Source organism: Nematostella vectensis, chromosome 1 (genome assembly GCF_932526225.1).
Source record: "Nematostella vectensis chromosome 1, jaNemVect1.1, whole genome shotgun sequence".
NCBI classification, from domain to species: domain Eukaryota; kingdom Metazoa; phylum Cnidaria; class Anthozoa; order Actiniaria; family Edwardsiidae; genus Nematostella; species Nematostella vectensis.
Genome location: NC_064034.1, coordinates 14,158,877 through 14,230,965, shown reverse-complemented (window position 1 = coordinate 14,230,965; position 72,089 = coordinate 14,158,877). Strand labels below are relative to the sequence as shown.

The window sequence follows — 72,089 nt, the reverse complement described above, 5'->3', positions numbered from 1 at the left end:
ACCAAGCGGAGCACGATAAGAGACTTGCTGCCGTCCTTCACCGCATAACGGAAATCGGCATGACACTGAACCCAGACAAGTGTAAGTTCTCAGAGAAGAAGATTGAGTACCTTGGACAGGTGATCGATAACGAGGGGATCAAGGTAAAACCCTCCAAGGTGAAAGCTATCGTCGACATGGATGTACCTAGCGACATCCCTAGCCTGAGACGATTTCTCGGGATGGTGAACCAACTAATAAAGTTCTGTCCCAATCTAGCAGAGAGGACGCAACCACTTCGCGACCTGCTTAAGACGAATAGCGCATGCGTTTGGGGCAATGCGCAAGATGATGCAAGTGCTTGCACTGTATAGCCCCGAGAAAGAGACTGTAGTCTCCGCGGATGCAAGCAGCTTTGGATTGGGGGCAATACTCATGCAGAAGCAGCCATCCGGAGAAATGCGTCCTGTTGTATATGCAAGCAGATCTATGACAAACACCGAGTGCAGATACGCACAGATAGAAAAAGAGGTATTAGCAACCACGTGGGCCCTAGAGCACTGGTCCGATTGATTGGTAGGCATGAAGTTCACTGTCGAAACAGACCACAAGCCCCTTGTACCCCTGTTTACTTCCAAGATGATCGATGAGCTGCCGGTACGCATACAGCGTTTCAGAATGAGGCTTATGAGGTACGATTTTGATACTCGGCACGTCCTTTCGGCATCCGACAAGAGACTAGAGGAAATACGGTCAGAGCTGAAGAGAGACGACGCATTCAAAGCCGTGATGCATTACGTACAGAATGGGTGGCCAGAAACCAAACAGAAGCTCTATGGGCCCGTGAAGAAATACTGCGGTGAAAGAGGAAGCTTACCCACCCACGAAGGCCTATTGATGAGGGAACGAAGACTTGTAATTCCGTCATGTCTCAGGCCAGATATCTTACGGTACCTACATGATGGTCACCAAGGCATATCCAAGACACGGGACAATGCAGCATCGTCCGTTTGGTGGCCCGGAATCTCCAAACAAATTGAAGAGATGGTTCGCAATTGTGCCACCTGCAAAAAACATCGGAAGGAACGTATAGAACCGATGAAGGGAACAGATTTCCCAGAGCGACCGTGGTCCAAACTCGGAGCAGACTTCTTCCAACATGAAGGCCGACACTACCTGCACATAATCGACTACTATTCGCGCGTTATCGAAATATACTAGGTGAGCAAGAATGTAACAGCCTGTGATACAGTAAACAAGATGAAGAATGCCTTTTGTCGACATGGAATCCCAGATATCTTAGTTACCGACAACGGACCACAGTCCGCCTCTGCAGAGTTCAACAAGTTTGCGGCAACATGGGGATTCGATCACATAACTTCATCACCTCGGTACGCCCAGTCAAATGGCGATTCGGAACGAGCCGTCGAGACAATAAAGAACTTTCTAAAGAAGTGCGATGACGGGTACCTCGCTCTTCTAAGCTACAGAAACACACCGCTTCACAACGGATATTCTCCCTCATAGCTAAGTATGGGTCGCAAACTAAAAACGAGAGTACCGTGCCACCCTGACGAGTTGAAATCTCAAATCCCAGACACTGATGTAGTGAGAAAGAGAGAAAGAGAGTACAGAAGACAAATGCGGGAAGACTATGACCGCAGACACAGAGTTGCAGAGGGGGAGGAGTTAGCAGAAGGTGATCGAGTATGGATACCAGACATAAAGACGGAGGGGACGATAATCAGGCCACACGAAACCCCACGATCGGTTGTAATACAAACACCAAAGGGAGACGAAACCGTCGACAGGTGAGAAGAGCCTTAGGAAGCCCTCAGCCAACATGCGCTGCTACACAGTACAGGGCCCCTATACTTCCCGAGAGATACACGACTCCGGAAGCAATACAAAGCCAGTCAAGCCCTCTCCCGGTACAACAACCATCAGTCTCCGAGAAAGAGACCTTCAATGAAATGTCTGGACCCACACAAAGCGATGGGAATCGAGTACCACAGCCGTGCTCTACGCCAGAGCAGCCAACCCTGAGGCGATCAGAGAGAGTGCGCCGCAGACTTTGCAGATACATTGAAGAATACTGATTGACAATGACTGCTGTTAGTTACCAATAGAAAAATGTTATAATATTTACTTGTATAGGTCAATTTAGAAGTAGACCATAAGTTATACGTTTGTATGTTAGGTTACTGTTAAAAGGGGAGATGTAGTATTGGGCTACCTGTAGTAGCAGAGTGGACTAGGGGAACTGGGGCGGAGTAAGATGGCGGCCTCCTAGAGCGATCGGACTACGATTGTATGGTAGCACCTTAGAGTATCTTAGACACAATAAACGTCTTACTACAGTATACTTGATAGAGTGGTTCTCAAAATCCCGTAAAACAAAAAAGACAAAAGACATTACAGTGTATTTTAGTACTAAATAAACTAGATAGTATTTCAAGGGTTTTTGAAAACCACTCTACTTAAGGATTAGCAATGATGGATTTTGTTTGGAAAGTACATTCGCTAAAACTAGAACCGACGAATTGATACCATACCTTTTATGGATTCGTTTGCTGAAATGTGCCCATAGTGATATTCGTCGTGATTTTGATCTTAGAGGGGTTTTCATAAACCCTGGAAAGAAAGAGTAATTATAACAGTCAAAGTGTAGTTACCAAGCCATTACAAAAGAGAACATACTAGTGTTAAGTAAATACGCTAAATCTTTTACGGGCTTTATGAAAAACTTTCTTTCATATATTCATTCAGATTTCTACTTTAATTCTTTGCTACTCTATCCTTTAAATTGCTGTGTTTGCACACCTGACCCATGGTCATTTGTTTACTTAAGATAATTCCCTTGAAATAGTTCTACAACCCAGATTTTTTTAAAACTTGGCATAATCAATACTGAAGTTAAGGGCTTTAATAAAAATGTAATAAAAAAATGGGGGTACCGACCTCGTTTTCACAACAGAGAGGCGTAGAGATGACGCGTTTTTACTGATCGCGCAAGGAAAAATCCCAACTCTTAGTTTTCAAAAAGAGTGCCTACAGTCTTTAGAAAATTTAGTTCTGTTTGTCGGGCTACCAAAATCCGATCTCCTAAAAAATAACCCGTAGTAGCTAATGTTCACATTCGCACTAGAAGACATTGTCTTCGCCACTATTCATACGGTAAAAAGCGCCAAGTATTTTTATGGCTTTTAAGAGAAATAACAAAAACTTCTACAACCCAACTTTTTTTTTCTTTCAGTACGTCATTTTTCCGTATATATTTAACTATTTGAGCAAATAATAAATGTGGGTACCGACTTAGTTTTTCTGTCAAACCGATTATAAGTAAAAAACGCGCGCCTTTTGATGTGTTTTCTTGTACAACTATGGCGCGCGCGCACTTAATACCGGACAATTATTAAAAGTTAAAATACTGTAAAGATCTTTCGACAATTCGTTGACGATAGTTTCCATTATATTTTAGAAATATAATTATCCGTGAATCTTATCGCGGGCACAGCAGGAACTAAAGATTTAAAAGAGCTGCAATGTTTGGTCAAAACATTATTTCCAAACATTATTCACATCCAAAAACATAGAAGGCGCGATTAATCCAAATGCAACTATCTAAAGGAAGGATCATTCACGCCATTTTCTACGATCCTTTGAGATACCAGCACGGATACATTCTAAAAGCCGCAACAAAACTGTGTTTACTAAAGCTGCCAGCTGGGACAAATGAAGATTGATCAATCTGGCCCGTATACAGCGGGTGTGTCCCCTATGTCCATCCGAGTTGAAGTGCCTGTACACCAGGTCATCGGCCTCCCTCTCAGCCACTGATCTTTTCTTGTAGTTAACTATTCTGCTTTTATGGTTATCAAAGCGTATCTGAAACTTGGTTTTAGGAAAGCCTACATATTGGAAATCGCACACGCCTTACAAAGAGCAGATAAACAACATTCATATCACTGTTAAAGTGCAGGTCATGGTTGGTAACGAATGTCTTTCCCGTAGTATGACTAGTAAAGGTGTTCCTCATTTTTAGAAACTTATCCTTGAAGATTATAAGCTATCCTTAAAGATTACACATCTAGATGCTGAATTACACTTTACATTCCCGCGAGGCCATCTTCTCTCCGTCTTGATCCTAGCACGGACCGGAAAGTCTTTAAGCAGGTTCTTCGGCCTACAAAAGGCCATCATAGGGAATTCTATCGCTGCACGGCACGTTTCCGACAAATTTAAGCAATTTAATGACATAAAAATAAAATGTATGTGTTGGTTGGTTGAATAGAATGTTAAACTTATATGCTTAGTGGAGATACATAAACTTGAAACTAAGGTGCTTGTGCACGCGCTTCAGTTGGAAACGAAATCGGGTAACATTACCTACTTTTCTTTGCAAAGTAAATCCAGTCTTTAGTTTAGTACCATACGTACTTCTCCGTTTCATTGAGTTAGAAATTATATAACCGTACTCAAAATTGCAGGGCTCTACAATGAATGACCTGAAAACGTAGCAAAGTGGAGTTAGAGTTAAACAGAGGGCTACAACATCGGTGGGAACCCAAAGTTTAGGCCGTGTGTATAGATTAACCTTTCCTGTTACGAGTAAGCAGAAGTCCCATGGTTTCTCTTGAGCCTTTTCCGCAATAGAAAACTTTATTTGTTATATATTTTAATTCCTTATTACTAATATTTCTATAACTCTTGTTCTGTAAAATAATTAAAAACAAACAAACAAAAGAAAGGAACACAGGGTTTAACGAATTGTGAAAAGTGTGTAGTGCGGGACAAACATCACCGGCCTCGCCCGTGGTTACAAGAGGGTGATAACTTTAAGGTCAACAGAAAAGAGTACTAAGGCACTTTTGGACACTATTAGTAGTATAGTACTTGGCGGTTTCAGCGCAGCGAAAAAACCAGCCAAGCCTATACTATTCACCAGCGTATGGTATTATATTCTGGTATGATTATATGATAAAGGATTTTGGTGAAGCCACGTGATAAAAGATTTTGGTGAAACTATATGACATCATATTCTGGTATGATTATATGATAAAGGATTCTGGTGAAGCCACGTGATAGAAGATTTTGGTGAAACTATATGGTATCACATTTTAGTGAAGCCACGTGATAAAAGATTGTGGTGAAACTATATGGTTTCACATTTCGATGAAACTATATGATAAAAGATTTTGGTGAGACTATATGGTATCACATTTTGGTGAAACCATTTATGATAAAAGATATGTTTGATTTGGACTTGAAGCCTTTCTTGGCAGCGAAAATTGCATATTTGTCTCAGAATTCGTACACTTACTGCGCGATTTCAAATCCCCCGTCTTTCCCTTCGACGCTATTTTTGGTATGCTTACCTTCCCCGACCCTCCAAGTGAAGGATTTGGTGAGCTTGGGCCCGCAATGACTAGAGGTTTTGATAAGCAGTCTATACTAAGGGATTATGTGTGCAACGGGGTGCAAGCAGAGCTAAATTTTGCCATTCTTTGCGTGTTTAGAAAACATGTTTCGTCGAGCGATTTTGCCTAATTTCTTCGCACTTTTCTTGGCCGGTAGCATTCGTATTTCAATCAGACATTCGGTGAAATAATAAAGAGCATTGTACTCTGGAAAGAAGCACCTAAAATGCGGAGAAGAGGAAAGGAAGACAGAAAGAAAAGACATTGCAGAAAATAATCTGTGTTTTTGTAAGTTTCTGTACTGAAATAGCATACCAGCAGGACACTGTTGTAACCTTATCGTGGTTGTACTATCAGAAAGCCATGAGTGAAGACGGTACGTGTTTATTGTATATATTGTGTGATTCAACTCCTCCCTTATCATAAATGTGCTATATGCTAATTACAATATTTGTGATCATGCGATTAATATGACGTAATCGTTAAGTTATTAGATTACTACATTCCTCCCTTTTCAGATACTTATATGTATATATAATTATAGAGAAACATTTCTATGTACAATCATAATCTGGAAATATTTTAGATCAATACATAACTGCAACAATAATGTGTTTCGTTTAAAGTGTTCACTGTTCCTTTCATTTAGTTCATACTGGTATTACTGCGAATTTATGGGCGATGTGTTATTACATTTATGGTTGTTACAACATTTATGGGCGACCTGATATTATATTTATGGTTGTTTTAACATTTATGGGTGACGTGTTATTACATTTATGGTTGTTACAACATTTATGGGCGACCTGATATTATATTTATGGTTGTTATAACATTTATGGGTGTTATTACATTTATGGGTGATACACCCCCTGCTATGGCCATGGAAACCCTATGACGTCGACTTTGAGGCGCTAAATTAAAACTGCTAATAATCACGTTTCAGGACAGTTCGATGACGTTTCACGGATTTGACGATCATGTCCTTTTACCACCCTGTTTTACAAACGTTTTACGAACGTTTAAGAATGTTTTTTTTTATAAGAACGTCCAGTTTGAGAACTTGCCAAATTCTTAGAACATGCTAGATTAAAGGCTAAGATAGCAGGAAAACATTTTTACCTACATGTCAAGTTGCGTTTTGTGTTATTATCTACCATTGATTCACTCGGTATTAGTTGTGTATACACTGTAACTTAAACAACAGCCTTAAGAACAATTTCAGCCTTAAAATGCTCCAAATTTAAGCCTTAGCCTAAATGATTTTTTACCAGCAAATAGTGTGCTTTGGTAATCGACGCGAATGATGCCGTACTTTTCCTAACTTTTTACCGATTATTCTTGAACCCTTCCTGCCTGATCATTCTTATAGCAAAGCATCTGGGCTTATGAGATAATTAGCTCAGCAAGTATATTCCTGTTTAGTCCAGTGGGATCACCATGAAGTTTAAACGGGTGTAAAAATGTGATATTCTTACGAAATTCCTTCCCGACCGTAAGCGCGCTATCTCTGTCAGCAGTGTAACCGTTTTTTTGGACTAGTAAATCCCTCCTGGAGTGAGGACATTCGACAGATAGTCCAGAAGACATATCATAATTGGCACGGCAGCTTCAAAGTAAATTTTATGCTTGAAGAAAACAGAAGATAAGTTTTGAAGTTGTTTTGGTAGGCGTCCAGGTACATACCATGCATCTGATAGAGAAATTGGTATCGAGTCAATGCTTCCAGTGTTTTTGTAAAAGATTGAGAAGCTCTGGTTGATCCATAAAAAGGAAGTAGCTCACTGAAAGCATCGGCTGTGTTTTTAAGAATATCATCCCTTTTCCACGCCCAACCTTGGGGAATAGGACCTCCTAGTATTGCATATGTAAATTTCAATTGGTCAAACTCCCACATCTTGTCTTTGTCTACGCCGAGGACATTCCACCAAAGGAAGAGAGAGTCGTCGTGAATTTTTTAAGTATCCCTCGTAGCCCGGATGTAATCGGGCTGCCTTCCCAATGCACTCGTAACCCCAGAAGCCTCTCTCGTGCCTGACCTGCAGTACTCCGATCGTTTCGTCCGCTTTTGGACAACACGCGAGAATTTTCCTGAAGCCGTTTTCGTTAAATGACCGAAGAAGCGGGAAACTATCATAATAAGGGTAGTGGTAAATAATGATTAGCGCGACGGTTTCCAAATAGGAATGACATTAGTTTTTACTCAAGAATCGATGAATTAATGAGTTGTTCTTTACATTCGATGCTTTTTCCAGTTTCGGATCCATTTGGGGATTTCTGAGGTATCCTAAGAAGAAACAGATAGAGAATATTAAGCAATACAATAAAACAGAATACGAGACTGCAGAATATGGCTGCGCGGCTTGTACCTAAGTCTAAAAAATCAGATCAAATAACTCTAACTTTATATAAACTCGACTTCGACTGTTGATAACTGAATTGTTGATAATTCAAATTGATTGTTTGAGAAGAAAGTAGTGAGACCTTCATGTGGTAACGATACTGAAACTTCCTGAAATAAGAAATCCACACAACAACAAGACTTTAGACCAAGGATAAACATTCGATGAATGATTATTGGTTACACAAAGTGTACGAACCAATACAAACCCGTAAAAAACAGACATTCTTGATCATTGTAAGCTGCTTGTTTATACAAGAATATGATTTAACTGAAAAGTCAAATTATGTATTACCCAGCGCTACCAGCCGACATCAACAAGGGAGGTCGATCATGTCTGCTTTCTTCCGATCTAATTAAAGTATGTACTAAAAGTTTAAATACTGTAAACATCTTTCGGCAATTTGTTGACGATAGTTTTCCATTAGATGTAAGAAATAAAATTCTCTGTGATTCTTATCGCGGGCACAGCAGGAACTAAAGATTTAAAAGTGCTACAATGTTTGGTAAAAACATTATCCCCAAACTTTTTTCACATCCAAAAACATAGAAGGCGCGATTAATCCAACGCCTTAAGTACACAATAAATACAACTATCTGAAGGAAGGATCATTCACGCCATTTTTTCTACGGTCCTTTGAGATCCCAGCACGGATACATTCTAAAAAGCCGCAACAAAACTGTGTTTACTCAAGCTGAGTCACCCTTCCAGACAAATGTAGATTGATCAATCTGGCCCGTATACAGGGGGTGTGTCCCCCATGTCCATCCGAGTTGAAGTGCCTGTACACCAGGTCATCGGCCTCCCTCTCAGCCACTGATCTTTTCTTGTAGTTAACTATTCTGCTTTTATGGTTATCAAAGCGTATCTGAAACTTGGTTTTAGTAAAGCCACATATTGGAAATCGCACACGCCTTACAAAGAGCAGATAAACAACATTCATATCACTGTTAAAGTGCAGGTCATGGTTGGTAACGAATGTCTTTCCCGTAGTATGACTAGTAAAGGTGTTCCCCATTTTTAGAAACTTATCCTTAAAGATTATAAGCTATCCTTAAAGATTACACATCTAGATGCTGAATTACACTTTACATTCCCGCGAGGCCCTCTTCTCTCCGTCTTGATCCTAGCACGGACCGGAAAGTCTTTAAGCAGGTTCTTCGGCCTACAAAAGGCCATCATAGGGAATTCTTTCGCTGCACGGCACGTTTCCGACAAATTTAAGCAATTTAATGACATAAAAATAAAATGTATGTGTTGGTTGGTTGAATAGAATGTTAAACTTATATGCTTAGTGGAGATACATAAACTTGAAACTAAGGTGCTTGTGCACGCGCCTCAGTTGGAAACGAAATCGGGTAACACTACCTACTTTTCTTTGCAAAGTAAATCCAGTCTTTAGTTTAGTACCATACGTACTTCTCCGTTTCATTGAGTTAGAAATTATATAAACGTACTCAAAATTGCAGGGCTCTACAATGGATGACCTGAAAACGTAACAAAGGGGAGTTAGAGTTGAACAGAGGGCTACAACATCGGTGGGAACCCAAAGTTTAGGCCGTGTGTATAGATTAACCTTTCCTGTTACGAGTAAGCAGAAGTCCCATGGTTTCTCTTGAGCCGTTTCCGCAATAGAAAACTTTATTTGTTATATATTTTAATTCCTTATTACTAATATTTCTATAACTCTTGTTCTGTAAAATAATTAAAAACAAACAAACAACAGAAAGGAACACAGGGTTTAACGAATTGTGAAAAATGTGTAGTGCGGGACAAACATCACCGGCCTCGCCCGTGGTTACAAGAGGGTGATAACTTTAAGGTCAACAGAAAAGAGTACTAAGGCACTTTTGGACACTATTAGTAGTATAGTACTTGGCGGTTTCAGCGCAGCGAAAAAAACAGCCAAGCCTATACTTCTCACCAGCGTATGGTATTATATTCTGGTATGATTATATGATAAAGGATTTTGGTGAAGCCACGTGATGAAACATTTTGGTGAAACTATATGGCATCATATTCTGGTATGATTATATGATAAAGGATTCTGGTGAAGCCACGTGATAGAAGATTTTGGTGAAACTATATTGTATCACATTTTGGCGAAGTCAGGTGATAAAAGATTGTGGTGAAACTATATGGTTTCACATTTCGATGAAACTATATGATAAAAGATTTTGGTGAGACTATATGGTATCACATTTTGATGAAACCATTTATGATAAAAGATATGTTTGATTTGGACTTGAAGCCTTTCTTGGCAGCGAAAATTGCATATTTGTCTTAGAATTCGTACACTTACTGCGCGATTTCAAATCCCCCGTCTTTCCCTTCGACGCTATTTTTGGTATGCTTACCTTCCCGACCCTCCAAGTGAAGGATTTGGTGAGCTTGGGCCCGCAATGACTAGAGTTTTTGATAAGCAGTCTATACTAAGGGATTATGTGTGCAACGGGGTGCAAGCAGAGCTAAATTTTGCCATTCTTTGCGTGCTTAGAAAACATGTTTCGTCGAGCGATTTTGCCTAATTTCTTCGCACTTTTCTTGGCCGGTAGCATTCGTATTTCAATCAGACATTCGGTGAAATAATAAAGAGCATTGTACTCTGGAAAGAAGCACCTAAAATGCGGAGAAGAGGAAAGGAAGACAGAAAGAAAAGACATTGCAGAAAATAATCTGTGTTTTTGTAAGTTTCTGTACTGAAATAGCATACCAAAGCAGGACACTGTTTTGACCTTATCGTGGTTGTTCTATCAGAAAGCCATGAGTGAAGACGGTACGTGTTTATTGTATATATTGTGTGATTCAACTCCTCCCTTATCATAAATGTGCTATATGCTAATTACAATATTTGTGATCATGCGATTAATATGACGTAATCATTAAGTAATTAGATTACTACATTCCTCCCTTTTCAGATACTTATATGTATATATAATTATAGAGGAACATTTCTATGTACAATCATAATCTGGAAATATTTTAAATCAATACATAACTGTAACAACAATGTGTCTCGTTTAAAGTGTTCACTGTTCCTTCCATTTAGTTCATACTGGTATTACTGCAAATTTATGGGCGATGTGCATTTACATTTATGGTTGTTATAACATTTATGGGCGACCTGATATTACATTTATGGTTGTTTTAACATTTATGGGTGACGTGTTATTACATTTATGGTTGTTACAACATTTATGGGTGTTATTACATTTATGGGTGATACACCCCCTGCTATGGCCATGGAAACCCTATGACGTCGACTTTGAGGCGCTAAATCAAAACTGCTATTAATCACGTTTCACGGGACAGTTCGATCACGTTTCACGGATTTGTCGATCATGTCCTTTTACCACCCTGTTTTACAAACGTTTTACGAACGTTTAAGAATGTTTTTTATAAGAACGTCCAGTTTGAGAACTTGCCAAATTCTTAGAACATGCTAGATTAAAGGCTAAGATAGCAGGAAAACATTTTTACGTACATGTCAAGTTGCGTTTTGTGTTATTATCTACCATTGATTCACTCGGTATTATTTGTGTATACACTGAAGCTTACACAACAGCCTTAAGAACAATTTCAGCCTTAAAATGCTCCAAATTTAAGCCTTAGCCTAAATGATTTTTTACTAACAAATAGTGTGCTTTGGTAATCGACGCGAATGATGATGTACTTTTATTAACTTTTTACCGATTATTCTTGAACCCTTCCTGCCTGATCATTCTTATAGCAAAGCATCTGGGCTTATGGGATAATTAGCTCAGCAAGTATATTCCTGTTCAGTCCAGTGGGATCACCATGAAGTTTAAACGGGTGTAAAAATGTGATATTCTTACGAAATTCCTTCCCGACCTTAAGCGCGCTATCTCTGTCAGCAGTGTAACCGTTTTTTTTTTTTTTTTTTTACTAGTAAATCCCTCCTGGAGTGAGGACATTCGGCAGATAGTCCAGAAGACATATCATAATTGGCACGGCAGCTTCAAAATAAATTTTATGCTTGAAGAAAACAGAAGGTAAGTATCCAAGTTGTTTTGACAGGCGTCCAGGTACATACCATGCATCTGATAGAGAAATTGGTATCGAGTCAATGCCTCCAGTGTTTTTGTAAAAGATTGAGAAGCTCTGGTTGATCCATAAAAAGGAAGTAGCTCACTGAAAGCATCGGCTGTGTTTTTAAGAATATCATCCCTTTTCCACGCCCAACCTTGGGGAATAGGACCTCCTAGTATTGCATATGTAAATTTCAATTGGTCAAACTCCCACATCTTGTCTTTGTCTACGCCGAGGACATTCCACCAAAGGAAGAGAGAGTCGTCGTGAATTTTTTAAGTATCCCTCGTAGCCCGGATGTAATCGGGCTGCCTTCCCAATGCACTCGTAACCCCAGAAGCCTCTCTCGTGCCTGACCTGCAGTACTCCGATCGTTTCGTCCGCTTTTGGACAACACGCGAGAATTTTCCTGAAGCCATTTTCGTTAAATGACCGAAGAAGCGGGAAACTTTGATATTATTGATCATCGTATCTTGCTAAGTAAGCTTTCTAGCTATGGGTTACACCCCTCCTTAGTCAGGTGGGTTGCCGCTTTTCTTCAAGGCAGGTCACAGAGTGTCCAAATTGCTAACTCGTCATCAGCTTGTAAATCCCCAAATGGTGGAATTCCTCAGGGAACCAAATTGAGCCCCATTTTATTTGCAGTTATGGTAGATGATCTAGTGCGCGCCTGGGGTCCTAGGGTGAAATACGTTGATGACTTATCTATTCTAGAAATAATTCCTCGCAACGCTCCATCTGTCATGAGACATATGGTAAATAATGTCAACAATTTCGCACAAAATAATAACATGCTGTTAAATCCTAGTAAGTGCAAGGAGATGCGGGTTGATTTTTTACAGTACAATAGTTCTCAGTGCCAACCAATAGCGGTCGGCGGTTCCGTTATTGAGTCAGTCACCAGTTTCAAGCTTCTCGGTGTGTATATCTCTTCGGACCTTAGTTGGTCATCGCACTGTGACTATGTGATCAAAAAGTCAAACCGTCGTCTCTATGCACTCAGAAAACTAAAATCTTGTGGTGTCTCAGAAAGGGATTTAGTGTCTGTGTACTGTTCTCTTATAAGGTCCATCTTAGAGTATGCCTGCGTTGTCTTTTCCAACCTTCCGCAATACCTATGGCTGCCTTAGAAAGAATTCAAAAAAGATCTCTAGGAATAATTTTCGGTAGTGGCCTTAGCTACGAGGACGCCCTCGAACGCGCATGCTTGTCTTCTTTAGAGGCGCGGCGTCACAATGTGTGCAGAAAATTCATAAGCAATATCAAACAGGGGAGCGTCTTATACCCCCTAGTGTCAAGCAGACTTATATCCTCCAACTCGCCATACTCCCTAAGATCTAAGCGCTCACATAGTGTGGTTCCGGGTCGCACGGACCGTTTTTCCAAATTCGTCTCAGCGCAATATGCTGGGGATTTAATGTTATTATGAATTATGTATGGTGTAATGTATTTTGTAGTTAGCTGACCCTACCGGTAATTCAGTTGTAAAAGAACTGCAAACGGTTGAAATAAACGAGCATTATTATTATTATTATTATAAACTATCATAATAAGGGTAGTGGTAAATAATGATTAGCGCGACGTTTTCCAAATAGGAATGACATTAGTTTTTCCTCACGAATCGATAAATTAATGAGTTGTTCTTTACATTCGATGCGTTTTCCAGTTTCGGATCCATTAGGGGATTTCTGAGGTGTCCTAAGAAGAAACAGGTAGAGAATATTAAGCAATACAATAAAACAGAATACGAGATTGCAGAATATGGCTGCGCGGCTTGTACCTAAGTCTAAAAAATCACATAAAATAACTCTAACTTTATATAAACTCGGCTTCGACTGTTGATAACTGAATTGTTGATAATTCGAATTGATTGTTTGAGAAGAAAGTAGTGAGACCTTCATGTGGTAACGATACTGAATCTTCCTGAAATAAGAAATCCACACAACAACAAGACTTTAGACCAAGGATAAACATTCGATGAATGATTATTGGTTACACAAAGTGTACGAACCAATACAAACCCGTAAAAAACAGACATTCTTGATCATTGCAAGCTGCTTGTTTATACAAGAATATGATTTAACTGAAAAGTCAAATTATGTATTACCCAGCGCTACCAGCCAACATCAACAAAGGAGGTCGATCAGGTCTGCTTTCTCCCGATCTAATTAAAGTATGTACTAAAAGTTTAAATACTGTAAACATCTTTCGGCAATTCGTTGACGATAGTTTTCCATTAGATTTAAGAAATAAAATTCTCTGTGATTCTTATCGCGGGCCCAGCAGGAACTAAAGATTTAAAAGTGCTACAATGTTTGGTCAAAACATTATTCCTAAACATTTTTCACATCCAAAAACATAGAAGGCGCGATTAATCAAACGCCTTAAGTACACAATAAACACAACTATCTGAAGAAAGGATCATTCACGCCATTTTTTCTACGATCATTTGGGATACCAGCACGGATACATTCTAAAAGCCGCAACAAAACTGTGTTTACTAAAGCTGCCAGCTGGAACAAATGAAGATTGGTCAATCTGGCCCGTATACAGGGGGTGTGTCCCCTATGTCCATCCGAGTTAAAGTGCCTGTACACCAGGTCATCGGCCTCCCTCTCAGCAACTGATCTTTTCTTGTAGTTAACTATTCTGCTTTTATGGTTATCAAAGCGTATCTGAAACTTGGTTTTAGTAAAGCCACATATTGGAAATCGCACACGCTTTACAAAGAGCAGATAAACAACATTCATATCACTGTTAAAGTGCAGGTCATGGTTGGTAACGAATGTCTTTCCCGTAGTATGACTAGTAAAGGTGTTCCTAATTTTTAGAAACTTATCCTTAAAGATTATTAGCTATCCTTAAAGATTACACGTCTAGGTGCTGAATTACACTTTACATTCCCCCGAGGCCCTCTTCTCTCCGTCTTGATCCTAGCACGGACCGGAAAGTCTTTAAGCAGGTTCTTCGGCCTACAAAAGGCCATCATAGGGAATTCTATCGCTGCACGGCACGTTTCCGACAAATTTAAGCAATTTAATGACATAAAAATAAAATGTATGTGTTGGTTGGTTGAATAGAATGTTAAACTTATATGCTTAGTGGAGATACATAAACTTGAAACTAAGGTGCTTGTGCACGCGCCTCAGTTGGAAAAGAAATCGGGTAACACTACCTACTTTTCTTTGCAAAGTAAATCCAGTCTTTAGTTTAGTACCATACGTACTTCTCCGTTTCATTGAGTTAGAAATTATATAAACGTACTCAAAATTGCTGGGCTCCACAATGAATGACCTGAAAACGTAGCAAAGGGGAGTTAGAGTTAAACAGAGGGCTACAACATCGGTGGGAACCCAAAGTTTAGGCCGTGTGTATAGATTAACCTTTCCTGTTACGAGTAAGCAGAATAAGTCCCATGGTTTCTCTTGAGCCTTTTCCGCAATAGAAAACTTTATTTGTTATATATTTTAATTCCTTATTACTAATATTTCTATAACTCTTGTTCTGTAAAATAATTAAAAACAAACAAACAACAGAAAGGAACACAGGGTTTAACGAATTGTGAAAAGTGTGTAGTGCGGAACAAACATCACCGGCCTCGCCCGTGGTTACAAGAGGGTGATAACTTTAAGGTCAACAGAAAAGAGTACTAAGGCACTTTTGGACACTATTAGTAGTATAGTACTTGGCGGTTTCAGCGCAGCGAAAAAAACAGCCAAGCCTATACTTCTCACCAGCGTATGGTATTATATTCTGGTATGATTATATGATAAAGGATTCTGGTGAAGCCACGTGATGAAACATTTTGGTGAAACTATATGGCATCATATTCTGGTATGATTATATGATAAAGGATTCTGGTGAAGCCACGTGATAGAAGATTTTGGTGAAACTATATTGTATCACATTTTGGCGAAGCCAGGTGATAAAAGATTGTGGTGAAACTATATGGTTTCACATTTCGATGAAACTATATGATAAAAGATTTTGGTGAGACTATATGGTCTCACCCTCAGTCTATACTAAGGGATTATGTGTGCAACGGGGTGCAAGCAGAGCTAAATTTTGCCATTCTTTGCGTGCTTAGAAAACATGTTTTGTCGAGCGATTTTGCCTAATTTTTTCGCACTTTTCTTGGCCGGTAGCATTCGTATTTCAATCAGACATTCGGTGAAATAATAAAGAGCATTGTACTCTGGAAAGAAGCACTTAAAATGCGGAGAAGAGGAAAGGAAGTCAGAAAGAAAAGACATTGCAGAAAATAATCTGTGTTTTTGTAAGTTTCTGTACTGAAATAGCATACCAAAGCAGGACACTGTTTTGACCTTATCGTGGTTGTACTATCAGAAAGCCATGAGTGAAGACGGTACGTGTTTATTGTATATATTGTGTGATTCAACTCCTCCCTTATCATAAATGTGCTATATGCTAATTACAATATTTGTGATCATGCGATTAATATGACGTAATCATTAAGTAATTAGATTACTACATTCCTCCCTTTTCAGATACTTATATGTATATATAATTATAGAGGAACATTTCTATGTACAATCATAATCTGGAAATATTTTAAATCAATACATAACTGTAACAACAATGTGTCTCGTTTAAAGTGTTCACTGTTCCTTTCCTTTAGTTCATACTGGTATTACTGCGAATTTATGGGCGATGTGCATTTACATTTATGGTTGTTATAACATTTATGGGCGACCTGATATTACATTTATGGCTGTTTTAACATTTATGGGTGACGTGTTATTACATTTATGGTTGTTACAACATTTATGGGCGACCTGATATTATATTTATGGTTGTTATAACATTTATGGGTGTTATTACATTTATGGGTGATACACCCCCTGCTATGGCCATGGAAACCCTATGACGTCGACTTTGAGGCGCTAAATCAAAACTGCTATTAATCACGTTTCACGGGACAGTTCGATCACGTTTCACGGATTTGTCGATCATGTCCTTTTACCACCCTGTTTTACAAACGTTTTACGAACGTTTAAAAATGTTTTTTATAAGAACGTCCAGTTTGAGAACTTGCCAAATTCTTAGAACATACTAGATTAAAGGCTAAGATAGCAGGAAAACATTTTTACGTACATGTCAAGTTGCGTTTTGTGTTATTATCTACCATTGATTCACTCGGTTTTATTTGTGTATACACTGAAGCTTACACAACAGCCTTAAGAACAATTTCAGCCTTAAAATGCTCCAAATTTAAGCCTTAGCCTAAATGATTTTTTACTAACAAATAGTGTGCTTTGGTAATCGACGCGAATGATGATGTACTTTTCCTAACTTTTTACCGATTATTCTTGAACCCTTCCTGCCTGATCATTCTTATAGCAAAGCATCTGGGCTTATGGGATAATTTGCTCAGCAAGTATATTCCTGTTCAGTCCAGTGGGATCACCATGAAGTTTAAACGGGTGTAAAAATGTGATATTCTTACGAAATTCCTTCCCGACCGTAAGCGCGCTATCTCTGTCAGCAGTGTAACCGTTTTTTTTTTTCACTAGTAAATCCCTCCTGGAGTGAGGACATTCGGCAGATAGTCCAGAAGACATATCATAATTGGCACGGCAGCTTCAAAGTAAATTTTATGCTTGAAGAAAACAGAAGATAAGCATCGAAGTTGTTTTGGTAGGCGTCCAGGTACATACCATGCATCTGATAGAGAAATTGGTATCGAGTCAATGCCTCCAGTGTTTTTGTAAAAGATTGAGAAGCTCTGGTTGATCCATAAAAAGAAAGACTTGCGTAGCTCACTGAAAGCATCGGCTGTGTTTTTAAGAATATCATCCCTTTTCCACGCCCAACCTTGGGGAATAGGACCTCCTAGTATTGCATATGTAAATTTCAATTGGTCAAACTTCCACATCTTGTCTTTGTCTACGCCGAGGACATTCCACCAAAGGAAGAGAGAGTCGTCGTGAATTTTTAAGTATCCCTCGTAGCCCGGATGAAATCGGGCTGCCTTCCCAATGCACTCGTAACCCCAGAAGCCTCTCTCGTGCCTGACCTGCAGTACTCCGATCGTTTCGTCCGCTTTTGGACAACACGCGAGAATTTTCCTGAAGCCATTTTCGTTAAATGACCGAAGAAGCGGGAAACTATCATAATAAGGGTAGTGGTAAATAATGATTAGCGCGACGTTTTCCAAATAGGAATGACATTAGTTTTTCCTCACGAATCGATAAATTAATGAGTTGTTCTTTACATTCGATGCGTTTTCCAGTTTCGGATCCATTTGGGGATTTCTGAGGTGTCCTAAGAAGAAACAGGTAGAGAATATTTAGCAATACAATAAAACAGAATACGAGACTGCAGAATATGACTGCGCGGCTTGTACCTAAGTCTAAAAAATCACATAAAATAACTCTAACTTTATATAAACTCGGCTTCGACTGTTGATAACTGAATTGTTGATAATTCGAATTGATTGTTTGAGAAGAAAGTAGTGAGACCTTCATGTGGTAACGATACTGAATCTTCCTGAAATAAGAAATCCACACAACAACAAGACTTTAGACCAAGGATAAACATTCGATGAATGATTATTGGTTACACAAAGTGTACGAACCAATACAAACCCGTAAAAAACAGACATTCTTGATCATTGCAAGCTGCTTGTTTATACAAGAATATGATTTAACTGAAAAGTCAAATTATGTATTACCCAGCGCTACCAGCCAACATCAACAAGGGAGGTCGATAAGTCTGCTTTCTCCCGATCTAATTAAAGTATGTACTAAAAGTTTAAATACTGTAAACATCTTTCGGCAATTCGTTGACGATAGTTTTTCATTAGATTTAAGAAATAAAATTCTCTGTGATTCTTATCGCGGGCCCAGCAGGAATTAAAGATTTAAAGGTGCTGCAATGTTTGGTCAAAACATTATTTCCAAACATTATTCACATCCAAAAACATAGAAGGCGCAATTAATCCAAATGCAACTATCTAAAGGAAGGATCATTCACGCCATTTTCTACGATCCTTTGAGATCCCAGCACGGATACATTCTAAAAGCCGCAACAAAACTGTGTTTACTAAAGCTGCCAGCTGGGACAAATGTAGATTGATCAATCTGGCCCGTATACAGGGGGTGTGTCCCCTATGTCCATCCGAGTTGAAGTGACTGTACACCAGGTCATCGGCCTCCCTCTCAGCCACTGATCTTTTCTGGTGGTTAACTATTCTGCTTTTATGGTTATCAAAGCGTATCTGAAACTTGGTTTTAGGAAAGCCTACATATTGGAAATCGCACATGTCTTACAAATAGCAGATAAACAACATTTATATCACTGTTACAGGTCATGATTGGTAACGAATTGCTTTCCCTTAGTATGACTAGTAAAGGTGTTTCCCATTTTTAGAAACTTATCCTTAAAGATTATAAGCTATCCTTAAAGATTACATATCTAGATGCTGAATTACACTTCACATTCCCGCGAGGCCCTCTTCTTTCCGTCTTGGTCCTAGCACGGACCAGAACGTCTTTAAGCAGGTTCTTCGGCCTACAAAAGGCCATCATAGGGAATTCTATCGCTGCACGGCACGTTTCCGACAAATTTAAGCAATCATCACATGATGGTTGCAACTTGAGAAAGATAGATTATTAATGACATAAAAATAAAATGTATGTGTGTATTGGTTGAATAGAATGTTTAACAGCCTATTTTCACGTATATGGTTAGTGGAGATGCATAAACTTGAAACTGAGGTGCTTGTGCACGCGCTTCAGTTGGAGACGAAATCGGGTAACACCATCTACTTTTCTTTGCAAAGTAAATCCAGTCTTTAGTATAGTACCATACTTCTCAGTTTCTTTGAGTTAGAAACTATACAAACCTACTCAAAATTGCACGGGCTCTACAATGAATGACCTGAAAACGTAGCCAAGGGAAGTTAGAGTTGAACAGAGGGCTACAACATCTGTGGAACCCAAAGTTTAGGCCGTGTGTATAGATTAACCTTTCCTACTACGAGTAAGCAGAAGTCCCATGGTTTCTCTTGCTCAGCGATACTAAGGCCTGGGTCAGCGAGTCTGTTATACCCCCAGCGACGTACTTTTCAAAACGAGGCTTTACTACGTATCCAATGGCAACGCATTCTAAATCAAAATGGCGACCGAGAGTAATCCGGTCGCAAGAGCGTGGGAAAACACTGTGAATTATCAGGAATATATCCAGTTTCTGCGCCGTTCTACTGGTTTTTCTTTATTTTGGAACTTCTGTTAGGGTAAGTACCATGATATTTTGCTACAAATCAATCGAAATTCGCTCTAGCGTCTATACGAAGTTATCGTAGAACGTCAACTGCCGCGTGCTATTCATAACTCATTGTAGGTGATATCTTGTCTGTGCACCATTATTAGGCATTTCTTAAATTGTATAAATAGATATTTACAATATTTACAGATTTACAATACTTATTTTCACTGAGCTTGCTTACTTAGTATTTATAATTGTTTATTACCTATTGTCTCTTTAAAATCCGATTCTCCATTGTCCCAATAGAGCTCGCAGTGTTTCAGCTTTTTATAAACAGTTGAGGCCATTCCATCTTGCTTGATTTGTTCAATAGTTTGTGACATACAGCTCTTTAAAAAATGTCCCTTCTCCCAGAGAATGAGGCTCTTTTTTAGATCGGCATTCTTTGAAAGGACCTGTGTCTGGACTCTTGCAAGCTTTTGCTCATAGTCCTGGATGGCATCTCTATCTGTTGGGTGTTTTTTCAGAAGACTGCGTGCATGATCAATATTTTTCACTTCCTCATTAAATCCAAGCACTACTTGCACTGCTCTCCCCAGTTTAGTTCCTAAACTAACTGTTTCTTCTGTCTGCTTCTCAGGGCCAGCCTCAGGATATGCCGTGGCAACAGAGGGGGTCTGTTCAATAAGGTCATTGCCTCTGTCATTTTGGCAGAGAGGCTGGATTGCTGGTTGAACCTCTTGATCTAGCTGCAAATCATCTGCCAATGAAACTGAAATCACTCTCTCCTCCTCCTGTTTCTCCTCACCCTCATCAGCTGTGATATTGTGGGCTGTGTCGTCTACGTCCTCCTCAACCAATTCTACGTCTTCGTTCTTCTCTTCATCTTCTTGTCTCAGGAAGTTTGTTATTTGCTTGATTACTTTCCCTCGAGCATTTGGCTCATAGCGGTAGTGCATTGGGAGCTTGATGCCACGCTCTGTACACTCTTGCCAGGACTGCTCTAAGTACTTCTCCTCAGCTTGAAAGGAAGAAGATCTGAAGTGATGTAGTAGAGGGCCTTCAGCTTTGGCGCTAGACTCAGACTTTGAGTCAAAAAACTCTACCACATTGATATCTTTGTGGTTTTGCCACCAGACTCCTTCGCCAGGAAGCAGGAAATCACTAATGCGCTTCAGATGGGCTTGCCACCATTTGCTGTAAAGGGGGTAATCCAGAATGTGACATTCAATCTGTGTGTTGCTGAAGGCATCCAATCCTGAGGCGAGGGAGGATATTTCACTCTGTTGATGACGCACACTGCCTCCACCAAAGCAAAGGTTGTGTTCTGCTTGAAGGCGAATGAACAGGTTGGAAACAATGTGGGCAGGCTGGTGGCTTGAGGTGGAGCTAGTGATGCTCTTCACAGCATTGAATACTCTCTCTTCATTCTCAGCATTGCATGAAGGGCCAGAAATTATGCGAAGCTGTATTGGCTGATGTGAAACCAAGTTGTGCCGATATTTTCCATACAGTTTCCGTGCAGTTAGTTTGGATGGGCTGGTACCAAACTCTAATTTGATCATCAAGAAATGTAGAAAGGAAATGTTATGGTATCTAAGGATTATTCTTGGGCATCTGTCACAGTCTTTAAGGTAAAGGATCTCTTGCATTTCCACAAGGGTGTGTAAAAGGGTTCTCAAGGTGTTGCTGGCGTGTCTTTCCAACATTTTAGTAATTAAAATCAAGGCTTTCCGGTGGTCACATGCCCTCTTTGTATCCTTGCTTCCAAGTGTGAGCTCCATGGCATCAATGAAGATGGCTTTTGTCTCTGGTTAAAGGTGTTTCGGTAGTTCCTGTAGGACATTGCCAATGTGGTTAGAAATGTTATGCATTGGCTCACATGCAAGCGCTTCATAGGAGCCAATGCCTAGGGTTTCAAGGTCAGCGGTGGGTTGGCGGTAAAGAAGAGCCGGGACACGCTTGACACCTGAAAGCTCATCGCATAGATGTGCCTCAATGATTGGCTTGCTGTCCTCTTGCTTAAATTCTATCCCTCGAGATCTGAGTTCTTCCCGTATGTCTTCCTTGCTTAGGTCTTCTAAAGGTTTTGGCTTTGACAGCAAAGAATTCCGCCTGCCAACTACTCCCTCTAGGATGCGTTCTTGTTTATCTTTGAGGGAGACATGCTGGCAGTGAAAAACATGCTGGAGGTCACCACTCAGGATAGCATGCACTCCACAAGTAGAACAAAAGTAGTGGCCTCCCTTTTGTTGGCCACTCTCAAAAGCCACAACTGGGCCATCCCCTTTGAAAAACCTCATAATATCAGTTACTGGCACTCCTGGTGCAACGTCTAGTTTGGTAGACAGACCTTTGATACATTCGCACCAAGTTCTGACATACGAAAGTTGTTCAGCATCCCCACTACTACATCGTCCAGCCATGTAGATTTCAGGTTTTTCAACCTCTGTTTGGACATCAAAACCCTGGACACCATGAATAGTTGAATACTCTTCTGTGGTTAAGAAAAAGGCAGGATCATATACTGTAGCAACCATAAAAACTATATAGCCATGATTGGCTACAGTTGAGTGGTCATGCCACACCATTAGATTACGCTGTCGTTCAATATTCTTCAGTTTTATTCTCATAACAGTAAGGTTCTCACTTTCATCAAACTCGTTCAGCTCTTTGAGTCTTTGAACCAGTTGCAGCCTGGGCATTTCATCATAATGTTCATCTGTATTCTGCCTAATGAAGCGGCTGTGCTTTTCCAGAAGGTCCTTTATTATATCGTCTAGTGGGATCTTCCTTCCCTCACAAACAAACTCTTTTCGAGAGATGGTGCCATTCTTCTCAAGAATCAGCTTTTTGTATCTTGTTGGTACAACAAGCTCTCCAACATTGTACTCCCCATTTGCAATTTTTGCACGTAGCTGTTGTTTCAGACTGTCGTTGGCTTCTGGCGTTGGTAGTGATATCTCTCCTCCAAGACCACGCATTTTCTTTCGTCTTGTCCTCCTTTCCTCTTGAGAATCTTCATGTTTCCTTTTGAATCTGTGGATGTTTTCTCCACCTTGTACAATATATTCTTGAACTATCTGGCCTCCATTACTTGCAATTTCACCTTTTCTATTTCTTACATTGTATTTCCTTGCCAATGCGCTCCAGTTCACTTTCTCTCCATCCTCATAAGCACTCACTTCTTCCTTTAAACCTTCCTTGTCCCACTCCATCTTGCTAATATTCCCTGTGTGGTTCTTCTTTGTGGCTCTGTTTTCCTTTTCCTCAGATCTTGGTTGGAGGGTCATGGCCAGTCTCTCGCGCTGCCTAGCTCTAAAAGATTGTCGGTTGCCTATGCACCTGATTAAAGAGGTCTCCTTCCATTTTTCCTCAGTCATTTGCTTGACATCCTTTAATATTTGCCTTCTTGCTTTTTTTTCTCATTCTTGCTTTGCTTTAACTGCAGGCTGGCCTGTGCAACTTTGCTGAGAGCTGCATTGAAGGGAGCCCCTCCAGATAGGTTGGAATATGTATCATCCATGGTGTCATACATTTTCTCTTCCACTTCCTGCAATTCTGGTTTCGTATAGGAGACTTGGTTTGTTTTTAAAGTATTTGCAACTCGAAATGGGTTTTTCTTTGCTTTACTTTTGAGTCTAGGGGACTTAACTGGAAATAAGGCTTGTTCTTTCCCAGAACTCACGAAGCATCCCTTGCAGTCATACAGAGTATGTTCTTTCTTTTTGGTAATAGAAAGCTTACTCCAGTTCTCGTAGAAATGCTCCAAGAAAGTGTGCTTTTCTGCTACTTTTCGTCGATTCCACTTGTTCAACGCCACTTGCAGTGATTTAAAATCACTACCAAACTTTCTGAAGTCCACACTGTATTCCTGGGTTCGATCTGTGAAGACCTCGTTGAATATCCGGAATTGTTCTTGGTATCACCTGGCATCAAACTTAGCTTTTCCCTCATTTAAGTCTCTGTGCAAGGTTCGCGACTTTTTAGCTGCATGTATGGCAGTAACTTTGCCAAAACCACATGTTTGTGGACTAAGAAAGGTCCTACACATCTCATAAAAAGGAATTAATCAAATCGGGATTGCAAGGGGATTTCCAACTAGAAGCTATAGTGAACTACTGTATGATATGCGCATGCTCGCGCATGCTCGCTGGCCGTAGACTCTAGGCGTAAAATATTAGACAGCTAGCAAAATATGAGCACATTTGTAATAAAGAATAAAGTTCACACGATAAAATTGTAGGCAGCATTCGATCTTTATTGATACAAATAAGACAAATGTATATACTCGTTTTACAATTAAAGAAGTCAATTGCTCAGAGCAGGTTCTTAGCATGTTGTAATAGTAAAGCAAGGTTAATAAAATACACATTTTCACCAGAAATTTGATGTTTTCTCTCCGAATTGCTGAAATAGTGGGATATTTCGTCCGCCATCTTTTTGATCGAGAATACGGGATTCTGATTGGTTGAAAGGACTTTCAAGGAGGACTGCTGACACTTTGATCGAATACAGTGGGCTCACAATTCAATATGGCGGTCGAGGAAGCCAAAGTCCTTCAGCGATGTTGATATTTGTGTCGCAGGTTGGGTTTTTTCTATATAAGCACTTACTAAGCAACTTCAACACATCCCTCAAAGGTATGGTTGTAATTTACTAATTCCAAAGCATGGAAATTGTCCAATTGTAATGATGTACGGTCTCTTGAAGTCCCAATTTCACGGTATTTAAAAAAAAAATGCCTTAATCCTTTTTCTCGCCAAAATATTTCGAAATCAAGATTGGCTTGATAAAATGTACCACCATTCGTATATATTTTACTAAAATTTAAGGCGAAACGTAGCAAAAAGTGAACATGCCGAATATGTTAACAAATATTAACTACCCTCCCCCCCTAAAAAATCAAGGCCAGGTCAATATGACCGAATTTTTTGTTCGGACATCTGAATTGTCACATATTATAAGGTGTGCAAATTTCGTCATTGTGTGATTTATTGTTAATATTTTATTGCATGGTTTTCATATCTATACCAATTTGAGGTTCGACCCAGGCCTTTTAAGTCCACTGAGTGAGCCTTTTCCGCAATAGAAAACTTTATTTGTTATATATGTCAATTCCTTATTACAAACTCTTGTTCTGTAAAATAATTACAAAAAAAACAAACAACAGAAAGGAACACAGGGTTCAACTAATTGTGAAAAGTGTGTAGTGCGGGACAAACATCCCCGGCCTCGCCCGTGGTTGCAAGAGGGTGATAACTTTAAGATCAACAGAAAAGAGTACTAAGGCACTTTTGGACACTATTATGTATGTATGCATGTGTTATGCACCGTCCTATTCCCAGACGTTCATGCCTTTAACAGGCCGTCACTAGTCATCTATTATCTTTTAACTGCCCAGTTATAGTTGTCAAAGAATTCGGTCACAATCCTAAAAAGTCATAATTTTCAGCTAGTAATGTGTTTTTGAAACCCAAAACGTTTTAAACTGAGGTTAGGGATCATGTAGGGAAATTTCATTTAAAGTCCTAGTGTTTATACCCACTTCTTCTCTTTGTAACTTTACTAACTTTATTGGTAAAAGCATCAAGTCGATTTATCAACATGGAGGTTTCACTACTTGCTTCTCTAACAATCAAGTCGAATTATCAACAATTCAGTTATCAACAGTCGAAGTCGAGTTTATATAAAGCTAGAGTTATGTGATCTGATTTTTTAGACTTAGGGACAAGCCGCGCAGCCGTATTCTGCAGTCTCTGCAGCTTGGCAATCAATTTATCAGGTAAACAGAGCAATATACCGTTACAGGAGTCAAGTCGCGAGGGGACAAAAGCATGTAGCAACCTCTCGCATTCATATTCACTAAGATGTTTTTTGAAGTTTCCGATGTTTCTGATGGCATAAGATGCAGACTTGTAAATACTTTTGACATGTTTGTCCAATTTAAGATGGTTGTCGAGCGTAATGCCAAGGTCTCGCCTTTTAAACTGATTGAATTATTTTACTGTCATATATATTCCAGGGATGGAATCATAGGGTTTAAAACGGGATGAAAGATGTAGAATCTCATTTTTTGTTGGATTGCAGAAAAGAAACTTATTCAGACCAGCTTTTAGAATCAATGTTGAGCTGTCGAGATTTGCTGCCATATCTTCAAAAATATGGGAAGAAATACATCAATTGACTATAAAAAAAAACTTCCCTACAGGTCATTCCTTAGAAAAATAAAGCATTTTTACCTTGGCAGCCAGGGGTAGCTTGTGATGAGTTCATCCGAAAAAACATCAGAAAAAAAAACGGTATATCGGGTGGATCCCGATCGTTGGTGGCGCGTTCTGATTGGTTGTTGGGACTGGCGTGTTGTGATTGGTCAGAATATATCGGGCGGAAGTGACGTCATGGGGTGGAATTTGCCCTTGGGCCTTTGACCTTTGAAGTAGGGAGGGGAGGGTAGTGATAGGTGGGAATTTATCAGACGGAAGTGACGTCATGGTTGAGGGTATTATTATGGGTTACCCTAAAAGAATATACATGATGGAAATTTTGAATCAAAGAACATTGCTGCTTTTTTTGTTGATGATGAAGTGTTTTTGTAACGTAGAGGTAAAAAAAGTAGGGTCTGCCTTAAAGTGCGGTACTCCTGTGGATTTCTCAAAAATAACAGATAGGCTGTGGCTTTCATTTTAAACAAGACGAGGCCAAAGCAGTGAGAGAGGCTGTCAAGGAGGATCACCGATTTTCCAGTGTGTGAACATAACCTCATTTGCCGTGTTGGAGTGAGCCGCGGTCAGTTTTCCAAAGGACGTGTGTATTTTTTTTGCGTGTGACGTGAGACCTCCAAACAAGAAATGCGACCGGTTTGTGTGGGCGGAGCCGCCGAAGAAAGCAAAGAAGACGAAGGCGGTGCCACTATGAACACCATTCTCCAAGAAGAAGGTCAAGGGCAAAGGCAAGAAGCTCCCTACAACCTGCGTAAACGTAAGCGCCCCAGTTCCCCGACCCAAAGAAGAGGATGTAGAAGAGGAGGAGGAGGAGGATGAGGAGGAGATGCCGGATGTAGTGGAAGTGATACCGATGGCGAAGAAGCCGAGAAAGTAGTTGTCGTCGAGAGTGACACTAGCGATGAGGAAGAGGAGGAGGAAGAGTCCATGGAATCTTATAACGAACTTGATAAGCCTCAGGCAACTTACGATGTGATTGATACGTATAACGTCATGCATGTCGTGAGTTTTTATGTGGAATCGTTGATCCTTGACCTGATGGGAGAGTGGGCTCGCTTTGTGCACCGTAACCATGAGCTGTGGATGTTTCGAATAACCAGCCATATAACCACACTAATAATGCCGGAGCAAGTTTTTATTTTGTACTAGTAACTATTTGCTAGTCAACTGTTGAATAAATAAAGTAACATTGATTATTGGTCATTTCGATTATGTTTTAAAGTACATGATATGAATCATATAAATTTTACTTACAATCTTAGTATATTTCGCTCCGGATGCTCTTGATCATTTTTACTGACTACATAACGTCTTTGAACTAACACGCGGTTATGCTAATTCCATCTTTGAATGCTACTTAACCAATCAGGTGGCGACTGTAAAATAACTCAATGCTCTCATGAATACATTTCGTTTTTTGTTGTTTTTTTCCTTTTTCCCCACTATACAATTTAAGGCGTGCGAAACACTCCTCCTGGGTGTGGAGATTCATATCGTAACACGAGATGTATATCTTCTTTCTTATCTTCACATTTAATCGTTATTGTTATTTACTTAACATTACTTGAGAGTTCCTCTTTCGTCGCGATTAAACACAGCTTATGAATTGGTCGCTCGAAACTGCTCGTCTGGGTCTTGATTTTTGCCTTTCTGACTTTCCCGTCTTTTCCTGGAAATACTTCTTCTACCAGGGCCATCTTCCACTTTCTTCTGGGGCAGGAGTCTACCTCGAGTACAAGGTCACCTGATTTCAGATTATCTCTTGGTCTGTACCACTTGTCTCTTCTAAGTAGAGTAGGTGCGAAGTATTTCATCCAAGCTGTCCAGAAATGATGTATTCTTTGCTGTGTCGATTTGTGGAGATGTCTTGGGTTGACTTTGTCTTCTTGTATGGGTACCGGAACCCCGACGTGAGGTCCTATCAGTAGATCATTGGGCGTGATTGGTGGGTTTTCCCATATAGCGTCCGATGACGGGTAGAGTGGTCTACTGTTGACTGTATAGCTAATTTCGGTCAGGATAGTTCTCCATTGCTCTTCAGAGTATATGGGATTTCTGCAAGTTGCGTCTAAGGCTTGTCGAACCGATTTTATGAGACTTTCTGTGACTCCATTCATATGACTGGCCTTGAGTACATTCCATTCCCCTTCGAAATTGCAGCTGAATTCCTCGGCCAACTCTTTCTTGATCTTTTTCTTGTCCCAGTTTTTAGTCACCTCAGATATGTAGGGTTCAGCTCCCTTGAAATTGGTACCGCAATCAGAAAAGCATAAGGCTGGATGACCTCTTGTGCACGCAAATCGTCGAAAGGCCATCAAGAAGGTGTCCGTACTTCGGTCTGTGACCAATTCTAGGTGGACTGCTCTGGTTGTAATGCAAACAAATATGACTGCTTGTGCCTCTTTAAGGGTCTTCCTGTTTAGTCTTATCTGGATAGGTCCAAACATGTCTATTCCAGTGCAGTAGAACGCAGGACTCTGTACTACGACACGAGACATCGGGATCTGTCCTATCAGTTGATCTGCTGGTCTCTTTCTTAACCTTTTGCATGTAACACATGTCCTCGTGATATGTTTGCAGGTGCTCCGTACTCCGATAATCCAATATGTCTTCCTCGACTCATAGATTAGGCTTTTATAGCCACAGTGTCTTCTTCGCGTGTGAAGACTTCGCAAGAGGAGTATTACAAGACCATGATTTCGGGGCAGCACAACCGGAAGGCCTTTTATAAGGCCAGAGATACCCTGACGGTTAGTATGGAATTGACATGGGAGGGACTGCGAAACCTGAGTGATAGACTTGGGCTTGCTCTGCAAGGCCATTGGAAATCTTATATTCAAGATTTGTTGGACTGTCTGTCCCCCGTGGATATGAGAGGAACAAGTTTGGGGTTTGAGCATAGAAATTGCGCGTCAATTTGCAGGGGAAACCCCTTCACCCGTGGTCCCTCTTTCTTAGAGAGAAAAGAGACAATTGTTTGGTTCTCAACGTTTTTATTAATAACAATTTGTATTAAATAACAGGTTTAAATAAAATAAATGTTCTTTCTAAAAAAGTGTCCCTTTATCTTCTTTTTCTCCTTTGGCCCGTGGCAAAGTTAATGGTCCCTGTATCAGGGTTGGGTGGTGCAACCATTCATGATTCTATACTCCATACATCTCGGTAATTTAATTACTTAAGAAGCGCTCCGCTAATCCATTCAAGATGAAATGCAATACTCAAAAAAATGATTTTTCAATAATTTGTCTATAGACTTATATTTGTCTCCTGATTACAAAAATGTGTTTTTTTTTTAAATCGAACAAATATTAAATATTTTATGAATTTTTCCTTATTTTTCTCGGCTTGACCCTGAAAAACACTACAAAATTTGAACCAAGTATCGCTACCTGCACCGCGAAAAATAAACAGCGCAGAAACACAACAACACCACAGGAGGCAACCAGGATATGTGCTCTCAATATTATTTTAATTTCGGCTTAATCCAGTTAAAATAGAATATTTGACAGATTTTCTCAAATATAGCCTCGCATCAATCATTTTGCACGATCGTTAAACCAACAAATTGAGGTTTTAAAAGTCGCATCTGGTACATTGCTCTATCAAAAATGGTCATTTTTCGTGAAAAGATAGTCACTTACTTGCCTAGAATCTGAAATAAAATTTTGGTGATAATAAAATCCGGAGCGCTGAGAGCGCCAAGAAGATACAACACTTCACAGGTGTTTGACCTTTCAACTTGGGCTAACTATGACACCAACTGCTGAATTCGCAGGGAATTTTGGCTTTTGCAGAAGCTCCCTCCTCGATACAACGCTGAAAACAAATTTGAGGACCAATAAATATGTGTGTTATTACTAGCATTCTTCGTTGAGCTAGATGATTTAAAAAAACACGTATTTGAGTGATTATTTGAATGGATTATAACTAGTCTTGCGTAATCTTTGTGTCCAAAGAATTATGGAAGCACCATGAAAAACATTCCGAGATCGCAAGCCGAAGCGAGTTAAAAGGGATTTTACGCGCTTGTAGAGGAACAAGCATTGATAAAAAACGATGCCTATCAAGTACTTTCCCAAGCTGAGGTGAGGAAAATTCGATACCACTTAATTTGTTGTTTTGATCTATGTTACGAATTGTTTGAACACAAACATTACGCAAGACTAGTCTATTCAAATACGCATTCAAATACGTGTTTTGCCTAAATCATCTCGCACAACGAAGATACAAGATACTTATATTATATAAAACTAAAAACATAATTTTGCTTTTTAAATAATAAATCTGTAACGAAAACAGTCTTCTATTAACCTAAAGATAATGGGAAAGGGGATATCTTAGGAAAGTACTGAATATAATTATCACATTATTGTTATTACATTTTCTTTTCAAACATTTAAGGAAGAGTCATATTTCTTCCTTTCCTTGTCCATGTTGACTATTTTTATGCAATTGATGCTCTTTGCTATTTCCCCTCTACACCAAAAATAAATTAATAAACAGATTTGATTTTTAAATTAGAAATTTTCATGTATTACTTTCACTTATATTTTCTTTTTAGGATTTTCTTTCCAAATCTCTTGCCCATTACATTTATTTTAGATGTTTAGATTTATTTCATTGGAATGGTTGGATCCAGGGTTTCTAAAAACACCAAAATATAATGCATTACTGGATGTATATTTGGAGATATTAATTCCCATGGGGATGGAAAATCACCACTTAAAATGGTACATTAAAACTTCAGTATTGCATCTTATCTAAAATTGTGGCTGACACTATATTCTATCTTTAAAATCTTGTTTCATCCATTACTTGTTCTTCGCAAGGACAAAGCTTGTCAGAATGTAGCTTTACAAATGTACATTAATGAAACTTTTTTTAAGGAAAGGGTTTTTTTAGGGCAAGATACTTAAACTTTATAACACTAGCAACAACCTTGTTCCTTTTCAATAATAGAATTCTGTTCACATAGCTTGGATAGCATAGACATGGCCTCTTTAGAGGCCTGTGGTGATGAAAGGGTTAAGATAATGGGAAAGGGGAAATGTCAAGAAATGCTCAATCAAATTATGTTCATTACTGTTATATTTTTTTAAACAAACCTTTTAAGTTGAGTCAATTCCCTTTATATCTCCTCCCCCGTCGACTATTTTTTAGTCAATTGATATTCTTTCCTTCCTCTCTACCCCAAACATAGATCAATGAAAGGGTTTGGTTTGAAATTAGAAGTTAGCATTTTAGCACTGTCAGTGATGCCTTAGATGTTTTTTTTAGGATTTGCTTCCAAAATCAATTTGTTTTTTCTTCATTGCATTCATTTTGGAGTAGGCCACCAAAAACAAGGCCACTATATGGTAAATGGTGGGTGCACCAATATGTAATGCATGAAAGGAGATATATTTTTGGATTTTAATTTTCAGACATTTTTCTGAATATTCGGTCCAATGAAGGAGAGAATCGCCACTAAATCAATACATAAAAATTACAGTATGGCATCTAAACAGTCTAAATATATTATTTGAAATCTGTGGAATGCTGTTACATCCATGACCTATTCTGCACAAGGGCAAAGCTTGTCGGACTATTGTTTTGATTAAAAAAATATATTTATAAACTTCTATGATGGGACATAAGAATTTACCATTAGACTCTTGACAACTTTGACAGCCATATTCACACCAGGAATTGCGTTTGTTAACTTTGATGTACTGCATAATTTAAATTATTGAATAAGGCCTGGATCCATTTGGTTGGTACAATAAATAAATCTCAGTAAAGAGCAGGATCCTAGAGCCCCCCAAAATACATCAATCAGTCAACACAGAAGGTGTTCAATGCTGGCTCCGCTTTTAGGCAGTGCCTAAATCTAAATATTAATGCTCTGTCGTTTTTAAGTCTTGGTCTGACTATAAAGTGGTCCGGGCTCGTCGTCGTCTTTTATAGACCTTCAAGTAGGTCACGTGTGTCGATGAGATCATCGGTAACGCTTCTGATTGGCTAAGGGATGTACTGACCAATCAGAGGCTTGGAGAAAAGGGAAGACGTCATACTGATGATGTCATGGCTTATTTTTATACCTACCCCATGCCCTCTCTTTATGCTTTTTGTTATTAAGGGTTAAAAAGTGTTTTTGAAAGATAAAAAAATGGTTACGGTAACACTGTGTACCAACTGATTGGGTTAAGTATTTGTATTTGTCCAATTAGAGGGTAAAAAAAGGTTTAAAATTAAAAAAGATTGGTTTATTTTTTAAAAAAAAAGTATTTTTAGCTTACTAGAATTAAAGCTTTTTGATTGGATAAGAGTTCTAAAAAAGAGGTTGCATTTTCACTCGCATTTTAGTTTGTTCTTGGCGAACTTCGCCATGGCTTATGATGGTGATGATAATGAGTGGCTTACCGAATTGTTAGAAGTATTACCTGACCCCGAAGAAGAAGGAGAAGAGAGTGAACGACTTCCTCCTGATTTTTTTCACGACGATCTCGCTGAGTCGGACTTACCTCAATTTAGCTCCTTTGACGAATTGTTTGACTATTATTGCACCCCTAGGAGGAGGGTGAGGAGATTTCGTTTTAAGATCCTTTTTTGAACTAACCTGGCCCTTCCGGGTCGCAACAACAAGAAGGTCGTGAAAAGAAACGCTCTGTTGATTGTGATGATGATGAGGAGGAGGAGGAGGAGGAGAAGGACGATGTCTCGTATGATTTACGTCAAGTGACTACTCGACATTCTACCAAAATGAGTACTGACTGTACCTATTCAAAAATTGCTAAGTCTCAATACTGCCAAAAAACTTCCATCTCATACCTGTAAAACGGCATTGGCAGACACATTCATATTTTTTTTATGAACAAGGTACAAGTAATAAGGGAAGGTTTTCCAACAACAGAAACCGATAACAATGAACAAATTCTAAATTTTGTACAAACACAAAGCAACTATGCTATCTCTGAATTTAATGAGTTTTCTCCAACTACAGTGCACGAATTTTCTTACTTGGTAAGCAATATGATATCCAAGTCGTGCAGCTTAGATCCCCTGCATGGTTCCATTTTACGGGATTGCCAAGGAGTTATTCTTCCTCTTATTACAAATATAATCAACCTTTCTTTTTCTGAGGCGGTTGTACCACTATCTTTAAAGGAAGCTGTACTTGATACCATTCTTAAGAAGGACAATTTGGACCATGAGATACAAAATCATTTTCGACCCATCTCCATCCATTTGTGTCGAAGGCAATGGAAAAAGTTGTTGCCATTAGACTAAACCAACATCTTGATTGCGGGGACTTGCATAAGATCTATCAGTCGGCCTACAAAAAAGGGCATAGTACTGAGACAGCCCTTACGCGCATACAAAATGACATTCTGAGAGCCATTGATGATGGGCAAAGTGTCATTCTTGTATTGCTTGACTTATCAGCGGCATTTGATACAGTGGATCATGATTTGCTGATTGGAAGACTTAATCATCGCTTTAAAATTAAAGGATCGGCGCTCTCCTGGTTGAGGCCATATCTGTCTGACAGATCTCAGTTTGTGGAAATCGGAAATGAAAGATCAGAAAGCAAGAAGCTTGTCTGTGGTGTACCTGAGTGATCAGTTTTAGGTCCATTGCTATATTCGATGTACACTGTACCTCTTGCAGACATAATCAGGAAACATGGACTAAACATCCATTTTTATGCTGACGACACGCAAATCTACATGTCGTTCAATCCTCTATCTGATAAAGAACCTGCTCTGTCGCGACACTTAGTTGAATCATGTATCGATGACATTAATAGATGGATGACAGCCAAAACGCTTTTTCTTAATGGTGATAAGAAGGAACTTCTCGTACTTCATGCTCGTCGTCGCCCTAAACCTAATCTGAGTTTCATCAATGTTGGGTCTGATGTTGTTGAGATATCTGATTCCGCAAAAAAATATTGGAACATGGTTTGACAGCGAGATGTCAATGGACAAACAAGTAAAGAACATATGCAAATCAGCTTTTTTTCATCTAAGCAATATTGCAAAAATAAGAAAATACATATCATTTAAACACTGCGAGATACTTCTCCATTCATTTGTCACGTCTAGGCTGGACTATTGTAACTCGCTTCTTACAGGCCTGAAACAAAAACATGTCCGTAAACTCTAATCTGTCCAAAACTCTGCAGCACGCATTCTCACTGGTGTACGTAAATTTGACCATATAACCCCTATCTTACAGGAGCTCCATTGGCGGCCTATTCCCAAAAGAATAAATTTCAAAATACTACTTTTAACTTTCAAATATTTAAATGGCCTAACTCCTTCCTATTTAAATAAATTGCTTACACCTTATGTTCCACGAAGAAGTCTGCGCTCTGAAAAGAAAGCCTTACTGGTAGAGCCTAGGTGCAATCTTAAAACTTATGGCTATAAATCATTTTCACACACTGGGCCTAGGCTCTGGATTTCCTTACCTCTAAACATAAGAAATTGGGACAGTTTAAATGAATTCAAGACAATGGTTAAAACCCATCTTTTCAGAAGTGCTTTTTAACATGTTTTAAAAGACCTATCATTTCTAGCGTTATATATTAGAATATATATATATATATATATATATATATATAAAATGATGGTTGAAGGCTTTCATAGAAAGTGCTCAATACTCGAAAGTAGAGGGGTGTATAGTGTTGGTTTGTGAAAAATACAAACTACATAGGTTTCCCTACAGGTCTGTTTCGTGGTTGCCCACTCATCAGGGGATTTAATGAGAATATCCCTACCATCGTATATATACTATTAACATTGAAATTTACATAATAATAGACTGATAGTTTTAGCTAAGGCGGTAAAAGGAACAATAGCGAGTTACATTAAATATGCGGGGCGAAAACTAACAGTGCGGAACGTGTGAAAAATTGATAGCGCGAAAATTTAACGGTGACGGGATTAACAGTTCTAATTGTTTCGTAGCAGGGCTTTGTTTCTGTGGCGGCACGAGGACACGAGTTCATTGCGTTTATTTAGAGTTGATAGTTTGGGTTGGCAGATGATCGTCAGCTTTTCCTTGAGGCAGAGGTTGCAACGCTTAGTGGTACTGTTGTAGGCGGAGTGGGAAGAAAGAATGCGCCATGAAATAAAGTACTCAATCATGTTGTCCTTGAGAGTCCAGACGTGTTTGCTGAGTTCGGTGGAGTTTCTGTGTTTGGCGTGTCGGAATGATGCGGTGTGGTTTCTGTACCTGGTCTTGAAGCTGTTTTCAGTGAGCCCGACGTATGTTTCCGAGGTGTTGTTGTCTTTTCGAGTTACGGTAGCTTGGTAGATAACAGATGTCTGTAGGCAGTTTCCGTCTAGAGGGCAGGTGTCTTTCTGTCGGCAGTTGCATGTCTTGTTGTTGGTAGTGGTAGGGGCGGAGCTGGCGATCTCGGTAGCCGACGATGCGGTGATGATGCGCTTGTTGTGGTTGTCGATGATCTGTTTGGTGTTGTTCATGCAGCTGTAACTGATTTTGATGGTGTTTCTGTTGAAGATTTTACGGAGGTGGTTGTCTTTCGGGAAGTGCTTGTCTATCAGGGTGAGGAATCTGTGGCCGATGTTGGTGCTGGTGTTCTTGCTGAAGGGCGGGTTGTACCATAGGATGTTGTTGCGTTTGCGGGTTTTACGGTTGGTTACGGTGTTGGGTTCGTAGCGTAGCGTGTAGTTGTATCCGCTATCGTCGAGTGCTTTCTGGTAAGGTGGCGCGGTCTGGTCAAAGGAGGCTTGGTCTGAAGATAGGGCAGATAGGCGTCTGTTGATACCAGCAGGGATGTTCTTGGTGATGGAGGGCGGGTGGTTGCTCTCACGGTGGACATATTGTAGCGAGGAGTTCGGCTTTGTATAAGGCTGGTGTACATTACGTTTTAGGTCGAGGGTGACGTCTAGGAAATTGACAACTTGTTTGTTTGCCTCAATGGTGATTCGGAGTCCGTTGTTGTTGAAGATGCGGCATAGTTCCTTTTTTAGGTTTTCGGTGGCTCTGGATGTGGCGTTGGTGATGGCTAGTTCGTCGTCGCGGTAGAGTCCTACGTTCATATTGAGGTCCTGAAGTTGGGAGAGAAGGAAGTTGCCTACAAGTTCACAGGTTTCTGCGCCATCGAAGCTCCCCATCGTAACATCAAATATCGTGTTGCCTTTCTTCTGCCAGGGTGTTTGGTTGTGGACCAGGAAGGAGCTCTTGGAGTGGGTTATGATCTCTTTTTCATCAGGGGTGATTTCGTCATAGTTGGAGGCGAAATCGAGTGCTCTTGATAGTAGGTCTTGGCTGATAGATGGGTAGAATTCTACAATGTCAAAACAGATGAAGTTGAGTTGGTGTTTGTTTTCGGCAGCCTTGAACCAGCCGCCGCCGGAACGGCAAACGCTGGCACACCTTCGGCACACACACCAGTCTCGGAAAGCAACTCTGCATGGTCGGCCCGCTCGGTTATCGGGGTCGCTGGTCTTCTAGTGTCATTGAATGGCGTCTACACACGTAGGCGGGAGCTAGCTGCCGCGTTCACTCGTACACCAGCTGTTAAACAGCGAGCTACCGATCCACTTGCTACCGAAGGTACCGACGACGTGACCCCGCCCGCAAATGCACAGCAGATCAAGGATCGACCGCTTGCCGTTCCGGCGACAGCGCTTCGCGCTCCCGGACTATGCAAATCTCGACTGTTAGCCATGGAGTTAGCAGACATTTAAACACAAGAACCCATATCCGCACGTCCGTGCATCATATGCGTAAACGCGTATATATGTCGACGACGCAGCAAAGCAAGATTACAAAGACCATCACCGACGCCGCAGTCATAACCGGCCTCTTCGCCGGTATTGGCTGGGTTGGGCGCAAGGTCTTGCGCGAAGACTTCACCAAAGACGCCTCCGCGAACGCCATGAACTACGCAAAAATGACTGCCGCTGTTTCGGGTGCTGTCGCTTTGAAGGACTACCTTGAGGACCAGAAGATCCTGCCCATGTAGCATTGTACTACACGTGTAGGCCACGTATTAGACTCGTGTTTACGTACACACAGCACGTGAAACGTACACACTACTCGATGGCCTCCATCGCAATTTTGGTTGGCGGCGCCGTCCTAAACGCGACTGCATTCGTTGGTGGCAACTACCTCGCAAAGTTCCTGTCGAACGATGAAAGCCCTGCCTTAGCTGAGAAGGAGAGGCACGACAAGGCCCTCGAGAAATACCAACAAGACTATGGACGCTACCAACAGCGGCGACACGAAATCCTCGATTGGCAAGCGCAAAGTCGCGAGAGAAGGGCCCTCGCAAAGCAAAGCTTCACCGACACTGACTACGCGCTCAAACTTTACAACCAGACCCGACCAAAACAACTCCTGGAGTCAATGCGGGCTCCTGAGCTGTCCGACTACTACATCCCCAGCAAAATGCAGAAAAACGCCGAGTTGGCGAACATTGGCGCCGGCGCTCTTGCCATCGGCTACACAGCTAGCCGCTTGCTGTGATGCAGCTGCCGTCCCGGCGCTGCATCTAGGCGGCCTTTTCCCATACTGCGCGTATTCGTATACGTATAAGATGATTGCAGACCATTTGTGGAGTGCTATGCACGAGGTAGCAGCCGCTGCGCTAAGCGAGTGACACCGAAGGTGTCGTCGATGGGTGGATTATGTAGCTTTGGTGACATTACTAACCGAAGCCTCGAGTTGTGGCGCGCAGACAGGGAGTGTGTTAAGAGATTCGCCAATGTAGTTCTCCGAGGGCCTACCGACCTCACAAAGACCGCCTCGGCACTACCAGAGCAGACGGCAACGGCCTGTTTAAGACTGATACACCTGTTGCAGTACATTGCCGACACGTAATGGCGGCGAAGCGCAGGTCCGACGAAGAACTCGATGCATTACTTCGTCCTATATACTACGCCAGAGGTGGCTTACAGGGAGTGACCGCTCTGCATGCCAAACTCCCCAAGGGCTCAGCCTCCATAGATCGAGTGCGCAAGTGGGTAAGCTCGCAGCCCGTCGGGGGCTACACACAGACACCCCCTCCTCCGACTACCTTCGCCCACTTCTCGGAACAGATACCAAACCGTATCCACCAGTCGGACCTGCTATTCTCGCCAATCGACCGCGGGTACAAGTATGCCCTGACTGTCGTTGACGTTGCTTCACGATATAAAACCGCCCGCCCACTGAGGACTAAGAGCGCGGCCGTCGTCTCCCGCGAACTCGCTGACATCTATGCAGAGGGACCTTTCACATGGCCTAGAATCCTCATGGTTGATGACGGCACGGAGTTCAAGGGTGCCACCACGAAGCTCCTAACAGACCACGGGGTGGAGGTCCAACGGGCTGAGCCAGGGAACCACAGGAGCCAAGCTTTCGCCAAGTCTTTCCATCGCTGGCTGGCACAGCGCCTATTTCGTGCGCAGTACTCGAAGGAGCTTGCATCCGGCGAAACAAACCGCGAGTGGGTTACTGCTTTTCCAATCGTCATCTCGGACATAAACGCAACGAAGACTCGCATGACTGGCTATGCGCCTAAAGACGCAATAAAGCTGAGGCGCGTGCCTCTCAAAGCCGAAAAGCCCCCCTTAAAGGTCCCCTTAGAGGTAGGAACGGAGGTGTACATCGCCGTAAACGAGGAAGACCTCCAGGACAAGGGCCGACGGCGAGCCTTTGTATGCGTCGACCTTCTCACCCCTTTTGCCTGGTACGGGCACTGGCTAAATAGATGCTTATAAAAAGGATTCTAATTTGTTAATTTTAGGTTAACAGGTTCATTCTAGGTTCTTATATGTGGTTCTTAACTGTATAATAAAATAATGTACTCAGACTTTAATACTTACACAAGAGAAAGAAAATGCCCTATCTTTGCAAGTTAAGTTTTAACTAAAGACTAAAAGTAACTTAAAGAAGTAAAAGGAATTGGGACAGTACAGGCAGGGAATGAGTACTTTTACGTCAAACCCACTATGATAGTGTGATTTGCTGATATACTTATTAATTTATAGGAATTTGATATGCATTTCTTTATTGTTTTTAATTTAAAAGAGAATAAAATAGCACCCAGCTTTTTGTGAGGAACTTTAATTGATCCTCATATCATTTTAGAATAAATATGACCTCCCTTCACACCTGAAAGCCTTCCCTGTTAATCAAAGCATAAATTTATTTTGATAGTTTTGCTGTATCAGTTGTCTATCAAATATAGTTTAGTTAATGATATCCTTAGTAATGTCAAAAAATACTTTTTTTACCTAGAACAAAAAAACATATTTGTTCTAGGTATTCCCTAGGAGGATTGAGAGGAAACCTTTTAATAATATTTGCAGTATTTATAGAACATGTAATATTTATATGTTTAACACATTGTGCCGTTTTTGTGGGTGTTGGAACATGATGCATAATGAAAGTGCAGGGAAGGGGGTTCTACACAAGTTTATGCTGAAAATGTCATGCTGGCTCCGCTTTTAGGCAGTGCTTAAATCTATATATTATAGTATGTGTGAGTAGGGAACACACTTATATGTGTGAGCAGGGAACACTTATCATATGTGTGTGCAGGGAAAGCTTGTTGTATGTGTGAGCAGGGAACATTTATCTTATAGTACGTGTGTGCAGGGAAACATTGTAGTATTTGTGAGCAGGGAACACTTATACAGGAGTTTCAGGTTAACAGGAGTCCATAAGTAGGGATTGAAGTTGTTTTATTTTATCAGTTCAAATAAAACTTTAATTGATTTTTTGTTTAAAAAGTAGCTGGTGCTTGGAAAATTCTAGCTGGCTGTTCTGCAGGCCTCAGTGCCTTAATGAAACCCCTGCTTATAGTATGTGTGACTTTTTTGAAGCCCCACCCCCCTCCTGAATTAATGCTGTCTAAACTGTGATTTCACTATTCGTATCTTATGTTTTAGTAACATTTATGACAGCAAATCTTTAGTGGTTGAAAACTGGAGTAGGAGATAGGGATGGTGTATTAAAATGTTTGTATTCATAAAGATATGCAGTTGCATTTTCTATTAATTTAGTACTTAAACTTAGTAAAAGTGTTAAAAGAGGGACTGGAAATTTACATCAAGGGATTTTTGGGCATGAAATGTTGGGCTCCCTTGCAGCAAACATCTCCTGAAGTCTCTTGGTGTCCAAAGCTATACTCAACAAAAGGACTATGTAAAATGCCATGCACATTTATGTTAGTCCTGATTATTTTATTGTAGAAATGTAGTAAATAAAGAAATATCTGTTCAGTATCAGTTGTTTATCAAATGCAGCTAACACACTTAAAACTCGTAACCTCCTCTTTGCTATTGGTGGATAATATCATATTAAGCATTATAAATAATACTAATATCTCCAATATTTTGGGGGTTAGCTGCAAAAGAAGTGGATTGGGAGTGGGAGGTCTAGCATTTCATTACACTGGGGGAAATAAATAAGATCAAATAAAAGGTCAAGCATTTCATTACGGTGGGGAAATAAATAAGATCAAATAAAATATATCCCGGACTATGCATTTTTAACAGGTTGTATGTATGCAAGGCGGGGGGGGGGGGGGGGGGGGGGGAAAGGATATATAAAGCATACAAAGGTTAGGTTTAATATTATGCATCTTTTTTTATTCTAAGAAAAATGGAAAACTCTAATCTTCAGGGGTGTCATACCCTTATCTGCCCAAGAATACTCATATGAAAATATTTTGATAAAGCTGGCTCCGCTTTTAGGCTGTGCCTAAATCTATATATTTACTTAAACTCATAACAAACACCGAACGTGTAACGTACACGGGGAGTAGGTCCCTGAAGTACAAAAGGCTAAGGATATCGTAGTTATTCCAAGTGATTAAAGCAAAGCGGCTTACATTAGTGATTTCTTTGACGGCATATATATTCGTTTGTTGTTTATAACAAGTTAAGGGAAAACAAAGAAAACAAAAGTCGAAAAAAAACTAATGAAATACTCATGACGAGACGCAAACGACTTTAACTGTAAGTACCTCCAAAGGAATGTATGTATAGTATATCCATAAAACAAAAAAAGAAAAGAATCGGTACATATCATAACTTTTAGAACATATTAGAACCCCTTTAGTACCGAATTGCGGTGGTTTCGCCCACGTTGTTGTATCGCCCACGCATCAAGAGTTGCTTCGCCCACGCATCAAGAGTTGCTTCGCCCACGCATCAAGATAATGTTCACAGTTTTTACATTACATTAGAGTATCATAATGCCGTGAAATACACCTTAGCGTATTTATCACTTGTACACTCATGTCATTTTTCTCTTTTGGTCTGGCTAGACTACTACACTAGACTAACACCTCGTGTTGCACCGAATCTTTGAGGATACAGACCCAGTGGTATTGATACAAGTACTTTCTAAAATATCTCTGTTTATCACACTTTACGCGATCTTTACTCAGAACGTTAAGAAGCGTAAATGTTTATCACCCTTCAAGCGATCTTTACGCAGAACGTAAAGATGCGTAAATTGTTATCACCCTTTACGCGATTTTTATGCAGAACGTAAATAAACGTGAAAGTTTATCACCCTTTACGCAGAACGTGCGTAAATATGGATTTTTGTGCTGTGTTATCCCTTTTGCACCTGTTACCGTCATTTGTACAAATAACGGCCCCAGACGGACCTAGTCCTTTGTGGGAGCGTCTCCTCTGTCACTCTCCAAGTTAAGTCAGTCATTCTTCGAATTATCAACTTCTCTGTCATTATGTAACCTATCATCTCTGTCACTCTCCGACTTATCGTCTTCCCCATCAGCCTCCGACTAATCGTCTATGCATTTGATCAACTCCCCTCATCATCACTTCCAATATTATTCATTACAAGAAGGGGCGGAAACAGAGGGGTCGGATTGGATGGATATCCACCCCCTCTTTTTAAGTTAAAAAGAAAGTCGAAAGAAAATAAATGTCTGTGAGACGGAAGGTACTCTATATGTGCCTTCGCCTGCTTTGCTGACGCGACAAATCCAATTCAGCGTGAAGTATTGTTAGATCGATGTGACCTACCAAAAACCACCGGATCATTTATAAGCCGTCTATCCGGCCATTATCCACCCCTTATTTTAAAATCCTGGATCCGCCCCTGACGCTTCATCCTCCTACTTTACCTCCTCTGAAAGGCCACTTTCACTTTCTGGCCCTTCGCTCCTAGCGTTCGCTACAGTCCTCCGTGCAAAGGAAATGGCATCGACTTGATCTCCCTTTAATATCCTCTTCTAGCAGTTGAGCTTCTCGTTCTCTATGTATAGATCAAGGACCGACACCTTTAGCTTCTTGTGCTTGCCCTCTCTATTGGGTTGTGCCCAGTCATAGTTGTCATACTTTTTCAACCTTTATTCGTCTCTCAGCCTCCTCCTCGACTCTTTACTCTTTCTTTTCTTGAACACATGCAGGCGCGTACCCAGGATTTGCTGAAGGGGGGCTGCGTAGTCATTGGTCTCATATGGAAAAAGCATACTATTTGAAGAATGGCTGAAGAGGGCCGCGCAGTCATGGTCTAGTATGAAAAAAGCATAGTATTTTAAGATTCCTTAATAAGAAATAACCCACTTTTCTCCCCTAAAGGGAGGGGGATGCGCGCACCCCGTGTACGCGCCTATCATGGGCCTTTAAATGACGATGGTGATGAAGAAAAAAGTCACCTAACCCTCGGCGATTGTGACTCATCAGAGTCACCGGAGAAAATTGGACCATATTGTAATAATCCCTACTCCATGCCCATTTATCTTACGATGGGCTTATTATGTTTTATATTATAGCGGAGCCGGCGAGGCCGCAGGCCGCATTCGGAGCTCCATAGGTATAGAAATATGGTATAGCTATGTGACTTGGTTTTGTGGTCATCGCGCGGGTATCCGGTGGTGTCACAATCCATCTATCCAGTCAATCGCGCAACTCCCAGGCCCCCTCGGTCTAACGTTTTTACTTTTTTTTTTTTTTACCGCCATCAGAGTTCGTATGTTCACAGCAAAAAAGTCAGATGAAAAATAGTATTTAATGAGAAAATATGCGGAGTCAAATGGGCTGAAATCTTTGAGGAACCGTTTGTCTGAAGTACGAGCCGATAGTAAAATCTACCCGAGTGTTTGTGAATCCCGTCCGTTGCAGTAGCAAAAAGAGGACTACTTAGAGGCTCTACACTACCATTCTAATAATATTCCTTCACGTCTATATCTATGGAGATCTATAAGGAGATCCTGAGAAGAAAGGGCCTTGGATTGATGTATGTTTTCAGCTATAAAAATAATTCACTTGTGTCGACGAGTATCTTGCTAGCTGAAAGTCGACAAGTTCACAGTTTACAACAAAAAGCGAATACAACCACGCAAGCGACAAACAGAAAGCGACAAAAAACACTGCCAAGGTGAGTTTTGAACGACGGTTTGTATTGAGAATATCACAGTTATTTTTCTTTTATTGTTGTGCTTTTATAATGCTCGTTTCTTCGTGTTTTTCCCCCAAAACCAATCGCTCAAGCTAGTCACTGTTTCAATGTCACTTAGCTTGTTCGGTTTATACATTTGTTTATAGAGTTTGCTTTGAGAATTCGTGGTTTAAATCAAACAATTTGATCATACCAACATCCTTTGATATTCTTCGTTCTCTCTATGATTTATTGACTGCGTTGAGATATTTAATATAAGCTGACAAATATCATCCTATCATTTATTGCTAAAGAAGACCTTTCTTGTCTTTACATTCTGTGTATTTAGTCTTCTCGAAGATACAGCAACTTTTTCAATATTATCAAAACTACAAATAACTTATATATACTATATATACTTACTATATATTAACTTTACAGTCACAAGAGTATTTTCTCATCGAAAATAAAAACACAAAATGCATACTCTATTTAACCTATATTCTTTTTGCTTAGCTTATATTGTCTGCATCTTGCATAACTATCTATTGTGTTTATTTATTTAAATGTTGTTTTGAAAGAAAAAAATACTTATAATTGTTTTCACTTTTATTAAGGTTAAACCAACCAAGGACTACCCGAGGGCCATGATTGATGCTGAAGGCTTGGAGGCATGATAATAGGCAAATATCTTAAAGATAATAAAGTAGGGGTTTTTTTACTTTGATACAGCAGTAAATGTGAAATAGGCTTTTTTAAAGCACTTTCCCTCAATGATAAATCTGAAAACATTATTTCTATCAACCTAAAGATTAATGTGGAAAGGGGAAATGTTAGGAGAGTGCTCAACCAAGTTGTTGCGTTACTGATGAGTTTTTTTTTTTATCAAAGCTATAGTCCCTCCCTCCCTTGTGCTTTTTTTTTTACTTGTGCTTTTTCAATAATAAATCTGTAAAGAAAACAATTTTATATCAAACCTATAGGTGAATAGAAAAGCGAAAATGTTAGGAATATGCTAATTTAAGGTATTATTGCATTATTGTTATATATTTTTTAAAGCAGAGTCACATTTTTTCAAATAGAGTCATTAATTTCTCCCTTTTTCTTCTCCCCATTGACTTTTTGTTATATTTATTTCTCTCTAACCCTAACATAGGTCAATGAAAATGGTTTGGTTTGAAATTAGAAATTGGAATTAAGCACTTTCAGTAATAATTTAGGATTTGCCTCCATTGCATCCACTTTTGAGTAGCCAGTATGGGTGGATCCAGGGTTTCTATAACCAACAGGGGCCGGTTCCTGTAGATTAGCGCCTAACCCTGGGTTAAAATTCGCTAATCCTAGGTTAGCTAACCTAAGGATAACTCACCATTCCCGAAAGCCGAGTTAACCCCCGATTAACTAACCCTGGGTTAGAAATGGCTTCCAAGCTAGAAACCGGCCATAAACCGGTTTGGCGGGATTTTCCGAGCAACCACAGGACTCCCAAGACGTAAACAAAACTGCCAAACGCGCGCTTTTCGCGCCCTTTTCGACTTTCGGCTTTTTGATTATTTTTTTTTCCGATCGTAAACATGGACTCCAAGAAGTCAAAGCGCAAGCCGAATTTTTCCATTGAGGAAATAACTATTATCACGGAGTCGGTGGCAGAGAAAAAAGAGATACTAAATTCAAAGTTGACAAATTCTGTCACAAACAAATTAAAGAATAGTGTGTGGGAGGAAATAAAGGATAAAGTGAACGCAGTTGGAGTTGCTCCACGAAGTCTTGTAGAGGTAAAAGACAAATGGAAAAACCTCCTCTCCCAAGCAAAGAGGGAGAACTCAGAGTTCAAGCGGGAGAGGGGCAAAACCGGAGGGGGTCCAGCACCCAAGCCTCCATCCGCCGCCACGGCAAAAATAATAGAGGAGTACCAAGACACTCCCAGTTTTTCCGGGCTGATTGGTTTTGAGACCGGTAAGACTAAAATTTGTTTTTATAATCATTTAGAACATACAAGGATAATGACACCGCGATAAGTTCTCTTTTTTATATTTATTTATTTTTTGTTTATTTAGTAAATTTATTTTTCAATCTTGTTTCCCTCTAGAAATAATTTCTTCCGTGCCGGCAATCCTACCCCCTCCCTACTCCAAATAAAAAATACTTAATTGTTCCCAGTCTCACACGCCACAACTGTAAAACTTTTCCTACTCGCGTATCAGCCATGTCTGTTCTGATGTGTTCCAATTCGAAGCTTCTGAATCTCAATCGTGTGAATTCTTATATCATCTTCACTCATTTAACTAAGTTTTTGTAAACACAGGGACGTCCGATCGACTAGATGAAAAATACCTCATTTCAATTTGTAGTTTTCAGGCGATTCGTTGACTGATGACTTAGAAGAACCATCGGTTTTAGATCAGGTTGAAGAATCAGAGGTTCATCTTCCTACTTTACATGGTAAGAAAGTGCAGTGAAGGATAGATTCTTTGTGTTTATTATTCAAATCTTAAAACTTAAAATGTAAGTATATACTTAAGTTCTCATCAAAATCAACCGTTCTCTTTTTGGTGGTTCTCTGTGTATTTCCCGACTCTAGAATTCCCAGGGGCTCCAGGGGGTACAAACTGAGGGTATTCACCATAAAACTCTAATTAATTAGTCATATCCTTTTCAGCTACCCCTCCTCCAAAGAAAAAAAAAATTAATGCAGATGACGTACTACAAGTGCAGTATGAGGCCTTACAGCTTCAAAAGGAGAATCTCCTCCTGAAAAATCAAAAACTACAATTGGAGGTCTTTCTTTTGAGGAAAAGTATAACAGAGGAATGAGGTGAGCACCCAAAAGTCTCAATGATTGTCAAAATAACCCACAATGTGTTTTTCTAACAATATCTCTTATGATCCAGTGTTATCCCCAGTATTTTTTGCCATAGTGGCAGCACATTAATAATGTTTAAAAAAATGACTTAGGATTGATTTGATGATTGGAAGGAATGTTGCAAAAAAATTTTTGTGTGAAAATTTTCTGTTTAACTCAACTGCAACACTTGAAAACTACAGCGTGGCTGAGCGCCACAGCTGCCACTGTCTGGAGAGCACACTGTGATGAAATCTTGATATCTGAAATGTACTATATGGCCATTCCTTTTTATTTTTTTTGCCGCCTTCAATGCAGCAAATAGAGATGGAAATTTTTGAAGCTTTGAAATTCAGCATCTACCACTATTAATTATTTCCCCATTCTTCTATGTCTATAATAGAAATCCTCTGAGACACATGCAACATGCATGTAGTAATACAAATTATTAAGACTTACTAGACTTCTAGTCAAGTTTAAGCTTCTCTGAGCCATTATCTTTACTTTGTACAAAGCTGCATCATACATATTCTCATGAATTACAATAGATAATTGCATTTCTTTTTTATGATAGGAAATATGTCCTCATTATTATCTAAGCAATTAACAATTAAAAAAAAACAACAGTTACATTCTCTCAAAAATACTTACAGCACTGAAACCAAAAGTATGGATAGTTCTAATGTATTCCCAAACTTCTTTTAAAAAGCCCTCAACCAATCAACAACGCAATGAAGACAGCAGAAAACAATTAATAGCAGCATGTGAGAATACCTTTGTTGGATTTCACTGTCCATTGACTGCCTGAAAGTTTTTTATTGTAGCTTTTGGGTCCAGTGTTGTGATGATACTGGGGTAGGACAAATACAAAAGCAATATATATTAAAAATAGGAGTTTGAAATAAAGTCTCTAATGATCTTTCCATCCTCAGGGCCCTGATACACATTCAGATCTGGCTCATCATCAGGTCCAGCTGCTGGGCCATCATATATGTCATTTCTCAAGATTGCAATATTATGCAATACAGCACAAGCCCCTATTAACTGGCTGACTTTCTCGGGCTTCATTATGACCTCACCGTGCATAAGGTGGAACCGCCTCTTGAATAGGCCAAAGCATTGTTCAATTTTAACCCTTGTTTTTGAATGGGCTTCATTGAAGTCTTCCTAATAACATAGTAAAAAATATATATTTTGAAATAAATGGATTGAAATAAATTTTGTGCATCTGTCTATGGTATGTATAGATAACTGTATACCAAGGTATTAGAGTGAAATGCACTTTAGATTGTTTAACTCGTATACACTCTAATATCCTTGTTCTCTTGTATGCTGGCTTGACTACGACAGTGTTGCATAGGTTTCATAAAAAAAGCACTACGAATTGTGGGTTATTTCCTGGATAATTTCCTATTATTTAAATCATACATAAAAAAGTTTCAATGTATTATTCAGGTGTTGTAACATGTAGACTTTTTTAATTGAGTGCCATGATATCCACTCAGTGCAGTACCTTTTTAGTGCACATTTTCACTTTTCAGGTTTATTGAATTTATTGGGTATTACTATCAGTGGTAATGGAGAAGTTATGAAAATATACAACAATTTAGTTGTCTCATTATTTAAAAAAAATTCTTAGGGAGTGTTCATTAATTACACTGAGGGGGGAGGGAAGATTTTTACCCAAGACACCTTAAAATTTCAGAGCCCCCCTTTCATTGTAAACAATTTTTTTTCGGTGCCCCCCTTATAGAACCCTAAAATTTTCTTTCTCTTTCCCTTAGAGACCTTTTTATTCAGAGCCCCCCCTTTTGGTGGTAAAAAAATTGCGGAGTCCCCCACAATCTTCCCTCCCCCCCCCCCCTCGGTGTATTTAATGAACACTCCCTTACCTGATGCTGGTTGGCTGGGTTAGGATAGGGTGTCATGAGGAAGGGGCGGCATGGATACCCACTGTCCCCTTACACTGTTAGTTTCAGGGAGTTATTTTTACTCCACTCAGAGAGTAAAAACTACTCTTTGCGATAGAGTACTTTTAAAGGAGTAGTTTGAACTCCTTTATTGGAGTAAAAACTACTCCACTGAGGAGTAATTTTTTTGTTTACTCCCTTAACGGAGTAATTTTTACTCTGCTGAGAATTAGTATCGAATGTTTATTAGAAAAAGAGTAATTTTCACTCTTGTTGGTCAAATAATGGAGTAAAAAGTACTCTTTTCTGGGAGTAATTTTAGCAGAGTAAAAGCTACTCCAACTATCTGAAGTGAAAAGAGTTATTTTTACTCCAGATAGTCAAGAAATGGAGTAAAAAAGTACTCCTTTTAGGGGGTAGGTTTTGAAGAGTAAAAACTACTCCAGCCATCTCGTGTTGAAAGAGTAGTTTTTACTCCAGCTGTATCTTTTTAGAGCAGTAACAAACCACTCCAAATATATAAAATAAAGAGAGTTGTTTTTTTTTACTCTGAATTAGCTGAATTTAAGAAGGAAAACGATAGTCTTTATTATATAAGACAAAAGATAAAAATAATAATTTATCGTATTTATTGGTATTGAGACAAAAAACTCTACCCTGTGCCTAGGAGTTTCCTAAGATTTCCTAAGTTCGATCAAAACAACAAAATATAATTAAACTTCCTAAAATTTCCTAGTATAAGCAGTAGACCAGAAAATTGAAATAATTTGGATAAGAAAATCTTAGGAAGAAGATTTGAAGTTCTACAATTTAGGAACTCTTAGGAAATTCTTAGGAAATCCTAAAATAACATTTTCAATACAAGAACAGGCCTCGCCATACTTGCATATATTGTCAGCTATACTACAACAATAAGAAATGTAATCAAAGACAGGCTTGGACTCGAACATGAGTTTTATGTGGTGTACTTTCAAAATTCGCTCAGAATAATTAGTACTGCATTTAAAAGAAAGATAGGTAGGGTGATAATTGTATAAAATTCTTAGATCCGATTTGAACATTATAAAATAATATATATTGTTTCTAATAGAAATGCTACTTGAGATTATAAAAAAAAAGAAGTCCCGCTTTGCAGATAGAAGACGGCTCACCAGGGCCCGTAAAACCAAAATGTACCGGGCGTCCCTCGCTTTAGTGGCCGAGAGGGGCTTGGGCCCAAGGCGCAAAATCATAACGGTCGAACGAAACCATCATTATCATAACCTCCAAACAGATAGCCGTTTATTCCCGTCTTTTCTACGCGTAATCCACCTTTTTTGAGGATTTGATGGCAGAACATGGATTGAAGTTAAAGGTTAGTGTGTAATGGGCTTTATAATGTGATAGGTTCAATACTAAATGTGATTTTTGCGACCAACTTCAGCATCAAATCATCGTTCGTGAGCGGATTTCTCGAACTAGACTGATATGTTTTGTGATTCTTTGTTATCTTCCAAAGCAATACTACCTTTTTATGTGTTTCTTTTATTATCTTCGCAGGACATTATGATAGAGATAGTAAAATGTGCTCGAGTTGAAAGCCAGAAAAGAAAGAAGTTTGAGGTAAAAGGAATGTATCAATGCGTAAATCGCAAGAAACGAATAAAAACTGTGTAAACTTAAGTTATTCACTAATCACTGTACTTACATCTAAAGCGCCTATGCTTTATAAACTGTTACTTGAAGCACAAAATTGAATAACTTAGCTTAGTAAAAACCTAGTAATCAGTCTTGCACCTAAAATTTGTCCAGATATTTATTTTGAATATCTAATGTTACTGTAGTTGGTTTTTGTCCGTATATTCTGATCACAGTAAACCCTGCATATGAAGAACCTAGTTATCTTTTCAAGCTAGCCTACCAGGTTCAAATTTTTAAATTTGTTAAAAATGGTGCATATAGAGGCATTAGGCTTCTAGCTTCTTATCTGAATATACAAAGATGGAGGAGGAGGCAGTTCTTTTGGAAAACCGTAATGACGCCAAAAAGGGTAATGTTCAAAAGCTGTTAAAGTTGTTATAGAAAAATAATATTGTGTTATGTTTGTTTCAGCTTTGTTATGTTGGGACACTTGTTAGTAATTTTGTCCTGGATACCTTATGTCAAATGACTATTATTTTTCAAACATTTTTTTCAACTTATATTTTTGTTATTTTTTAAACTGAATTGTTTAATTAAATGATTTGTCAAATTCATAAAAACGTCTTTTCCTTGGTGTTTCTAAATTACTCTACTTTCTCCAGTATTAACCCCTGAAGTAGGTGGAGTTTAAACAGCCATTTTGTAAAAACAGGGGGGAGGGTGTTGAAATCATCCCTTTAGTTACACAATTAGTAGGGGGAAATAACAAAATAGGGAGTAAAAATTGACTCCCATTTTGAGGGTGAATTGTACTCTTTTAATGGAGTAACTCTAAGCAACCTAGTAAATTACTCCACTTAGCTACCCCCTAAAGTGGGTAAAATCTACTCCCTGAGAGAGTAGGAAAAAAAGGAGTAAAAAATAACTCCATTTTGAGGGTAAATTGTACTCCTTTAATAGCAAGCAACCTAATAAATCACTCCCTTTAGTTACTCCCCTACAGGGGTAAAATCTACTCCCTTGAGGGAGTAGAAAAAAAGGGAGTAAAAAAATTACTCCAAAAAGGGAGTCATTTTGTACCTCGTTTTTTTACTCCCTTTTTGGAGTTAAAACTACTCTCTGAAACTAACAGTGTACAAGTACCCCCTCATCTATCCTTGTGTGCTCCCTTTCCAGCGTATTTTGAATAGATGAATTCCGAAATATGAAAGCATCATGAGTGCTACCAGGCCAACGGGCAACAATGTTGGTGAAGAGACCTGCAAAAAATAAAGTTGAAACAAGTTCATCTTAATAAAAACAATAAATAAAAAAGTAAAAGCAAAGCTGGATAAGGACGATAGAGGATCAATGTATGTATTAGTAAATTTTTGGGTCAAACCCTTCCCTTCACCCCCATAGCAAATAGATAGATCTAAAGGATGCAAACAAGCAGTGTGCTTGTATTGTGAGGGGGACCCATTCTTAAAGTAAGAGAAATATTGTTTGGCTGATTGAGAGCTGATTGATTGATATTCTTCTTGTTGTTGTTATTATTATTAAGGGGGTGCATCTATCCCAACCATCCTCTGGTAAGAACCTGCAAGGTTTTCAAAAGATATATAAAAAAAACTGCTTTCAGCCTTAGAGTTTTGCATGAGTTCCTTGGCTGCCTCTGCAATTACTTGGCATGCAGTGAAGTTGTTGTTTTATACCCCCCCCCCCCCCCCCCATCTTCACACCTTATAATATTTTACCTTTGTTGTCACACACGGCTTGCACGTTAATGCTGTGCTGCCCTTTCCGATTGACATAATCGTTCTCATGATTTGTCGGGGCCTGGAGCTTTACACGAGTCCCGTCAATACAGCCGATAACTCCAGGGAAGCCGTGCTTGTCGTAAAATGCCTGCTTTATCTCCCTTTGCCTCTCTCGCGAAGGCCATTTGATGAAGCGGTCAGCTTTGCTAACAAGCGCTCTTGTCATATCTGAGACAATGTATCGCCTATGATTTGCAAAAAACTCCCCGAAGCGTAAAAGCGTAGTGCGACAAGAACTTGGACTATTGGGGCAAGTGCGTGATTTCGTCGCGTATCCCGGCTTAATTCCTCCCTCAAAAACTGTGTTATATACTCAATTGTGTCTTTCCGAAAGCGGAACCTCGATTTGACCTCTTGGTCGTTGAGGAAGTCATCAAGGCTTCCGTTAAACAAGCGAAAGCGGCGTTCGCGAGCTTGCGGGTAAGCTTCCCCGACGCGGCAAAGCAACAAATCCGCCATTTTGCTTTTTGCCAGCTTGCGCTAATCCATGGATTAGCGAGTTAACCCACCTCGCGAGCAGGGTTAGATTTATTCCCCAAACTAACCCTGGGTTAGCGCTAACCGGCGTTTCGGGAACAGAACGAATTCGGGGGTAAAAATTTAATCATGGGTTAGGGTCAATTTAACCCTGGGTTAGCGCTAATCGGCTTTTCAGGAACCGGCCCCAGGCCAATGGGTGGGTCACCAATACGTAATGCATGACAGGAGGTATGTTTGTGTAGTTTAGTTTCAACACATTCTTCTGAATAATCAGTTGTGGTACATGAAAACTACAATAGTGGGTCTATGGGGTGGGGGGGGGGGGGGGGGGGCTAGGGGGTTTAAACCTCCCCTTGGGCTTTCTTTTTTTATTGTTTTCAGTGTATTTTTTCATTCCAAATCGTTACGAAGGTAAAATAATGACGAAAATTTTTGGGCCAAATCCCCCCTTGGCAAAAAGCTAGATCCGCCTATGAACTACAGTATGGCATCTAAATCTTTGGAATGCTGTTACATCCTTGATACATTCTTCACAAGGTCAAGCTTGTTAGAATGGTGTTTTGATAAAGATATACATAGTGGAACTTCTATAAAGGGAAATAAGAACTGACCATTAGACTCTTGAAAAAACATTCTCGTCAACTAAGACACCTTGAACTTTGACAGCCTTTTTCACACCAAGTTTAAGTATTTTGTTAACTTTCACAATGCATATTTAATAATATTGAATTTATTCTTGCTTGATCCATTTGGAGGGGCCAATACAATTCATAATAACATGGCAGTAAAATTTGACATATTTTTAATCTCATTAAAAAAAAACATTCTAGAAACACCAAGATCCCCCTAAAACTACCCCTATCAGTCAACACAAAAAGGTGTTAAATGCTGGCTCCGCTTTTAGGCAGTGCCTAAATCTATATATTACATTTTTTGCTGTTCAATAACGGGAAAGGGACATTCATTTGTGCCAAACGTTGTATCGTTAACGTGCATTGTACGTTCATCAACATCGCACGAAACATCCTTAGCGTGTCTCGACTTTCAATAACAATGATTGAATATGCGCGACTATTCAATAGCATCAACGGACAATCAATAACGCAATTGGGCATTCATTCGGGATTGAATGAACATTCTTTTGCATGCAATCGAAAATTCAATTACACGTTTGGACAATCAGTAGCGTTTATTGACAATCAGTTATAAAAAATAGAAAATTCATTAGTGCTATTAACATAAACCAAGACAATCAATAAGCCTTCTCAGACAATTATGTTCATCAATGTGACATTCATCAATGTGGTTTGACAACCATTTATCCGATTTAAACCAAACAACAAGGAAAAATAAAATTTCATTAGAGTTACTATTTTTTCTTTTTTCTTTGAGCAGTTGGCTCCTAAAATTAAGAGAAATATAGAACTATAAATACTCGTTCACTATAGAAAAACAGAAAACGTTTGTATGAGAAATGCCGCCGAGAAACCCCTCGAACACAGGGAAGAGCTAGAAGAGGGTAGAGAGAGCGTACCGCCAAGTATATGGCCAAATTGGAAGAAATATCACAGTCACTTTGGCTATTTCGCCCACTAACGGTCTTATCTTCCACTTTTCTATCATCGGGGGAATGAATGCACAAAGATTCAACGACTTCACAAACACGACTGAATCTTTACCCCAACGAAAACGTCATTTTTATTTACGACGGTGCACCAGCGCACCATAACCCACTAGATACCGGCCCAAACACTGAGCTAAAAAGTTCGCCCTTCTCAACATCGGAGGCTACAACATAGGAACAGTCACGGGGGCGAAATGTGGGCAATTGTTTCGTTTTATGCATACCTCGCTGTGTTAATAGAGATCAATTTCAGGTATAAATGTCACTTCAAAAATCGAAATAAAACTATTGATATGTTCTTTTCTTATAATGTTTGTTTGAATCGAACAAATGATTGTCAAACCACATTCACGAATGTCACCTTGATGAACATGATTGTCTGAAATGGGTCAGTACGCAGCTCTTACAAGCTGCAATTTGATTGGGCAAATGAACAATATCCGCACTCCTACGAACGAACTCCTTTGTAGAGCAAAGATAATAGGAGACAAAGCTGCTGCGTACTTAATCTCTGAAATGGCTTGTTGATTGTCCTTGTTTATGTTAATAGCACTAATGAATTTTCTATTTCGTATAACTGATTGTCATTAAACGCTACTGATTGTCCAAACGTGCAATTGAATTTTCATTGCGCGCAAAAGAATGTTCGTTCCAATCGAATTGAATATCCAATTGCGTTCTCCGTTGATGCTAATGAATGTTCACGAATATTCAATTATTGTTATTGAAAGTCGAGCCACGCAAAATGATGTTTCGTGCGATGTTGATGAACGTACAATACACGCTATCGATGTAACTTTTGGCACAAATGAATGTCCCTTTCCCGTTAATGAACAGCAAAAGGTGTATTAAAGACTTCGTGACCTAATCAATATTCACAAAGGAAGTTAACAGCACATGCTTGATTAACAATGCGCTAAGTTTAGTGGGCTCCCTCTGTTCACCGGAGACTTGAACTTGAATCTATTAATTACATCCGAACTGATTCGGGGCAAACGTTGTTCCTTCCATGTACCTATTTCTAAAACAATAGGTTCGACTGAATAATGTTTTAGTTTGGTCCGACGTATGCTGCAAGCCTTAGACAGAGATGGACAAGTCAGCTCCAACTTGTCCTCAAGGTTAGATGAGTTTTGTTTTTTTCGGTGAACACAATGATCGATATGCTGTGAAGTAAAAAAAATCAAGAACAAAACAATAATTTAACATGACAAATACATGTCTTAATAGAAAATCATAGATGGAATCAATATGGAATTCAAAAGCTACTCCATAACCATTTTTTGTACACATTTTAAAGCTTGATGCAAGCGCCCCTCTGAACTGACTGCGGGTTGTTTTATGTTTTCACCATCTGAAAATCGCTTGTTTCATTGCTTGTGGTCAAATGTTTAATTTTCATCTATGACATTATATAAAAACTCTAAACCTATTCTTTATCTCAGGTTAAGTAAATATTAAAAACAGACTTTTTATGCTAGGAATTTTATGCTAGCGGCTATAAAACACCATTGGGCAAAAGAAGGCGGCATAAATTGACCCGTCACATCACCAGGGGGTACTATCACCCATATTTTGTTGGTAGCTATAGCTTCGCTTTTATAGCACGATAGAGCAAGCAGGCGGAGTGACAAGACTTTACGATGGAGCGAAAAAACTTTAAAAAAACGCTAGAAAATTATCTTTCTCGGTGCAACAGCTATTCTCATTCTGTTTATAATTGTGTTTTTACCTACCTTTCTTTACACAAACACTAAGGTATAACGAAAGCATTAATGACACTTCGACAACTACCTTCTCTTAACAACCATTTTCTAAATTATTGCTTTGTATATTATCTGGTTTCATATTCAGAATAGACAAAAGCACCAAGAGAAATGGATTTTTCTTTCGCGAGATCTTGTCGTCGCGAACAACACAGTAAGTCTCATTGTTGACAATATAATTGTTTGCGTTTTTTTAGGCTTAAGGCATACGTCGTACCTAACATGAACCTAATTCAGTCAAACCTATTGTTTTGGAAATAGGTACATGGACGGTGCGACGTTTGCCGCGAATTGGTTCGAGTGTGATAATAGGTTAAAGTTCGAGTCGCCGAGTCGAATTGGACCAAAGCCTGCCGCTTTGCATAAAGGCGCGATATCGAACTTTTCTGGCACTTTGATATTTATACGATATTTATCACTCATCTAAAATCGGATATAAATCAGATACTTTTTCTGATATATAACAGATCTTATACCCTTAGAACTGCCATGTTGAACCTAGATTATTGCATCTCATGACTTGATAATATCATCAAGTAAGATAATATCCGATAAGATAATCTCCGATAATATCACAATATTGAGGGGTAAAGCAGATGGAAGGAGAGGATCTCAATAGACATCTAGTAGATTCTAATAAGATAATCTCAGATAATATCACAATATCGAGGGGTAGAGCAGATGGAAGGAGAGGATCTAAATAGAAATCTAGTAGATTCTAATAAGATTTCTTCAGTCTGCCCTGAAGAAGTCTTATTAAAGACGAAAATTTGGCAGAGTCGAATTTCAGTGTTTGGTGTATTGTATTCATTGTTCTGGTACGAGATCACGACAGTTTGGGCTTTTTGATTCTATTCTTTTTTCGCATACAATTCAAAGATGCGACGCGCACACGAATATCCAATCAGAAAGCAGCAAATAGAAGCTAATGAAGTGCAACCCAAATGTCCCCTAAAAGTCCCACAAATTGTACAACGTGTCGGATGAGGAGTGTGAATCCTGAACTCGGGTTTATCTATAATATAGACGTTTATAGGGGTTTTCCTGCGACTTGGGAAATAAAAGACGGTCACCTGACATTTGTAAATTCTATTTCCATTTAATTCAAAAATTTATACTTGTTATTTATGATCTGTTATGAATACTTTGTTCAAATTTAACTATCCAAAAAATTGAGAGGATGTGTATTATAGTGACTATCAACTGAAGTCGTTTCTAATGTGACCTCTTGGCTGACCAGGAAACTATAATACGTTTTATAATCATTACAAAAAGGCAAGGAAGGTTTAAAAGCATGCATATAATGTAAGACTTGCCACCATTATAGTAATTCACTTTTAGTCCTTGTTAACACATTGACCCCTCAACCGGCCTGTACCGGCTTTGGGAAGTACCCACAACCCAAAAAATTCATAAATGCAAAATAAACACAACAAGATGAAGATACTCAGGCATCAGTCTAAGGGATAAATGGTCTTGCAGATATACATCCAACCAAGGTGTTGGCATCTGCTCTTAAGCCAAATAATAGCACAGGTTCTTTGACAAATCTCAAATCGAACAAGGAGAGAAAAGCCGAATCACCCCTCTCAATAAAACGCTCAAAATACCACACAAGGAAGAGAGATCAGCAAACACAGCTCAAGACACAAATAGATACCTTTATTCTGATCCTCCAGGTACATTTCCATGGCCTCAAAACACAATGTCCACTCCTTGAAGGATTGTTCAACCACGAAGATGTCTTTACGTATTGCAAAGCATTCTGGGAGATCCAGGGGAAAATTCACGAGGGGAGGGCCAGTCAACACTCCTCTCCCCAAAGTCAGATGGTTTTTTGTTAGTCTTTTCACCCCGAAGCCAAACAAATCAATTCCAGGTCATACAGACCTAGAATACAAGTGTAAACAATTTTGCAATCAATTTGGTTTCAGAAAAGACAGCATTTAGGAGAACTGTGGTGATTCATTAGAAAATTATTTTCTCATCCAGGCAAAGCCAAACAAGAAAAAATAATCACGAATCCACCTTTGCTTGCAAATATCCATAAGCAAAGCACTCAATTATGCCCCAAAAACTTCATGATGTCCTTAGACACTCTGCTAATATGCTCATAGCTGTATTTTTGATGAAAAATACAAGCAACCATCAACTTGTGCTGGCTTCAGCACAACGACGAGGGATTAAAAGTGGGGACCGCAAAGCACTGTTGGAAAGCTTGGATACCGCTGACTAGGTGCAGCTGTGTTTGACTTTGACGGGTTGTATAAAACTCAGAATAGGGGGGGAGGTATCTGTTTTCAGTCTGTTTTTTTGTAAATTCAGGTAAAAAAAAGCCAGGAGTCAATGGGTTAAATCTTTCAGAAAAGCTCTTGTGGTTAAGATTATGCTGCCACTCAAACAGTCTATTATTTTCCTGTAATAATAACAGTCTGTTATTTCGCTGCAATAGATATAATTATATGAAATGAAAAGGAAAATATCCTGAAGTTTTTTTTTTATCTGCTACATTTTTAAATGTGTTTTGCTACTCAAAAAGCTTGATTGTTAACTTTTGTTTACTGTAAAATATCTTAGTTTACACAACTCCCTATTATAATTATCATTTTTTCACTTAATTATTATTGAAGTTTATTAACTGCACACATGCTACTCTTACTATTAAATATTAACTGCAGGTATTGGCCTGCCAAAATATAGTGTATTAGAAGCACCTCTGAATGGTGTCAACATTTTTCTTTTAACGTCTGTATTTGTTCCTAACTGTTGAAACAGTCCACAAGATCCAGCAGGATAGAAGTTGTCAAGTGGTTTTCTTCCTGAACTTATTTGGCCTATTTTGTGTACATTCATTTTTGCATGGTGTTAACACAACATTTTTTTGGTGCAAGGCCAGATTTTTCTCTTCACGGACTGAAGCAGGACACCAACAAATCAAAGCTTTTAAATCCTGGTTATGAAAGTCATAGTATGAAAGCTATTGACTTTTGCCTAGATTCTCAACGTCTTATCAAACCAGGAAAATAGACACAAACTGGGTATTTTGAAGCTAAGGCAAGGGAGTTTGTAGCTATATAGGGTGAATCATAATCATCTCACAATTGGCACAATGATAAAGAACCATTCAGCAACTAAAGGAAACGGATCACAATCCATAGATCCCATGTCTATATACAAAAAAAGGTTAGGTCAGTCTGAAAAAAAATCTTTTAATATTTGATAAGGGGCCCAAGCACCAGGAGTCCATTTCCCCAATTGATCCACAATATTTCAAGAGCCTGAAACTGTTTGAGTGACACCATCATCTTTCCTTTAATAACTCTTTTGAAATATTTTACAAGGGCCATTACTATAATGATGGCAAGTCTTATTATAGGCCAGGATGACAGATATGCATGCTTTTATGCACTCCTGGCGTTTTTTGCAATGATTTGAAATGTTATTATGATTTCTGGACAGCCAAGAGGTCAGTCCAAAGAAAGTCAAATTTGAACAAATTTAGATACCGCAAGTATGTAATACTTTAAGTATTCATAACAGATTATAAGTTAAATGAGTAAGTAGCAAGTATCAATTTTTTAATTAAGCTTAAAAATGGAAACAAAATTTACAAAAAAAGACACAAAAGTAATGCCTTTTATGTTAGTATACTTTTGCATGTTTTTACAATTTCTTACCAGATCAGGGAAAGTTGAGTCCGTGGCAGGTCATGAGTGTTGGTATTTATGCGCATCATGACTAAATTCTTTCTTATACAAACACAATTACTTACAGTTTTGAAGAGCTGGTTTAAAATAAATGTAAAACAAAAAACAAGACATAAACTTCCGTATGTTACTTCTTACACTATTGTTAGTTAACTAGCAGTATCCAACACCTTATGAATGATAATATGGCCTCTCAGCGAGAGAATTTCGAGATCGAAACAAATGATCACTTATTTCCGAATTTATTGCTTTGCAAGAGCAAGAAAAAATGTCCTCGTAACAAAGTTTGAGTCCACTTATTGATAAATAATTAGTCCAAGGCTAGTGAGAAAATGTTTTTCTATCTGTGGCTAAAAGGGTTCAGAAATTAGGAGGCATATGACGATGTAGGAAGACTTTGAAAAGCAAGCGTCGTTTCCCCCTTCTCGACCGCCATTTTTCCTTGAGACAAAGTCAAATTTTTTCGCCTGTTATCTGATTGGCTAATCTATGAAACGCCGTGACACTTATATAATACAGATGATTACCCTTACTTATGAGCCCCTGAATAGATACATTAATGTCTATTCAGAGCCTAAAAAAATAGTTCTTATTTAGTTACATTTTTGTGTCTACACAATATCTGCTAAAATTCATTTTATTTCTTTTATTTAATGCTCTCTACTCTAGTAGCATAGGCCTTGTGCATATCTTTATTTACAAAGACCAGGGAACACTAGTGTGAGTGAGAGTAGGGAAAACCTACAGTTTGTGTGAGTAGAGAAAACTTAGAGTATGCGTGAGCAGGAAACACTTTCAATACGTATGAGCACGAAACACCTATAGTATGTGTGAGCAAGTAACACTTATAGTATGTGTGAGTGGGGAACACACTTATATGTGTGAGCAGGAAACACTTATAGTATGTGTGTGCAGGGACAGCTTATTGTAAGTGTGAGCAGGGAACACTTATCTTATAGTATGTGTGTGCAGGAAAAAAAATTGTAATATTTGTGAGCAGGGAACACTTATACAAGGGTTTCAGGTTAACAGTGGTCCATAAGTAGGGATGGAAGTTGTTTTATTTTATTAGTTCAAATAAAACTTGAATTAACTTTTTGTTTAAAAAGTAGCTAGTGCTTGGAAAATTCTAGCTGGCTGTTCTGCAGGCCTCAGTGCCTTAATGAAACCCCTGCTTATAGTATGTGTGACTTTTTTGAAGCCCCACCCCCCTCCTGAATGAATGCTGCTGTCTAAACTGTGATTTCTCTATTCTTATCTTATGTTTTAGTAACATTTATGACAGCAAATCTTTAGTGGTTAAAAACTTTGTCTTGGATTTTTTTAAAGGTAAAAATTTTCTATACTATATGCTGCAAGACTGGAGTAGGATATAAGGATGGTGTATTAAAATGTTCATCATGGGTATTTTTGGGCATGAAATGTTGGGCTCCCTTGCAGCAAAGATCTCCTGAAATCTCTTGGTCTTCAAAGCTACACTCAATAAAAGGACTATGTAAAATGCCAGGTACATTTATGAGTCCCGATTATTTTATGTAGAAATGTAGTAAATAAGGAAATATCTGTTCAGTATCAGTTGTTTATCAAATGCAGCTAACACACTTAAAGCTTGTAACCTCCTCTTTGCTATTGGTAGATAATATCATATTTATCATTATATAAATAATACTAATATCACCAATATTTTTGGGGTTAGCTGCAAAAGAAGTGGATTGGGAGAGGGAGGTCTAGCATTTCATTACACTGGGGAAAAAAAAAATAAGATCAAATATAAGATCAAGCATTTCATTACGGTGGGGAAATAAATAAGATCAAATAAAATATAGCCCGGACTATGCATTTTTAACAAGTTGTATGTATGCAAGGCGGGTGGGAAGGATATATAAAGCATACAAAGGTTAAGTTTAATATTATGCATCTTTTTATTCTAAAACAATGGAAAACTCTAATCTTCAGGGGGGTCATACCCTTATCTGCCCAAGAATACTCATATGAAAATATTGTGATAAAGCTGGCTCCGCTTTTAGGCAGTGCCTAAATCTATATATTTAGTAAAACTCATAACAAACACCGAACGTGTAACGCACACGGGAAGTAGGTCCCTGAAGTACATTAGACTAAGGATATCGTAGATATTCCAAGTGATTAAAGCAAAGCGGCTTACATTAGTGATTTCTTTGACGTCCACGATGGGCTCGCGGGCGCACGAAATCGGCGCTTTCAAATGCCGGCAGATTTCCCCACTTTCGAATGCATTTCGCTTCCACGGTAACCAAAGGCGCGTTCTGTAAACAATGCACTGCCGATTGGCGCGAGCGCTGAAATCAGACCACCAAAGCAGCACAAATATTGTATCTGATGTTAATAAAAATCCAGGATTCAAAAGAAAATTTCATTGTCTTTCTCATGAGAACCTCTTTTTTTCCCCGTAAGTCCTCTGTTTTTCAGAAACTGACAAAACTCTCGAGCGTATGATTGTCAATCGATCAGAATTTTCTGGCGAGTGGGATATCTACTCGAGCGTCCTCTGTAAAAACACGAGAAAATAACCTATCAAATCAGACGAACAAACAAAACTTTCATGAACATTTTCTTTGTTATGCTTTTCTGTGTATATGTCTTTAAAATCAGCTCGTCTAACCTAAAGCTTTTCAAGTTATTAAAGTTTTTGTGAGGTTCTCTATTTCGCATCTAGTCGGAAAATGAGATGGTTCGAGCGTATAACGGGGATCGAGCGAATGAGTATCGATTTGATATCTAAATGAGATTTTTGGCCGATAGTATTTCGGCAGAGGATCGAGTAACTATTGATCTGTCTTTCCGGAAATTTCTCAGCCAAAGGACAAAATGGCGACTGTTAATCTCTGCTTTGAAGGGAGAAATTTTCGCGCGCGTCCAGCGTTTCTCGAAGATGTGATGTTAGGACGAATCAGCAAGGATTGAATGAGTAATATTTTCTTTTTTGATTTTCATTGATTTAAAAATCCTGAAAGAACAAAATGTTTAATATAGATTCAAGTAAACGTTCTATAAAATCCATCGACTTTAGTTTGGTTTTTGTGAAGTTATTAGCTTTCAAAGTCAGAGCAAGCGTAATTCTCAGTCCACTTTGCCGTGGTTCCCAATTGTTCAACCGTAGGCCCACTCTATTTCATATATTCATAAATTCTTATTTTGTTATTTGAGAGTGTTTTTTGTACTTCACCCGCTAAAACCTGAACAGAGGGAAATTTGTTTACTTAAGCTATGTTCTTGTTAACTCTTCCATCCTAAATCAGCACAACTAATTCAAAACAAACGATATTCCTGGATTGAGTTTGCTCTTAGGGCTGGACCCTTCACAGAATGTAGTTGTAGAATATCATCTGAAGGCTGGATGACACTTGCTTGTAGGTTTTTCCTTAGGTTTTAATTTAACTTTTGGAATGTGACAGGTCCAACATCTATTTTATTTGTATTAGTGCCTTCACATATGGAAAAAGGGTGCCCTTTACTTTGCTCCTATTTCTTGAGTGACCTATTGTATGGAGAACTTGGCAGGTAGGCATGCTTGACCTCCCCCTCTTTAGCTAAAAAGATTCCTTTGCATAAAAATATATGAGTACTTGGTAGCAGCCACTGCACAGCTGCTCTAGAAGCTAGACTAGGAATTTGTCAAATCAGTTGAGTAGACTAATGTGTAGACAAAAACAAAAAGGACAGGCATCACTTACGTTATCATGAACATCCTAAATAATTGTCATCAGTTTCTTGAAGCACTTTAACACCTCCTCAGTCTCAAAGATTCTGTTTCTATTTCCACTAGACTATGGTCTCTACCACAGCGGTCCTTAGTCGTAGCCTAGTCTGACAGTAAGGACAGCTGCACAAAATACTTTGACATTGCATCAATGGTTATGTAAATGATTTGTCTGTTCATAACAAATCAAAAATGATTTTAGGACATGTAAGGAAAACTATGTTCACCTGTGGCTATGCCATCCTCTATCACTTTTTGGTAATTTGTGGTTCCTTCTTATGATTTTGAGAGTCGGGTAAACAAAAACCCCCAGGATTCAAAAGAGGATTAGTTTACACTAAGTTTGTTTTTGTCTTGCTTTCTATTGCTCTTAGTGATTTATATAGTAGGAGATAGAAGTTTCGTTTCTAACTCTTCTTTTATTGATTAATAACTCAATAATAAAGTTTTGCTGCTGTAAAATTAAAGCAAGCTCTCCTGTACTCACTGTATAGGGCACCAATAACTATCAATCAAGTCTCACAACTCTTAATTAATAAATACTCGGAAAATCTAGGGGCATATAATTTTTTAATTGATATAGTTGAATATATTTTGGTTGATATAGTTCTTTGGGTATCATGAACTAGAGTTATCACCTTTTATGGGATTCACAAGATAAGGCATAGAAGAGGAAGATGGCTAACAAGGACTTGCAATAGCAAGTAAAAATAGAGCTTTTTTTAAGTAAAAGCAATCCAGAATAATAAAAATAGAGAAATCATAGATTCCACTCAGACAATAACAGGTATTCTAAACCCTTGTACAGTTGTTAATGAAATACACCAGTACAAGCCAAGTAGCTTGGAAGGATTTCATGAAAAAGGTGGAGTCATGTATCAAGGATTTTTATGACTGCTTCAAGCTGCAAAAGAGTAAGTGGATTTAAAAGACAATTCTAATACTACTATTTTTGCTTAGGAATATATTTTTTAGAGAAAAGATAAAGGCAAGATAAAAACTACTTTCTTGCCCAGTCATAATGAGATGCTTGAGATAGGACTTTATCCTTCTAAGGAAATCTTCCAGAGACTTCTTCCTCGGGGATCTGTCCCATTGGGCCTCAATTTTCGTTCCTAGAGAAACAATCACATTGCAACTTCTCTTGTGCAGCCTTGACAACTGATTGGTAAGAAAATATGCGTCGCTCTTCTCGAACCCTGACAAAATTATTTCTTCAGAGAGACTCAAGCTTGTCATAGAAGCTCAAGTTTTTGCTGCTTTGGTTTTTATCTTCCACTATTAGTTGTTTTCCTTTCTAAATCCAATAATTTTGACAAGACTCCTTCGAACAGCCTTTGCCGCCATTTTTAATTCCGAGTGTTTTTGGATGGATAACCGCCGGTTTTTGCGGGCTCGCGAGAATACGAAAGCGCCGATTTTGACCACTTATTAGCCCACCGTGTCATATATATTCGTTTGTTGTTTATAACAAGTTAAGGGAAAACAAACGAAACAAAAGTCGACAGATTCCAACGTTTCGGAGTTTACTTGCATTCCTTCATCGAGCGGGTACTAAAGGTAACAGGTAATTTCGCCCACGTTGTTGTATCGCTCACGTATATCGCGCTGCTTTAGAAAAATCAAAACTAATGAAATACTCATGACGAGACGCAAACGACTTTAACTGTAAGTACCCCCAAAGGAATGTGTGTATGGTATATCCATAAAACAAAAAAGGAAAGAATCGGTACATATCATAACTTTTAGAACATATTAGAACCCCTTTAGTACCGAATTGCGGTGGTTTCACCCACGTTGTTGTATCGCCCACGTCTTTAAGAGTAGTTTCGCCCACGCATCAAGAGTTGCTTCGCCCACGCATCAAGATAATGTTCACAGTTTTTACATTACATTAGAGTATCATAAACCCGTGAAATACACCTTAGCGTATTTATCACTTGTACACTCGTATCATTGTTTTCTTTTGGCCTGGCTAGACTACTACACTAGACTAACACCTCGTGTTGCACCGAATCTTTGAGGATACAGACCCAGTGGTATTGATACAATTATTTTCTAAAATGTCTCTGTTTATCACACTTTACGCGATCTTTACGCAGAACGTAAAGATGCGTAAATTGTTATCACCCTTAACGCCATTTTTACGCAGAACGTAAATATACGTGAATGTTTATCACCCTTTACGCGGAACGTAAAGAAGCGTAAATGTCGGTCAGCCTACACGCACATTTACACACATGCATAAAGGTGCGTAAATATGGATTTTCGTGCTGTGTTATTCCTTTTGCACCGGTTACCGTCATTTGTACTCTCCGACTTATCGTCTTCCCCATCAGCCTCCGACTCATCGTCTATGCATTTGATGAACTTCCCTTATCCACTTCCAATATCATTCATCCAATATCATCATTCCAAGCAGGGCCGGAAACAGGGGGGTCGGATTGGGTGGATATCCACCCCCTCTTTTTAAGTTAAAAAGAAAGTCGAAAGAAAATAAATGTCTGTGAGACGGAAGGTACTCTCCATGTGCCTTCGCCTGCTTTGCTGACGCGACAAATCCAATTAAGCGTGAAGTATTGTTAGATCTATGTGACCTACCAAGAACCACTGGATCAGTTATAAGCCGTGTATCCGGCCATTATCCACCCCTTATTTTAAAATCCTGGATCCGCCCCTGACGCTTCATCCTCCTACTTTACCTCCTTTGAAAGGCCACTTTCACTTTCTGGCCCTTCGCTCCTAGCGTTCGCTACAGTCCTCCGTGCAAAGGAAATGGCATCGACTTGATCTCCCTTTAATATCCTCTTCTAGCAGTTGAGCTTCTCGTTCTCTATGTATAGATCAAGGACCGACACCTTTAGCTTCTTGTGCTTGCCCTCTCTATTGGGTTGTACCCAGTTATAGTTATCATACTTTTTCAACTTTTTCAACTTTTTATTCGTCTCTCAGCCTTCTCCTTGACTCTTTACTCTTTCTTTTCTTGAACACATACAGGCGCGTACCCAAGATTTGCTGAAGGGGGGCTGCGTATTCATATGGAAAAAGCATAGTATTTGAAGAATGGCTGGAGAGGGCCGCGCAGTCATGGTCTAGTATGAAAAAAGCATAGTATTTGAAGATTTCTTAATAAGAAATAACCCACTTTTCTCCCCTAAAGGGAGGGGGATGCGCGCACCCCGTGTACGCGCCTATCATGGGCCTTTAAATGACGATGGTGATGAAGAAAAAAGTCACCTAACCCTCGGCCATTGTGACTCATCAGAGTCACCGGAGAAAATTGGACCATATTGTAATAAATCCTACTCCATGCCCATTTATCTGATTATGAGTTTTAGAATATGATGTAATTATATTATGTATTATATATGAAGTAATTAAAGATGTTAATTGCACAACGGCCAGTCAATGGTTGACTCGCAACGTAACACAACTATGCAGATTAATGAGTTCCATGTTGGGGTTTATGTGATGGAGCAAAGAAATATTCAACAAAAAATATTTGTTCAAAAAAATTTGGACCCTCCCCTAAGACCCACCCCTCCCGCAAAAAAATCAGAGCTCCCCCCTTCCATCCCGCTAAATAATGACACGTCCCTTATGGATGCGTTTGTATAAGTCTGCTATGCACGATTCACCTGTTCACAAAACACACACAAGAGAATAAAAGCCCACTGGAAATTACCTCTATTCCTTTGTCTTTTTTTGTATCTAAGTCCGTGTAATCCTTATCATTGTAGGAATACGACAGAGGCGTTTTTATTGCATACTGTTTAAATTTCATAGTGACTAAGTCGGCAACGGCTTTTTTCCTTTGTATCGCCAGCCAAGCGGAATAAAAAAAAGAGGCCTCTGCTAGCAGGGAAATGATGAATGTGTGATCAAGCTGAACATAAATAGAGTAATTGGATGGAATCATTGGGGTTGGATTGCAGTGTTCTAACCATCACGTATAATTATGAAACCCTGGTTCCAGGATCTCCTTCCTTCTCTTCCTTCATAGCATGAAACTCGCCAGTGCGCCAGGAACAATACGATTATTGTATAGAGTTTTTTTTCCTGCAGTTGCCGTCGAGGATGTTTAAATTCCCTGGCAGTTATGGATGCGTTTGTATAAGTCTGCTATGCACGATTCACTGATTTACAAAACAAACACAAGATAATAAAAACCCACTGGAAATAACTTCCATTCCTTTTTCTGTTTTTTTTTGTATCTTAGTTTGTTAGTGCAAGTTGCATGGCAATGTAATCCTCATCATTGCGGGAAGAAGACAGAGGCGTGTTTAAATTTCATAGTGACTAAGTCGGCATCATGCCAGCATAGCCAGCATGTTTTTTCCAGCATGCACTTGTGTAGAACCCCCCTCCCCTCGACCTTTATTATGCATCATGTTCCATCACCCACAAAAAGGCACCCTATGTGAAACATAAAGCTCATGTTCAAAATAAATTGATGCTTTGATTATCAGGGAAGGCTTTTATGTGTCAAGGAGGTAATATTTATTTTTAAAAAGAGGATCAATTAAAGTTCCTCCCAGAAAAATGGGTGCTATTTTATTCTCTTCAATATTAAAATAATAAACAAATAAATACATATCACATTCCTATACATTAATAAGTATATCAGCAAATCACACTATCGTAGTGGATTTGACGTAAAAGTACCCAGTGCCTGCCTGTACTGTCCCGATTCCTTTTATTTATTTATTTTTTAAATTACCTTACCTCGTCTGCACATAATGAGATGACAAAAGATTTCCAAAGATCCTCAGCCACTTGTTGGAAAGTGGGGGATTTTACTGAGAGACTTGGGACTGCCTACTGGTAATAGTATGCTTTGTCAGTTTATCAGTGATGGCTTGCTCAAGGAACTGTTAGTCAGACGTGAGGCATCGATCTCGGATAGAGCTGTTAGACTGAAAAGAGAGATGACATGGTCACCAAATGGACAAGCTAGAAGGAAATGCTCTTCGGTATGTTTGTGGCTACATTCCCCTATTAATCAGACGGAAAGCCCAAAGATACAAGTCTGCCAAGCATGCATCAATTGTGACAAGTGGGTTCAGTCTGCAGACAAGTGCAACACTACAACTTCATTTCTCGAGTACACATCTAAGTGGACAAAAAGTGTTGACAGAGGAAGACTGGTCCATGTGAACGGCGAATTCTATGCGTCGTATTGAGGAGTTTGTTCGGAACTATTTCAATAATAGTTTTCTGATTAACTACGCTGGTGGGAACTTGAAGCAAGCTATAATGGCTGAACTATTATGCTCCAAAGGTGTTGTTGTAATAGCTCGGTCAGGATAGGGTTTGGTGGCCCAGAGACAAAGAATTACAATGAAGTTGGGACGTTTAACAATATAATTCACTCGCTCTCGACATCGGGTTTAAGTCTGAATCTGATACACCCAGCATCGTATTACTAGCGACCTAACTGTCATACAATCATCAACTTAATCTCTTAATCTGTTCCGCTACATCACGCACACATCACTACATTGTAATGGCATGTGACAGGATAACACGCGACATTAATCGTGAGAAGATCAGTTTTAAAGTGTTCAAGATGGTTCTCGGACAATACACAGAATTACGTGCCAAGTCATTTGTAAGGACATGGGTGAGAAAAGCCTGCACAAAGGACTGGCACAGCATACCCAATAGTCAGACCAGTCAAAAAATAGTGTACAAGTAGTTTGATTTTTTTAGTACAACCCAACTCAAATTGAGATTAAGGTTTCTTAGTTTTGCTTCTTCCTGCTTGAACAGATAGCCAGTGTCAATAGCAAATCAAATTGGTCCACAACAAAGTATGTGAGTAGTTTATATTAATACACTTAGCTACCTGTAAGGTCCTTCTGCCATAAAATTCCATATGACAGGGCTCTCATTGAATTATGAATTTAAGGAAGTTAATACAATAATGTAATGAGACAATTTTTTGGGAAATGATTATTTATTCTCTTTTTTCAGATATTGTTGTAAGTTAGTGATATGGCAAATGAATTCCAGATGGCAGTTGAAAGTATGTCAGAATTGCAAAATGATTAAAAATCAGATCTTAGAAAACACTTTGTGCTCATTGTCTACTCAAAGGGGAGTCGACGCCTCCTTGGCAAAGGGTTGCTGTCTGAAGGCTGTAGTCTCTTCCTTCCTCTGTTTCCTCTGCAGTTTCCTTTGGCAGAAGCCATAGCAGCAGAATTTGTAACATGCAAGGCTAGGTAGTTCTGAACTGAGCATATGTTGGATTGTCGCTCGCACCACCACACCTCCTTTGCTTTGCAAAATATTCCTCTAGTGGGTCCTGGCAGAACTTTTCACTGAGTAGGAATTTAACTCCTGGTTCGTGAAGAAGGATCTTCCCAAGCTCCACAAATGCTTTAACTAAAACAAACAAGGAATATCTAAGTCCGATATAAACTCCCAAACATGCTCCCTAGCTCATCTAACATGAAAGCCTGTGGTGATTTTACTTAAAAAATAAAATATTATTTGCGTGTCTTCATTGAGTTCTGAAAACCAAAGTCTTTTTGTTTGAGAGGGTTGTTTACTGATGATGCAGAAATTCCCCTAAAATGACCTTATGCTGAGTCATCGCACGACCTTCATGATCTGTACTATCTCAATCATTGTATAAATTATTATCAAGAAGAACACCATAAACTGATTAAATTTTACAGAATGTCTACACTTCTTACGAGTTATTCTGAGACCTTCCAAGGTTTCACGACTAAGGCACATTCTGTTGGTTTGCTCCTTGGGTAGGTGTCCATAATCTCTTGCAACAGACTGCTGCCTGTGAAGATACCCAAGAAAGGTATCTGTCAACGACTACAATGAAAATCACATCAAACAGATAGGAACCATATATCAGAATTTACAGGCTGGTTTCTGATGCTGGGATCTTTTACAAAAGTTTCAGATTGCCAATTTGTGCAAGGTACATAAAAATAGGGCATAAGAGATTTAAGTCGTATTGGGGTTGAATATGGTATTTTATTGCATTCCTATAAAAACCTCACTGTAGATTCAGGGAACATTTAAAAATCATTGAGACTAGCTAAGGGTGAGTTTATTTGTACTCTGTGTTTGAGACATCATTACGATTTTTATAAAGGTTAACCTTCTATTTTATTTGCTTACCTTTTTCGTATGGCAACTTGAACAGCTTTCTTGACCTGACACCTTCAACTGCATTCTTAAGCTGTCCATCATTGAGACAAATTTCCCAGTAGCTTTGGTGTTCTCCTCCCAATGAACTTAAAGGCATTGACGAGAGAAGATGACAAAACCTGAAAATAAACACATTTTCTGAATTTAATTTTGTCCAAAAAAAGGTTCCTGAAAAATTACCTGAGCAGCTAGGTTGACCCTCATACGTAAAAAGCTGTTGAGATACACATGCTCATGCGTCAACTTAGGAATCAGCCTCAGTCCTGGGGCATTACGGTTGATGCAAACATCCCGTTCGTAGAGTGTTACTAGGTGCTGCCAGCTGATATCCATCCCATCGTTCTAGACAGGTGAACAATAAAAAAACATGTCAGTAAAGCAAAACAAAATTACTACAGTAATTATGTAATTAAAATTTACCTTCATTTTTCTCTTGCTCTGTCCATTATGTTACTTCTCCCAGCAATTCCGAGTTGTCTTTATCAAATGTGGAGGGTCACAGATGAAGTAGAGGTCACGTGACTCCTCGGAGTATATGTTTGGTGTCTTTTAAACAACCTCGCCATCTAGAAATTAGGAGCCCTATGCAGCTTGAACAGCTTTCAATTTGGAGTGGCCCAATCCGCAGTGACAGAGCGCACCTTCAGCCCTAATAATCATGCTCCGCTAGTTACAAGTACTGTAACAGTAAGACCTGCTGCTCCCTGGTATTCCGATGAGGTTAAGGAAGCAAAGAAACAGCGGAGAAAACTTAAGCGACTATGGCGAAAAACCCATCGTGAGATGTATGTTGAACAATGTGTTCGAGTAAACCAGGGTATTTATGATTTCAAAATGAACTTTTATGCTGAAACTATAAAACTATAAATTCTAAATCTAGTAATAAATTACTGTCTCGTGACTGTCCTAAAGATCTCGCGGAAAGTTTTTCAAACTTTTTTACAAAGAAAGTTGAAACTATTCGTAACACTTTCCCTTCAACACAAACATATTTGTTTCCAGAAAAGAAATGCTCCTCTGACTGGCTTGATAATCTCTCTATTACATCAAATAAAGAACTCAGCTCTCTTCTCAAGCCCATGTGGAAAAAATCATGTGTGGTGGATTCAGTTCCAGGGTATTTAATGAAAGATTGCCATGAAACATTAATTGCGATACTGACAAAATGTGTTAACTTGTCTTTTGAAACAGGTATTATCCCTGACAGCCACAAAAAAAATTGTGTTAAATCCCGCACTTAAAAAAGACTCACTCGATCATGAGGTTCATAAACATTATAGACACTTTCTCTAATTTGAGATGTATCTCGAAGGCACTGGAAAGAGTTGCAGCTGTTCGCTTGCGCGAGCACTGTGATAACAATAATCTCCTTGAACGTTCCCAGTCGGCATACCGAGAGGGCCACGGTACAGAAACGGCACTTACGCGCATACATAATGACATCCTTTGTGAAATAGACAGTGGTAAATGTGTCATACTAGTTCTACTAGACCTCTCTGCCGCATACGGTGAATCATGAAATCTTCCTCAAACTACTAGAACATCGATATGGTATAACAAGTAAATGGTATAACAAACCGCACCCAATATGTAAAAATAGGTGACGAAGTCAGAAGATGCTTTGTGGCGTTCCTCATCGGTCGGTGCTAGGTCCTATATTATATTCACTATATACTGCACCGCTTGCTAACGTTATCAAACAACACAGTGTAAACTTCCATTTTTATGCGGACGATACGCAACTATACATATCATTCGATC

General features: G+C 39.2%; 3 protein-coding genes, 2 long non-coding RNA genes and 1 pseudogene across 5 annotated transcripts; 3 read left to right on the top strand and 3 right to left on the bottom strand.

The window, feature by feature from the left end:
- The first annotated feature begins 561 nt into the window (after positions 1 to 561).
- On the top strand, positions 562 to 1,200 carry LOC125561012 (uncharacterized protein K02A2.6-like). Its single transcript, XM_048723768.1, has one exon. The coding sequence runs from the start codon at positions 562 to 564 to the stop codon at positions 1,198 to 1,200; it is 639 nt and encodes a 212-aa protein (XP_048579725.1).
- Positions 1,201 to 27,424: 26,224 nt separating this feature from the next.
- LOC125570079 lies at positions 27,425 to 29,016 on the bottom strand. Its single transcript, XM_048730895.1, has 2 exons — positions 27,559 to 29,016; positions 27,425 to 27,471 (listed from the first exon to the last, which is right to left on the bottom strand). Exon 1 carries the CDS (start codon positions 28,800 to 28,802, stop codon positions 27,855 to 27,857), a length of 948 nt encoding a protein of 315 aa, XP_048586852.1. The 5' UTR covers positions 28,803 to 29,016; the 3' UTR covers positions 27,425 to 27,471; positions 27,559 to 27,854.
- Positions 29,017 to 44,959: 15,943 nt separating this feature from the next.
- On the top strand, positions 44,960 to 47,725 carry LOC116617308 (myb/SANT-like DNA-binding domain-containing protein 4). The gene is made up of 4 exons (XM_048730780.1): positions 44,960 to 45,621; positions 46,024 to 46,107; positions 46,325 to 46,480; positions 47,440 to 47,725. Exons 1-3 carry the CDS (start codon positions 45,240 to 45,242, stop codon positions 46,477 to 46,479), a joined length of 621 nt encoding a protein of 206 aa, XP_048586737.1. The 5' UTR covers positions 44,960 to 45,239; the 3' UTR covers position 46,480; positions 47,440 to 47,725.
- LOC116617303 lies at positions 47,390 to 52,295 on the bottom strand (annotated as a pseudogene).
- Positions 49,668 to 50,199, top strand: LOC125568437. The gene is made up of 2 exons (XR_007312368.1): positions 49,668 to 49,771; positions 49,957 to 50,199. It is a non-coding gene; the product is annotated as an uncharacterized LOC125568437 (long non-coding RNA).
- Positions 52,296 to 62,831: 10,536 nt separating the features above from the next.
- On the bottom strand, positions 62,832 to 63,274 carry LOC125569347. The gene is made up of 2 exons (XR_007312394.1): positions 63,127 to 63,274; positions 62,832 to 62,994 (listed from the first exon to the last, which is right to left on the bottom strand). It is a non-coding gene; the product is annotated as an uncharacterized LOC125569347 (long non-coding RNA).
- Between the last annotated feature and the right edge of the window lie 8,815 nt (positions 63,275 to 72,089).

Excerpts from the sequence above, each read along its gene's own strand:
- LOC125561012 (XM_048723768.1), top strand. The coding sequence starts at position 562 with ATGAAGTTCACTGTCGAAACAGACCACAAGCCCCTTGTACCCCTGTTT.
- LOC125570079 (XM_048730895.1), bottom strand. The coding sequence starts at position 28,802 with ATGTCTCGTGTCGTAGTACAGAGTCCTGCGTTCTACTGCACTGGAATA.
- LOC116617308 (XM_048730780.1), top strand. The coding sequence starts at position 45,240 with ATGGACTCCAAGAAGTCAAAGCGCAAGCCGAATTTTTCCATTGAGGAA. Across the intron at positions 45,622-46,023 it reads GCTGATTGGTTTTGAGACCG|GCGATTCGTTGACTGATGAC; the intron begins GTAAGACTAAAA and ends TGTAGTTTTCAG. Across the intron at positions 46,108-46,324 it reads TCATCTTCCTACTTTACATG|CTACCCCTCCTCCAAAGAAA; the intron begins GTAAGAAAGTGC and ends TATCCTTTTCAG.